The sequence below is a fragment of the Pygocentrus nattereri genome, chromosome 2 (genome assembly GCF_015220715.1).
Source record: "Pygocentrus nattereri isolate fPygNat1 chromosome 2, fPygNat1.pri, whole genome shotgun sequence".
NCBI lineage: Eukaryota > Metazoa > Chordata > Actinopteri > Characiformes > Serrasalmidae > Pygocentrus > Pygocentrus nattereri.
Window position 1 is genome coordinate 47,486,028 of NC_051212.1, and position 72,089 is coordinate 47,558,116.

The 72,089-nt window shown below is 39.3% G+C and overlaps 2 protein-coding genes across 2 annotated transcripts; both read left to right on the forward strand.

Moving 5' to 3' along the window:
- The first annotated feature begins 27,659 nt into the window (after positions 1-27,659).
- rgs18 (regulator of G protein signaling 18) lies at positions 27,660-37,811 on the forward strand. The gene is made up of 5 exons (XM_017700258.2): positions 27,660-27,901; positions 29,975-30,094; positions 30,235-30,296; positions 32,460-32,626; positions 37,029-37,811. The coding sequence occupies exons 1-5, from the start codon at positions 27,780-27,782 to the stop codon at positions 37,272-37,274; spliced, it is 717 nt and encodes a 238-aa protein (XP_017555747.1). The 5' UTR covers positions 27,660-27,779; the 3' UTR covers positions 37,275-37,811.
- Positions 37,812-58,645: 20,834 nt separating this feature from the next.
- Positions 58,646-64,643, forward strand: rgs1 (regulator of G protein signaling 1). Its single transcript, XM_037544048.1, has 4 exons — positions 58,646-58,667; positions 59,762-59,872; positions 62,305-62,471; positions 64,467-64,643. The coding sequence occupies exons 1-4, from the start codon at positions 58,646-58,648 to the stop codon at positions 64,641-64,643; spliced, it is 477 nt and encodes a 158-aa protein (XP_037399945.1).
- Positions 64,644-72,089: the final 7,446 nt, after the last annotated feature.

A 72,089-nucleotide genomic window follows, 5' to 3' on the forward strand; every position in this document is an offset into this window, starting at 1 on the left:
TGACACGAGCTTGTCAGCTAATGGAAATGGCCTAATCAAATTCAATTGTATGGTACATACAGAAGGTGTAAATGTACTGTACTATGGAAAAGCCAGAGACCGCAGTTATTCATTTTTCCTGAGATTTTTCAGAGGAGGTCTACACAATTGTTAGAAATTTGGCAGGAAGTGTCAGAAGGCTGAATCTGACTCCGAGTTTCATTCGCATGGATGCAGAGGATCATGCATGGTCACAGCTTGGTCATCAGTCTGTCACCAGTCCCATGAATCCATAGTCTGACATGGTTAGGTAGAGATACTAGGCATCAGGGGAGGAAGCAAAGTGGGAGGAGAATTAGGTGAACTGGAAAGGCTGAAGAGGTTGAGAAAGAAGGTGTAGGGGGTCTGGGGTCTAGGGTCGGGGGAGAGTGAAGGGGAACAATGCAGATAAAACATCAAAAGACACTCAGTGGTAAGACAATAAAGCTAACACAACAAAAGGAAACTGATCACTGTTGTCGGAACAAAACCCTGTGTCTCCAAAATGTTAACTTTACAGGAGAAGGAAAAAACCTACGCTACTTTTAATGTAAGTCAATGGAACCGGACATCTTTCCAAGTCATTTTGGGTAATTTATTTTGTTCCATTCTTCTTGATATTTACACACAATACAAAGGGCAACAGACACTTTCAAATTCTGTCAAAAACTGAAAAATGAAAAAAAATTAAAGATATATGGTTTTGTTCTGACAGCAGTGATATGTTTGATCATAGAAGTGAAAGGGCATATATTTTCTCTCAATAGATTAGGAAAAAGAACAAAATATTAAGAGATTTAGAATTTAGAGAAGATGGGACAACCATGCAAGACCTTGTAGACCACCAAAACTGTCACATTCACACACACCGCACTTTAAAAAGGCCTATATTTAACATTATGTATTTTATTTTATAACTTTTATGGTTTTATTCACCAAAACAGCCGTAATTCATTTGTACATGACCATTTGCCAACGTCTCTTTATCCCTTCCAATTGCCCTGTATTGTGCTCCATTCAAAAAGCACTCAGAGCTGAAACACTCCTTATAACTTCAGTTTGAATGGGCGGGGCTAAACTGCTCTATACGTCAACAATTGCATGACCGTGACTGTCCTACTTGGATAGAAAGCGCAATCAACTACTAAGACCCAACTGGGAGGTGTGGAAAAATATCCCTGCACATTTCTTTGAAAAACTGAAAAGTGAGTCTCCAGAAAAGAATGGAAGATAAATAATAAAGACACACTAAAAAACTTCAGTGGAACCTTCTGTTAAACATGTGTTCTTACACTCTTAAAGAAGGTTCATCTTAAAGGGTTCTTTAGTAAAGACAATGGGCCTCGTGCATCAACCACGCTTAAGAAGAAATTTCTTCTTAAAACCCCACTTATGCAGTTTTCATGAAGACTCACCAGTGTTCTCTTACTTGGGATTTGTTCTTAGGTAGGAACAGAGCCGATGCGAGCTCAAGAGCTCAAAGGTGAGAACAGTTCTGTGGTTTAAGAACGTGTCATGAATCTGACAGACCTTTTTTTAGGACTTTCTTTAAAAACACATTTAAGAAAAAAACTTGGGGAGATATTGGTGAATGCGGCCCAATGGTTCTGTATAGAGCCATGAACACTCAAAGAACACTCAAAGCGTTCTTCAGATTGACTGAGAACATGCTGTAGATAGTCCTATATCGAGCCCTTTTCAAGGGCACTAAAAAGGGTTCTGCTATTGTTCTGCTACAAGCTGTGGTCTATGAATTACACAGCATTGTAACTAGAAAGTCCATTGGGCCTACTTTATATTAAGTGTCTCTAATAAATGTGTAGTTACATGTGAACAACATCTACAACCACATGTAACTACTAATGACTTGGTCACTGTTACAGATGGATTACAGAAGTTACAGCATATGTAATTACACATGGATATCTACTCTAGTTTTGCCTAAGCAATGTAATTACTCAAGTGTATCTTAATAGTTGTAACAGCCTATTCTCTCTCATGTAATTACACAAGAGTAATAACAAATGTAATTACACGTGTAATCAGACTGAAACAGCAGTTTTTTTCCAACAGTAAAAGGAAATATGGTATAAAGTACATTAAGACATTATGTACACTGTTATCTGCCAGCATTTAGCCAGCATTCATGTTGCTAGTGCTGTGATACTGTAACACTCGTATAATTACATAAGGCAAAACTAAAGTTGATACACATGTGTGATTACATAGGCTGAGCTTCAGTAATCCATCTGTAACACTGAGCACATCATTAGTTACATTGTTGTTACATTTGTTATTAATGTGTAACTAATATATTATTAGAGACATTTTATATTAAGTGGGACCAGTCCATTGGTTTGCAATGGTCAGGGCAGCCAAGCACTACAAAGGACCCATTCCGGCACATATTCCCTATTAATGCATCAGAGGGCTGGGGCTGATACTCAGATGCATTATGATCTGCAGAGTTTCATAATCAGGGGAAAAGGACAGCAGCGATCCCGTTCCTTTTCAGAGCTTCCTCACGACACCCATCTAGCAACTCGATTTGCGCTAAAGTGCTTTTCAATTCTGGCGGCTTGAGAGAAAGCAGAGTGGAAAGCTCTTTTAGGGAGAAAATGTGCATTGATCAAGGAGACGTGGCATGTGAATTCTGATCTGTATGGGCGTTCGGTCTGACCCAGGGGTCTCTCGGCTGGAGGAATCCATCACTATTGGCACCTGAGTCTGATTACCACTGGGGCCGCGAACGTTTCATAGACCCGCGATGGAGAAAACTGTCTCGACCTCTTTGCTAGTGCATCACTCAGAGTGGCGGGACACCACACTGGCGTCGTTACAGAGTCACCTTAACTTAAGCCGCCGGCCAAGAATGCTAGCCTCTGGCCCCAAACGCCACTCAACAGCGCAACACCATTTGAGACTTGTAAAGGAGCACTTCACTTAAAAATGCTAATGTTACTAGTAGTGAAGAAAAGCTGAGGACAGCGTGGTATTATGTAATTATTAAATTACACTAACAGCTTTAATATGTTTACTTATCACAAGTGTTAAGTCCATAGTGTTTATGTGTGGTTTAAATGAACTTTTGGTTATTAGTTAGGGCATAAAAAATGTCATTAGCTTATTACTGGTTATTTATTTGAAATTAAAACAACTTATGTTTAGAAGGTCAAACCTATGGACATATAACTGATCAAATATTTTTTGAATGGTTTAAATTAGCATGTGGTTATTAATTAGGTCATACAGACTTTAAAATTTGTTTAGTAATGGTAATTTACTAGGTTATACACACCTGAAAGTTTATTAATGGTTAATTAAGCAACATTATGATCAGTAGGCAAAACTCATGGATATATAGCTGATAAGACATAAATTGTTTAAACTAGCACATTAATGGTTAGTAATTAGTTCAAACACATATTAAAATTGGTTTATTAATGGCCATTAGCTAGATTATAAACACCTGAACATGTATTATTGTTTAATTAGGTCACACTATGATTAGAAGTTAAAACCCATGGGTGCCACTACACTTCAGTAAGATTGCCTTCATAAAGGATTTATAATAGGTTGAACCTAGCCTATTAATTGGTGTTAATGATAAATAATAATATGCCTTAAATTGGTTTAGTATTGTTACTAACTAGGTTATAAACACCTTAAAATGTATTTATTAATGGTTAATCAGGTCAAATTATGATCAGAAGGTTAAACCTCCATGGGTACCACTTTAAAATAAGACTGCCCTTGAATTGTTTAAATTAGGATATTAATAATAGTTATGAATTAGGTCATAAACACCTAAAAAAATGTGTTTATAAATGCTCAGTTAGGTCAAATTATAATTAGAAGGTTCTCCACAGGTATCACCTGTATACCTACAATATAATACGACCTTTATATTACAATTATAAGGGGTTTTGAATACACAGAGCCAAAGGGGTGGCCAGGGGTGGCCTACTAACCACCCTAGAACTAAGAATGGCCACTCTTCTGGCCACCCCAGTTATGGAAAATGAGCAAGTCAACAATCAGCCATCATCATCATTAATAACATATCAATTACGCTTTATGGTCAAAAATGGCCATGAAATGATGGACAGGTTTAGCCATACACTAAAGCTTCTTTTTTCTTGGCAGTGAGCCACCAGAATAAAATCTCGAGGTCTTATCCGGCCACCCCATTTTAAAAGTTCTAGCTACGTTCCTGTGAATGCGTTGTCTGCTGCCTGAGACATTGAGTGCGTTTACATGCAGAAAATCAGAAAACCCATCCAATCAAAACGTTTACATGCACTTGAGTAATCGGATAATGGAAATACTCTGGGTCTACAAGAGTGAGACAGTAATCAGATTTCAGCCAATAAACTCACAGTAGAAGATGTAAAAGTAACGTTAACCCAAACTTCATGCTGTGGCTTGTTTTTACACATCGTGCCGCTTTACCTGAAAATATGAACATACATTATCTAGAACAGAGGTCACTAATAGGTGGACTGCAGTCCGAGTCTGGACCCAGACGCTGTTCTGGACCTATACCTGATAAAGTATGAGGAATTTATTCATTTCAACAGGTGGTCCTATTTAAATTGGTGTGTCATTTCTAGTCACTATGGTAGCTTTAGTGGCCGGAAACTCACAGACCGATCGCACATGTTGTGAATATCACACGTGACGCTACTCAGCCAATCAGATCTGAGCATTACAATGAGCACTGAGACTCGAGTGAGTGACGCTCACACAGGGGAGGGACGAGGCGAGAAACAGCAGTCAGAGCAGAAAGTGAGCCAGATTATTTTACATTATGTGCTCTAAAAAGAGAAAACTGATAATAAATGTTATTGAAATATCACTGAATTGTACTTTATTTGATATGACGTGCAGTCGTTGACTGTATAAGATGTTGATATACCTACTAGGCTACTTCAGTAAACAATATATGGCACCGAATCCTGATGCAGGTTAGACATTATGATGTTTGGACCTTTGCTTGAGGAAATTTTCTTTAACTGGACCTTATTGAATCTTAATTAAAGACCCCTGATCTACACTGTTAGAAATAAAGGTACCATGCAGGTACATGATTCATTCATCAAGGTACAAACAATGTAAACGTTCCCTCAAAGGTACACCAGTGGTTTTAAGGTCTGACTGTGTACCTTAAATACACATAAATACATTTTTCCCTGTGGAAAAGTAGATATTTGTATTTTTTACATAGTATTTGTGGTTTTACATAGTAAATATCAAGGCTTTATTAGTTGACACCTGGTTCCCCCATCACCCCCCACTGTAAAGAAATCCAGAACTGAGCATTTCACATCAAACCACTCTGAATGAGTTTGTTTACATCTCAACCACTGAATTATATGGAAATTTGAACACACTCTTATGGAAAAACTTTACCTGATTCAGTTGCTTTTTGGTGAACACACCACCGAAACCTTGTCTAACAGGAACGTCATTGCCAAGCTTCATAGATTTGTGTCTAAAATACCTACTGTAGGCCTCAATCTATCACCACTGTCACCGACTTAAAATGCAGCTTCATCAAACTTTAATCAAAACGCGCTGCCATCAATCAAAGCAAGCAGCATGTGATGGATGAGTTGACAGGGTTGACTGATGCCTTCAAAAGAATCACAACATTCTTTGCAAGCACAAGACAATCCAGGCTGCTTATGAAAACAGTGGCTGTAAATGTAATGCCTTGATTTAATTGGCCTAAAAAAACAAGATTCAATCGCCTGCTTAACAGCCTCTGGGCTGCAGAACATCTAAGCGCATATACAGCAATTAAGTATAAATAACCTCAATGTGTCTTTAATAATGCTAATAACAGTCTCGCTTAACATTTAATGGCTGCACATCAAATTCTAAAGTCCACTTGTGTAACTCCAGTGTGTAAACAGAGGGAGGCAGCCTTGAGGCCTTCTTGTGCTGCTGCATGCAGTGCAACACTCTTTAACTGCATGTGTCAAACACAAGGCCTGCAGGCCATGACAGGCACAATCCTATCCAGCCCACAAAATCATTTAATTAGTGAATAAAATTAGCCCACAGTGCGCTGCACTACAACGCCCAGCATGCACTGCAACAGAATGTACACTCTAATCTACCCTCCCCAACAACAAATATATATATTTATATATATATATATATATTCCTTGTTTTTGCGCTCATTGTCCATTTTATCAGCTCCACTTACTGTATAGCTGCACTTTGTAGTTCTACAATCACAGACTGTAGTCCATCTGTTTCTCTGATACTTTGTTATCCCCCTTTCACCCTGTTCTTCAGTGGTCAGGACCCCCATGGACCCTCACAGAGCAGTGCTTATAATGTATTATGTTAACAATTCATAATAAGCATGGCCATAACGTGTAATGCATTTTTATAAATATTTATCGCCAGGTTTATAATGCCTTAGGAATGCATTATAACATGCTATAAATGTGTTTATAGATGCTTACAAAGGTGACATTCATGGGAAGTCTTACCATGTCCCCTTATGTACAGTCTTGTGCAAAAATCTGAACACTCAAGTCAAGTCAGGTGGTCTTTCCTCAGTATAACTTGTATACATTAAGTGAGTCTGGTGATGGAATGGTTCCTCCATTACCTTCTGCCAGATGGCAACAGGGTCCACACTGCTGGCGGGCTTGCGGATGCAGCGCTTGCGATAGGAAGTGTCAATACTAGACATGTTAGATGACGTGGTGTTGAGCTTTCTAGGTGTAAACTGAGTAAAGTGAGCACATCCTCTACAGAGACACACTGCTGCACAGTTTAACGCACAGTTACTGTTTACTTTTTGGGTTTAACGTATTAACGTAAACACAAAATATACATTGTGCAAAAGCCACATTTTAATGTTTTCATTTTTCCTCCCAATATATTACAACTAAACAGTAACTGTTTACAAAAATGGGGTGGCATGGTGGGTAGCACTGTTGCCTCACAGCGAGGAGGACCTGGGTTCGATTCCCTGGCCGGGCGACCTGGGTCCTCTCTGTGTGGAGTTTGCATGTTCTCCCTGTGTCTGCGTGGGTTTCCTCCAGGTTCTCTGCCCCCCCACCACCACATTCCAAAGACATGCAGTTAGGTCGATTGGACATGCTACATTGCACCTGGACTGGCAACCTGTCCAGGGTGTATCCTGCCTTCCGCCTGATGATCGCTGGGATAGGCTCCAGCACCCCCCATGACCCAGAAGGAGAAGCAGCTTAGATATGCGTGTTTACTACAATGTGCTTAACGTGTTCTCTGTTGGCGATGTGTTCACTTGTTTACACTTACAAAAACATGTCATTTGACTTTTGTTTACAACTGCATTACTTCCTTCCTCTTTCCAAACCACATGTTCTTCTCTCTCCAACACTCCTGACAAATCAATCAATCATAATCATATATTCATAACAGCCATTCGGATTTCAGTAATATTAAACATGATGGACCAAAATGGTTCTTTATAGAACCATGAACACTCAAAGAGCTCTTTATGTGGATTAAAGGTTCTTTGAATTGTGAAAGGTTCTTCAGACTGATGAAGAATGTGCTGTAGATGGTTCTATATACAACGTTTCTGAAAAGAGTTTTATTTTATTGTTCTTCTACTGTTACAAGCCCCCTTTGTGGTCCTACATAGAAAAAAGGTTCTATATAGAACCATATACAACTCATTCTCCACGACACAAAGAGCCCTTCAATATTCACATGTTCTTTGAATCGTGAAAGGTTCCTCATCAAGAAGAAGGATTGATGAGGAATATGCTGTGGATGGTTTTATATAGAACCTTTTAAAACGGGTTCTATGTAGGGCAAAAAGGGTTGTTCTATTGGTAGAAGCTCATATTGTAACAAAAGCAAAACAGTTCCTGGTGCTATATAGAACCATTTTCAAAAAAGGTTCTATACAGAACCTTATATAACACATTCTCCATGATGCAAAGAGCCCCACAATCTTCATATGTTCTTTGGATCGTGAAAGGGTTCTGTAGATGGTTCTATATGAAACCCTTTGAATAGGATTCTATATAAGGCAAAAAAGGGTTGTTCTACTGTTACGACCTCATATTATAACAATAGAAGAACCATTTTTTGTGCTAAATAGAACCCTTTTCAAAAAGGTTTGATATAGAAGCGTTTTCAACATATTCTCCACGATGCAAAGAGGCCTTAAATCTTTACATGACACTCTGGATCATGAAAAGGTTCTTCAGATTGATGAATGTGCTGTAGATGGCACTATATAAAGCCTTTTTAAAAAGGTTCTGTACAAAATACCAAATGCAACACATGTTCCATGATGCAAAGAGCCCTTTAATCATGTAAAGGGGCCTTTGAGTGTTCATGGTTCTATATAGGCTAAAGAACACTTGCAGAACTATTGTTTTTAAGGGTGTATATTTGTGACCGATACTGTAAACTGGGTTCCTACATGGCTTTTTTATGGCATGTATTGTCTTTATTGTCTGTATATTAATCGACTTGTTTGTTTTTTTATCCGTCCCTGTTCTAAAAGAACGACAATCTTCACTGATTGATTGATTAACTGAATTGTCGTCTCTTGTTGAAGTCCTCTCACCCGACTCTGAACGTGGGGACGCTTTGTTGTTTGGCGGCAGATGTTTGTGTTTGCATGATGAAGCAAAAGCCTTTCCTTCCAAAGAAGTAACTCGACCAAGTCTGTTCTAGAACATTGGCAGTGCAGAACTCTTTCTCTGGAATTTCAATGAAACCCCACAACAAACATACCAAGTGTTGCACCTTAAGCAGAGCCTGCTTCCTCATTTGAGGTCGCACTCCAAAAGAGCTCGAATGTCGTCGGCAAGGAAGTGACATCACCTGAAGTCGGCTATCTCAGGCTTTGGTGTTGTGCAGGTGGCTAGTGTCGCTTCATGCGTGGGAAATGAAGAAAAATTTACAGGAAACCTCTCGCTTTCTTGTAAGCGCTAGAGAACGCGGGAGATCCCAGTCATAACATCCGCACGCCGTCACTCGGCAGATAAACATCTATAAATCGCATGAGAAATAAACTGGTTAAAAGAAATGGGTGATATCTTTGGGTGATCTCGCCCCTCACAGCGAGCATGCTCATAAAAAGGATAGGGCAGGTGCATTCAGAGAGGGAAGTGAGGGGCAGGGGTACATTTTGTGTACACTTTTCTGATGTTTACTTCCTCTGTGACTCATCAGAAAACTGCTAGAAGTGAGGTCTGAGCTTCAGCTGCTAACATAATGGATGTGTATTAGGCCAAACTGCGGCCTGAATGCTGCCTTTGAAAACCTTTTGCCTGTATGCAGAAGTTTGAACACCCCCGTAAAATTACATGTCTTCTGCAGCGAATCCACTAAAATACGATGTTTCTCTCCAGACTTGTGCACAATTTCTACTTATTTGCTGCATTTAACACATTGGACAAATGAAATATGTATAAAATTTGTTAAAATGCGAACCTGTGCAAAAGCTATATGTTGTATTTTTTCCAATATGTAAAAGTTCTGTAAAAAAACGGAAATTGTGCACTAAATTATGCAGAAGAGTGTTCACTTAGAATATCAACGAAGATGTTTCTAGGGATCAAACTTCACCCTAAACGAAGGAAGTACAGGTCTTTGATATAGTCAAATTCTATTAAAGTTCTGTTCACATGAAATAATTCTAAAATCTAGGCCCCCCAGAACCCCCACTTCCCACATCTACGCTTGTTTGCAGCCCAGCCAGTCCGCTACAACTTAGTTTTAATCCTAATCTAATCTAATGCCATTTTTAAAAGATCATGTTTATTTCTTTGGAGTGTTGTGAAGGTAAGCATAAAACGCTAATATGAAGCAATGTGGAGACTTGTAAGCAGAAATGCAGGCCTTTATGCTGAAGGTCAATTATGGGCCATCAGTTTCACAATGACTTTGTGGTTTGTCAAGAGGATCATGGTCATTTAAGCAAATAGACTAACAAATAAGCCTAAATGCATGGAAAGCAACTATTTCTGACATTGTTGATATTTTATCGCATTTAAGTCTCAAAATTTATGTCCTTAACACTCCCACAGAATTCCCTGCATTACTTTCCTGAATTGAACTGTGCTGTAATATCTGAACTCGTTAGGTAACGTAAGTTGGGTAATGATTAAACTAATGTCACTTCATCACACAAGGACGTAGAGAGTTTTGTCCATAATGTATGACCGCAAATTTAAACCTCCCTTCATTCATGATGCTAAAAGCCAACAGTCTTTTTCTAGGCCAAACTGTGGCTTAAACAGGGGCCCAATTCACTTTCAGAAAAAAGTAGAAATTTAAGAAGCAAGACCAATTAATGGAACATATTTTTGAAAAGCTCTTCATGCTATTCTAAATGCTATTCACATAAATGGTGTGGAGTATTTAATGAACAAAGTCAACTTACTGTTCTTTGTTATTATTTATGCTTTTTTGCACTGTTTTCACGAGTTAGTTGAGCTAGAAACACTAAACTTTGCAGAATTGTAGAGCCTATATGGGGATAGTGTGGTTCTTCTTTTGGGACCAATCACACGTACAGTGTTCATACAGTGTTTTGTAAACTTTCTTTCCTCATAGGAAATAAAGGGCTGAAAATTTTAATCTAACTGGCACAAGCTATGGGTGGGTAGTGCTGTCGTCTCACAGCAAGAAGGGCCTGGGTTCGATTCCCCGGCCGGGTGACCAGGTTTCTTTCTGTGTATAGTTTGCATATTTTCCCTTTGTCTTTGTGGGTTTCCTCTGGGTTCTCCTCCCACAGTCCAATAACATGCAGTCAGGCCAATTTGGAATGCTAAATTGCCCCTAGATGTGAATGTATGTATCTGTGTGTCTGCCCTGCAATGGACTTGCAACCTGTCCAGGATGTTTCTTGCCTTCTGCCCAATGAACGCAGGCTCCAGTACCCTCTGTGAAGGATAAGCAGCTTAGAAGATGCCACAAATTATATCATCAAGGACATCTCTCACACCTGGGAGTCTATACCAATGGCCTAGCAATACCTTAACAATCACCTGGGATAATTTAGCAAGAACCTAGCCACCAGTAAGGATTCTACAGTAGCAAACACCTGGGATAACATAGCAACACTTTAGCAACTACTTTGAATTTCGTAGCAATGGTTTGTTAAGCCAACTTTGAGTTGGTTCTTGAACTTCCCAATCTAATTGTTACCACTAACAGGTCATGCAGTTTTCTTTCTTCACTTGCTTTTGAGCAGAAGGTGCCAAAAAGGTAAATGTTTGTGAAAACTATAGGGAACTGTGTAGGGGAACCATAAGGTCTAACGACCATTAAGGCTTCTCAGCTGTCTACAGTTCCACATAGAAGCTTCACACCCAGTGACCTCAAGAAGAACCACTTTTGAACCTCTCCAACAGTGCATGGAGAGGTGCTCCTGTCGTGGTGTCAGATTGGCATCAGTTAGCATGTAAAACCAGCCCTCTGAGAGGGAACGTCTCATATTGTGGATGATGAAAAAGCGGCGACGGGTAGAGAGGCACGATAGGAGGCCTAATTGCATGCCACCATGGTGTTGGTGAAAAGATGAGAGCAGGCAGGCTCCCGCTCAGCGTGAGGTGCCTCTCCATGAGACACCACTCATTTCCAGCCCACATCATTTTCCTGCACCAAGGAAGGTGCTCTGCTGACGAACGGGCCCTCTTGACAAGCCAAAAGCGAGCTCTGAGTGTGTTCTCTGACTGATGGTGGTGTTTTCAACGTGGTGGCGCTCAGGCAGCAGCACTGACGCTGACGCGGAACCAAGCAGAGGGTCTGAAGCGTTAACGGCGCCATCAAAATAGAAAACGGAGGAACTGGAGGATCCAAGACAGGTCTGCGGCTTTACTTTAACGAGCTCAGGAAGTAGCTCCTAACGTCAGCACATTTCAGTTTCAATTTCTGTCCATCTCACATTTCCCCTTTTTTTTCTCTGCCTAGGCCTCATTTATAAGAACACGTTTGACAGCGTTAACAAATGGATCACCGCTGACTCAAGCTTTGATGTACAGCGGTAATGAACAGGGTCTCTGGAGGAGAGCGTCTGAATAACTTCAGGTCTCAATCTCTGGTTAGACGATTGCCACTCAACAAACCTATAATTAATAGTACCGCACACATCACGGCCTGCTTTCAAATGAGGAACTGGCCGCCAGTCCTGCTTTCATGCAAAGAAAAGTACAGAATGGAGTAAGACAGCTGTTCCCAATGCCAGAACCCAGTGTTCCTCACATTTTTGTTCTTTTTGTTTCCCTATTACAATGTTCATGATTCAGCTAATCAAGCCCGTCATAAGCTGGCTATATTTAAGAAAAGACGTGGGCAGTAACTAGTTCCCTTCACTCCACTTCTTCATGTACTGAAGCACAATTTTGATGCATTTGAACTTTTTTTGTGTCTTCAAATGACAATATGTTTGCGTTTACTGCAACATACATTATATGGCCAAAAATATGTGTACATCACACCTACACGAGCTTTTTATAGCTATAACAGCCTTTTCACAAGATTTTTGAGTGTGTCCATGGGAATTAGTCCAAAGAGCATTTGCGAGCATTTGTGAGGCACTGCTGTTGGATGATACGTCCTGGCTCCCAAATGATGTTCCAATTCATCACAAAGGTGTTCAATGGGGTTGAGGTCAGGGCTCTGTGCAGGCCACTGGAGTTCCATCATACCAAACCTGTCAAACCAGGTCTTTAAAACGTTCTCTTTGTGTGCTGGAACAGGAAAAGGTCAGTTGGATGCAATTGTTTAAAATGTCAATAGAATAAATGTCACACTTCACTGGAACTAAGGGGCCCAAACCCTGATAAACAGACCCGGCCCAGATCCCTCCTCCACCAAACTTTACTGTTGGCACTATGCATTGTGGTAGGCAGCATTCTCCTGGCATCCGCCAAACCTAGATTTGTCCACCAGACTGCCAGACAGTGTATCATGATTCATCACTCCGGAGAACATGTTTATACTGCCCCAGAGTCCAGTGGTGGTGTGCTTTACACCCTTTCAGCCGGAACCTGACATTGCACATAGTGATCTTAGGCTTGTGAGCAGCTCGTCAGCCATGAAAACTCATTTCAATAAGCTCCTGATGCATAGGTCTGAGGTGCTGAGGCAGTTTAGAACTCTGTAGTGAGTGATATAATACAGGATAGGTGATTTTTATGCGCTACACACTTCAGCACTCTGCAGCCCAACCGTGTGATGTTGCATGGTCAACCTCTTTGTGGCTTTCACAATAATAGGACTCAAGGAGTAAAGAAATAATAACCAGATCTAGCAAGGCAGACATTTCTTGAACTGACTTTGGCAAAGGTGGCATAATATGACAGTGCCAAGCTTAAAGTCACTGACCTCTTCAGTACGATCCATTGTGTTGCCAGTGTTTGCCTATGGACATTACATGGGTGTGCAATGGGTGAGGATGAAACACCCAATCTCAATAAATGAATGGGGGTATCCACATACTTTTGGCCAGTGTATATGTGAGGAACGTCCTTCACATTCAGTTCCTAATTCCTTGTCCCTTTTACTTCATTCTGCTCCTGGACTGCTTTACTGTTGCTCACAGCTCACACTTTTTATCTCAGCCACTTTTTAAATATTTTAGAACAAAACAGCTCCTAACAAAGTTTGGTGTCTGTGCTGACAGTTGCTGGATGTTCTACTGAGTTTGGTTTCTATACGTGCAAAAAAACCCCAACTAACAGTGTGGTTTGACTTACAAACTGAGAGCATGTCAATATTAAATAAATTATATGTGCTGACTTTGAGTAACTGGCATATGCAAAACGGACAGCAATGGATGAAAATACATTTTAATGAATGAAAACTTTACGTTGAACCACATTTCATTCTAATGAAACCCAAATAAATTACGGTGAAATGTTTCAATATTATTTGATCAACAATTGAGCTTTATGTTGAGGTAGCAAAGTCTACATACTGATTCTACTCACATTGACTGAATGGAAATGTGTGGCCTAATTCAATTCATACAATAGGGAATTTGAGGCTTTTTGGAACTACTGTTTTTGCTCTAAATGAGACTTTATTAGTAAGTACTGTTACTATAACTTAAGGCTTTAGGCTACTCTACACATTTAGTGTCTTTCTGCAGGTCTCCCAGTGGCCACTGGAGCAGACCTCAACCTGCAATGACACAAATAAAGTCCAGTTCTCTTTTGGTTTCATGCATTGTTTCTCAAGCTGGGGGCCATGGACCACATGGGCTGTGAAGCACCCTCTAGTAGTCCACAGGCTTGTATTCAGGGGAAGGCAATAGTTCATAGTGAGCCAGTAACGTAATTATAAGTGTCAAAAACATACGTGGAAAAAAAATTAATAATTAAAAATCTAGTTTTCACAGTATAACCAATATACTATAAAATTTGTACCTTTCCCCTCCCTTTTTAACATCTTTACAACCGTTTTTCTTCTTCAGGCCATAACCCTTGGGACTCAGAGCAAAACAGGTAAAAAGGTAGGTCATTTCTAGCCTTCAGAACTTCAGAACGGTTTAAGGTACAGTCATGATCCACATATCAGGGCATTCAGCAGACCCACCCCTAACTAGCAAGTGATGTCATTGAGCTGTTATGTCATCATCAGTGAGTAATTCGGCTCGGAAAATCACCTAAAATCCTGTTATTATTATTATTGCTCTGCTTTTTGGCCTTCATATTCCAACAAAGGGTTAAAACAGCGGCATGGTTCACAATCGTACCACTCATCAGACTCCAGCATCCAGAGTGATTTCATCCACCTGTGACCATCCATCAGCCAGACACCCAGCTCCAAAATCACCCAAACCCCACTCACTACTGTTATATTACATTTGACACATTATTATAAACTGAATTATGAAAATGAATCTTGGTTTGATTTTGAGTATTAAAAATAACTGATATTAAACATGCAACTCAATTTGTAAAGTAAAAATAAAGCCTGTCTTTCCTTTGCAGAAATTATGGCACATTTGATTTGACTTTTGATTTGTTTTCAATGTGTTCAGCAAATAAATAGATATATAGATATAAAGATATTGTGCAATAAAATAACCATAAAATACTAAAGTTTAATAGAATGTTTTCACTTGTTTTCACTTAGGAAATCAACAAAACATATCATTTGACCAGGGACGTCCAAACTTGACCAGAGGCATTGGCCAGGCGTGCCTGACGGTCATCAGACATTCACTAAGGCTGCTCCAGATGTGTCACCCTTGAATTGTAATTGCCGCTGCATACAGTTTAAATACAACTGGAAAACATTAATGCAATCACTTAGCAGCAATACCTGCACGCTGAGATGTTATCACTACTACATCTCACAATTAGGTCATGAAGGAATTCCAGAATATGAACTTCAAATGCAAGGTAGGCCTCAATATTTGGTGTACTATTATAGTGTTTGATGCACATTCACTTTCACTGCATGTGCATGTAAATAGCAATAAATATGCATGCAAAATATCATTCTTATCAAATCATATGATCTGCTCGATAGTGCTCCCACAGTGCTGCATTTCCTCTATAGAGTCCTTGTGCCTCTTTGACTGAGGCGCGGTTGTTTTGATTGAGACACCGCTCTTGTCTGTTTGAGGATGTGTCTATTCCCTGTTGTCGTTTGTTCCGTCAAAAGCGATTTGTCTCTGAATATAATGTGGCTGCACAGCCAACAGCCAGGAAAGGGAATTCGTAATGTGTCACTCTCTCCAATTTATTTGACCCCTGCGTATTCTAGCGGGGGGCTGTGACAAATGGAAAGCTCAGAAGTTCCTGAGTCTAAGCTGCCCTCCCAGTCCCCTTCACATAAAAACTTGTTAGCCGTATTGTATTTTGATAAAGTCATCTGAGTAATGGGATGTGTAGTTAAGCATCACTGCATGGTAAATAAATGATGAAAAGAGCTGAAATGGCAAAAAAAGTCATGAAAGGCTTTTTGATGGTGATTCGTTCAGGAATGACTGGCTATTACACTCTAAGAAGGAAATAGGCCAACTTTGGAGGGGAATATTTTGTTATGTTGTTGTGTAAAATAATTTAAACTCGCTATATACCAAGTTTTAAATGTATACGTATGAATTTCTTTTTGTTCTTGTCATTTAATATACTTCTTCTTCTTCTTCTTTCGGCTGCTCCCTTTAGGGGTCGCCACAGCAGATCATCTGCCTCCATCTTGCCCTATCCATTGCCTCCTCTACTTTTACACCAGCCATCTCCATGTCCACCTTCACTACATCCATAAACCTTCTCTGAGGTCTACCTCTTCTCCTTCTACTCGGCAGCTCCATCTCCAACATTCTTTGACCAATATATCCACTATTCCTCCTCAACACACGTCCAAACCATCTCAACCTGGCCTCTCTGGCTTTATCTCCAAACTGCTCCACCTTCACTGTCCCTCTGATCTGCTCATTTCTAATCTTGTCCAGCCTTGTCACTCCCAACGAAAATCTCAGCATCTTCATCTCCGCCACCTCCAGCTCAGCCTCCTGTCTTTTAGACAGAGCCAGTCTCCAAACCATACATCATAGCAGGACGCACTGCTGTCTTGTAAACCATCCCTTTCTCTCTTGCTGCTATCTTTCTGTCACACATCAGCCCTGACACCCGTCTCCACCCACTCCATCCTGCCTGCACCCTCTTCACCTCTTTTCTACACTGTCCATTGCTCTGGATGGTTGACCCAAGATATTTGAAGTCATCCACCTTTACGACCTCTACTCCGTGCATCTTCACCTTTCCACCTGCCTCTCCTCACCACTGTCTCACTATCCTTTAATATGTCATTTAATATACCACCCGTGCATATATCCACTTCTAATTCACACACACATATGCGGTTTGCATTTATGATCTCAAGAACACTGTACTCACAGTGAAGTATGAGGGTGGGAGCATCATGATGTGGAGCTGCTTCTGTTTAAGTGGAACTGGGTTATTACAGATGTACTGAGACAAATTAAAGGAAAATTTAATCTCATCTGCCAAGAAACTTTGAAGACAATGATCCCAAACATACAATCAAAACAATTCGACTGGTTTCTAAAGACGACGAAGGTGCTTGCATGGCCCAGCCGATCTTCAGTCTCCTGACTGCAATCCCACTGAAAAAAAATGGAGGAATTTTGAAATTGTGGGTCCTTGAGGGCCCTAAACTTGAGAAGACATTTCTCTTGTTTGACAGTAGAAATGGGACAAATTGAGCCACAATGCTGCATAAAGCTATTACTTCTTACCATCGACATCACAAAACTGTAACCGCCAACAATGGCTTTGAAACAAAGTACTAATGCTATTAATTTGTGGTGTCTAAATACTTGTTCCCCATCTTTTTTCCCAATCAATCTTTGTTTACGTTTGTGAACACACACTTTTTTGTTTGTATTTATAAATACAAAGTCAAAAGACATTGTGTGCAAATTTGAAGTAAATACAGGCACTGGAAGTACATGACGTAGCAAACATTGAAGTGTCTCAATACTTTCCTCTCACTGTAAACCAAGCATTTGTGATTGTGACATTAAAGCATTAAAACTAGAAGTGAAAATCAAAGCCTGGCTCAAACTAATTCTGCCCCCTCCCACCACCACACCCACCCAAAAATGGGTTCAAAATAAATCATGCATGGGGTGGAAATAAATAGAAAATTTTTGAGTACATTTTCTACAAATATACCTGAGTATGAAGCATTTACATTTGAACATATTCACATAAACAAAAGTGAAGAGTAAATGTTTTACCAGCTAAACTTGTTTTCTTTGTTTGGTGGAGTGTGGTGCAGTGGAATGTGATGTGGCAACTTATCAGAAGTACTGATCCTCATGCAAAGATAAACCAGCAAAGTTGTGGGCACTATCTTTTTAAACCAACATGTGCAGAATACACAGAAACTTGACTGAGCGCCAAGAGAAAAATCTCCGGCTCTTTGAGATTTGTATCGAGTATAATTCAAAATTCAAACCAGTAAAAAGCATGTTTTGTCTTCAGTAAATGTAACTGACTAAAAAGTAAGGGACAATTCTTCCAACATCACACTCAAACCAACATTGTCTGACGATTTTACCTTAAAATAACACCTTTTAAAATCATTTTGGGGATTCATTCATTTATAATTGGGAGAATGATGTCACTTTCATTGCCACTCTAGGCGTGGAATGCCTGCTATAGCACTATGGAACTTTGGAGGAGCAGGCCGGGACCTCTCGCAGTAGTAGCTCAATATTTGCAATAGCTTGATATTCCCAGTATGGACATCATGGCAGAGGCTGCGAAGAGACCAAAGAAGATGTCGAAGGAAGTGAGGAAGAAAAAAGAGAAAGCAACCAAACAAGAGACCCGATATTAGTAAATCTCAGACAGGTTTTTACACGTTGAAGAGAACTAAAAGGATAGACAGTCTAACAGGAAAACAGTGAAAATCTGATAGAAGAGTGTGCATGCCGACCAGTGTTGTTTATGAAAGGCTGTGACATAGGCTGGAACATTATGTGTCATCCCTGTCTCACAGAGTTTTGTAGTTTTCCTGGATGACAAGTCAGCTAACCCCAGTCCTGTTTCAGGCTAGAAGGTAATAAATCCATCTCACGCCAAAATGTATGGTCAGTCTTTGTCAACCTCACATCAAATATGCCTTAAATATTTGCAACATTGTGGAAGAAAAAGTCCTGTAATACCTTGTAATACCTTTACCTCGTAAGTCGACATGGTGCTTTCCCTTCTGAGGTTGCCTTTGCCGGTGTTGTGCAGGATTCCAGCTCTCCTGTGGAATCTGACTCCCGTTCATGTGCACGTGTGTGACGCAGGCATATGGATGCTACAGGTTACACTTGTGATTTCGGTTGTTTACACACAGATACAATCTAAAACCTGAGTATAATCTACAGCATCCATGTCTGTGTAATGCAAGTGCATAGAATGGGAGTTGGATTCTGTATCCTTCAGCTTGTCAACAAATGCACATGTACACGTTATATTTATGACAGTGGTGTAAAAGTGAAATACACTGCACAGCTGTAGGAGGACCCCAAGAGCAAAAAATACCAATTTTCACATAATACTGCTTTACGTAACTAGAGACGGGGACTCACGTTGCATGTTCGTCAACTCAGACTCGCCCTTAAATGACTACCACTGACTCCTGGACTTTCAGTCTGAGGGGAAAAATGAAAACAAAACCTTGAACAACTTGTGTGACTTGGCCTGTCAGTATTGCTACAGTCATTCACAGACATTACTTCAATGCTGTTCTCCCACAGTTCAGAGCAACGTCAGCTTCAATGCAGCTTTAAATGACAAAACTTTCATCAGGAATACCACTAGAGATTAAAGAATGGGGGGCAAAGCTTTTACTAGGCTGGCCTTTTATAGCGCCAAATGTCTGCTCATCATAATTATTTAGACTAGCAACAGGCAAAAACACTGCGGATCAAAAATATGACTGTTTAGTGACACCGAAGACAGAAGATCTCTTCATAGTTTTGTATTAGGGCACATGGTTGAGATGGTTCTTCAAGAGTTGTTTACAAAAGGAGTTTTAAAAAGAACCATTTCATTTAGATTTAGAAGCATGAGTTCAATATAGAACAAATCGCCGCTTAAATTGTTCTTTACATGGTGAAATGGTTCTTCAGATTGATGGAAAATGCATTGTATGTTTCTCAAAATGGTTCTAGTGTTGTTACAATGTCAAGCTTGTAAGGGTAGAAGAAGCCGTTTTGGAGCTGTAGAGCAGGAGATTTCAACCTTTTCCACCCAAGGCCCAATATTTATATTGTTTATTATGTGGACATGTTTAATTTATATATTTTTAAATATTAAGTTTTTTTTTTTTTTTACTTATGTTTTTTTTTTTATGTGACCGACCCACAAGCAAATATCTGCCTCCCTCGGAGTACAGGCCCACAGATCACTAGAGGGTGCTTCACGGCCCACTGGTGGTCCTCGGCCCATAGGTTGAGAAACCATATTATAGGAAACCATTTTAAAAAGTTCTATGTAGAATTATATACAATACATTCTCCATCATTGTGAAGAACCACTTCATCATGCACAGAACCATTTAAGCAGCCATTTGTTCTATATAGAATTCATGTCTCTAAATCATGTTAGGATCCAGTCCTTGCAGGCTAAAAACACTGCAGATTTCAACACACTACCTCATCAAACAAAAATTAGCAAGGTTTTCATGAACTGAATTCAGAGTGTTAGATTAGGGTAGAAGCTAATATCTGCAGCACATTGGCCTGGAACGTCCCCAGTTTGACATGCCTCTTTGACATAGGACCATTCACTCTATTAATGAACCCTTGAAGAAGCATCTATTTTAAAAGTACAGGCTATGGATTTGTCTAATCAGATCTGCTCCTTTAGCCTCATCAGTCTCCTTCAGCTCCTTCTCTACTTCCCCTGTGTTTTCTATCAGATTTACAAGAAGTCAAGGCTTAATGAGAGATCAACTGGCAAAAATCTTCTAGTTTGACTGGCCTTCAGCAGAGCTGTCGCTAACTGCCAGACCTAACAGACGCCTGCGCTGAGCGATGGGGGAAAAGGGGGGACCATCCTACCCACCCAGAGAGAGCAAGGCCAACCGTGCTCTCTTGAACTCCCAGCTACGGATGGCTGTAGCATCACCAGGGATCAAAGTCGTGATCTCCTGATGATAGGACAAATGCTTAGACAGTCTCACTCTAACAAAATAAAGGCCTCTGCCTTTTCTTTGTCTCTTCACAAAGTCTGTGTAATGTAGATTCAGAGATATCTGAACATATTGTACAGTAGACAAGTTAGAATATTATTGCCGAAAATGTGAAAAGACTGAACTACGTAGTACTGAATTGTGGAGTTACACCAAATGTGTTAGGCTCCAGTCCTTGTGGAACAAAACATTGCAGACTTCAGCACACTGCCTCATTAAACACACCTGATTCAGCTCATCAGCTGATTAGCAAGGCCATCTTAATCTTCAAAGTATTTGACCAGGGTAAATGCCCAATGACACACTTGAGCCATGTACTGCAATTGATACATATACACACATACACACATATATATATATATATATATATATATATATATATATATATATATATATATATATATATATATATATACTGATACTGGGTCAGTACCCAGTGGCTACATTGCAGGGGAACAGAGGACCTTTCAAGGAGTTTTACAGCTACACTTGGCCCCCTTTACAGCTCACTCATCCTCTGCTACAGCACTAGCCTCGCCAACTTTGGCTAAGCTAAAGACGCTATCAGCCGGCTGGCCTACTCTAGTCTCTTCAGGCTGTTTGATCTAGGTCAGTGCCCAGCGGCTACATTTCAAGCTGCAAGCCCTGATTCCTGTTACAGCTTGCCAGCCCCCCTCAGACAGTGCCTGTTTTGCTAACTTCAGCTAGGCTAACGCCACTAGTTACACAGTACTTTGAGTAGCCAGGACCACCTGACTAGAAGACCTCATGAGGTTAAAGAGGTTAAATGCGTTGTGTGTCCAGATGACATGTTAGTTGAAATGCCCGTTTATGGAACAGGGTGATTAAGCGACAGGCTAGTACTACTCCAGTACCTCATGGTAGCTATGCCTTGTGTAAATGGAAGAAAAAAAATGACCATTCTGTTACAAACTGAGAGCAACAAGGTTTCTTTATGAAGCCTCACTCTGATTTCATGGACTTAACCATGACGAGAGCTCATTTAGAACATTGCCTTTCTCTGAAACTTGCTAAAGTTGCTAATGTTTACATGGGCTGGGGGGGGGTGGGGGGGGGGTTGGGGGGGATAAACCCTATGGAGCACAATCAGTGCTAGTTTCTTCTACCCTTACAAACTTGGCATCAGTAGACATCAGGAGAGTAGTACTAACAGTAGAACCCTTTTTGGTGCTGTATGGAGCCATTTTCAAAAATATACAATGCGTTCTCCATCAATCTCAAGAACCATTTGAGCATGGAATTGTTCTATATAGAACGCTTGCTAAATCACGTGTCAGGTTCCAGGCCTTGCAGGCCAAAACTGCAGATTTCAACACACTACCTCATCAAACACACCTGATTCAGCTCATCAGCTAATTAGCAAGGCTTCCCGAATTCAGAGCATTAGATTAGGGTAGATGCTAATATCTGCAGCACGTTGGCCTGGAAGCTCCCCAATTTGACATGCCTGAGAATAAAGCCCTGTGGACTTTTCCCCCTCTCAATGAAGCACAATAAGTGCTAGTTTCTTTAGTCTATCCATTTAGGGATATTGCGTGATATTGAGCTGATGTTCTACTCCGATTCTTCTCTGCTTTGCAAAAAAATCTGCTGCTCTCGCCACTGAAGTGGAGTCTGCTGTGACAGACGCTCAGGGTCATACAAAGTTCAAATGTTTTCAGCCTTTCAGCCAAGTCCAACTTGCCTTTTGTCCATGTTGGAGGGAATTACCAGACAAGCCAACTGCTCTACTATTAGCCGCACTGAGGCCGAAGCCAACCTTTAGTTGGTGCTTTACTATTTACAGCCAGATGGGATGACGCGGTGACCACGAGAGGTTTAGTGCAGTGTCCTCTTATGTTACACTAGAAAATCTCTGGTAGTTTAGCCGAGGCAGCGTTAGAGCAACAGCAACAGCGCCTGGCCCAGTTCACACCCTGCTATCACAGTGCATTTTGAATTTGGACAAAGCCCCCTAAAACTGGCCTAGTGGCAGCCTTACTTAAAAAGGAATCCCATTGCTGATTACTGAATACCTGTTAAAAAACCTAATACAAAAGATTACAATATTACAGTAACATAATCTGATTACTTTGTTACATTTGAATGACATCTTTAATTAAAGACGTACAAAAAATTAAAATAAAAAAGAGAAAAATAATTTCAACTAGGCTTTTTAACATTTTAACAGGAAAAAAAAACGACACTGTTTTATAAAACAGAGTGACAGATTATAGGCGACTTAAACATTGTGCCTCACAGAAAGTTTTCTTTCAGAAAACTACTGAAGAAATAAGTCATACATGCGAAAATGAAACTTTGCCGCTCATGAGAATTCGATCAGGTTAACATTAGAGTATGATTTACATTGTCAAACTGTAGAATTTTATGGAGCAACAAAGAATGAATCGTTTACTGCCAGGAGAGACGGCTGCTGTAGAACCTGGCGCTGTGGAAAGTCTGATATCTTCAGGAAAACTCTGCAGATCTCAGTTCTGCCAATAAAAATAAAATACTATAGACAAAATGTCTATAGATTGGCTGAATAAAAGATCGTGAAATGTTGCTTGTTAAGGAGAAATCTCTCCTAGCAGCCGGACCCCCTAGTCCCCCCGACCCCAAATTAAAAACTTTGTAAATCTAGATGACTCACGTATTCATCATTAAATTTATCATTACATTTAAATTGGTGAAACAAGTTTGCATTTGAATGTAATCCTGCTAGTAATCACTCTGTTTTCATAATGTATCTATAATCTGATTACTATCTTTTTTACTCTAACTGTAAAATTAATTATCTTTTTCCTGTTTATGTAATAGTGTTACATGTATTCCATTACTAACCAACCCAGCCTGGTAATACCACTGCCTTTCATTATAGAAAGCCATTCAATCTGAAGGACAGAACAATGTGCTAAAGTGAGTTAAAAATGTCTTGAGAAGAAAGAGGCAAAACTCTCAGATAGCATGTAGGTTGGATAGCAATTGTTCTAGCTAACACAGCTGCTAATCTAGCCAAAGTTTTAGTAAGTTATCCTGTACTGTATAAACCTCAGACTAATCAAGCGTTTCAGGTTGGGTCAGTAATATCAGAATCATTAATCTGAAGGTTGGTTATACTTCTGGTGGATAACTTGCATCCAATCAGTTTGACCTGCTAGAAAAACAGCATAGCCAGCATGTTGTGTTGTGAATGCTGGCATGCTATTCAGCAGCACTGGAAGCTAATATACTGATCACCACCAAAACCAGCATATGTTGGGTTTTGGATGCTGGTATGCCAGTCAACCAGCATGACCATACTGGGTGAACAGCTAAACTGGACCAGCACTAGACCAGCACACTCCAGTTTAGACCAGCATGGAATAGCTAGCCTGTGCTGGTCTTTTCAGCAGGGAGGAGCTTAATTTACAATGAATTAAAAAAAAAAGTCAAAACTAGCAATAATGGTAAAATTGTATTGTGTTTGAAGCTCAAATGTCACATTTTCTAACTTTCTAAAGAATGTTGAGCTGCTTCCACTGAGAGATCCTCTGTTTTTGGCACTGAAAACTGAAGCTAACAGTATAGAATCCTTTACTCACCGAGATGAGGCACTATCACACAACCTAAGGTAAGCTAGGATGGTATGTTGATGTGCTGATTGAGTTTTTTAGCATTTCACTTTGTAAAGGGACCGAAATAAAGTAAGGTGACCAGATTTCAGAAATAAAAAACTGGGGACATTTCCAGGTCAATATATCATTAAAATATCCAATGTTTTTATATATGAAATAGAAAGAGGGGACAGTTCTAGTTTCATATATTTTGACTATGGTAACGCTTTACTGTGACAAACTATGGTAAAGGCTGACTGATAAAATTGGGCACTAACTAAGTAACTTTGTAAACTGTGTCAGAAAAACGCACAGTAGCTACCATGATGAGTAAAGTTTTAGTAAACTATAGCACCCAATAAAAAATGCTTAGCATGCATGGGAATAAATTACAATAGTCTCATAAAAGATTTATATTTCTTGCTTCCCCCCTTGTGAGATTTGCCACTCATTGCTTTATAGAAATAAAGTTGCCCAGTAAAGAGGGTCTCAGAAGTCATTAAGTCTAGCGGATGAGGCAGGGATTTGTTTACCACAAAAGATTCAGTGGTGCTATGAGCTCATATGTGTATGAATTATGATGGGTGTCAGCATAAACCATATGTCATACTGTATAAGGGTAGTTGAAAAAGTAAGGCCGTTTAAAAAAAATGATGCTCTATTTGTAAAAATACTTCGGACAGCGAAAAGTGTTTGTGGTGGAAAAGTGTTTGTGGTGGTGCTGTGGACTTGATGCCAGCTCCTAAGTGAGCAAATGGTAGGAGTGCCTAGTAGACAGCAGCAGTAGGAGAACTTGATACACGTTACCATCACAACTGCTATTTATCTATTTATGAGGACAATTTTTTTCCTAATTTGATGGTTGATTGCTAGACACCATGACCCAATCCAAACCATATGGTCTACTTTTTAAATAGTGAAGTTACTAACCTAGATTTCAACATATTAGCAAGATTTTGAGCACTTACAACACTGGTCCAACAAGGCCAGTGGGTCACTGCCATCTCAAACATCTAACACCAGCAACTTCTCCGACAGAGAAGTTTTTTGAAGCCATCAATTAAGCACAAAGATCCGACTGCACTTCCCTGATAATCTTCCAAACTGATTTATAGCCGTCTTAAAGACACATGTTGTACAAGCACTTTCTTAAACGCAAGGCCAAAGACACGTACAAGAGAAGCCACAATGCAAAATATGCCTTGATGTAACCACAATATGAGATCAAGCCTGACATCAAAGGGGGATTTTTCATGTCTGCATAATTAAATCATTAAGATGTAAACAAAGTTATTCGGAGGGGTTTGATGTGAAATGAGTCAGAATTTTTCAGAGTGGTGGTGACAGGAACCAGACATCTGAGGCGTTAATACCTCTAAAAGCTCCCTCACAGAGTTATTTCCTGAAATGGTTGTGAATGTGGCTGATGCCCGAAACACTGTTTAAAATTAAGTTTTAGTCTCAGATGCTTGTGTGTATTATATATATATATATATATATATATATATATATATATATATATATATATATATATATATATATATATATATATATATATAATACACACACACACACACACACACACACACACACATATATATATATATATATATATATATATATATATATATATATATATTACATGCAGGGTGTTGTAACGCCAAATGAGGTCACTATCATGCACAAAAATGTGTTTCTAAATAATTATTAGTATTTCATTCTTTTTATTTTGCATGCTAGTGAATAGGACTTTGGGGAGAGGGTCTTTGCTACTTGCATAAAATCATAGGCTTAGTATACACTGAGGCAAGGGTCGGCAAAGTGGCTTGCTGTGCTGTTGCGTCTCCACAGCATAATAAGATATTTCAGTAAAAAAAAAATAATCGTCCTTTGCAGTAAAACAAAGCTCTGCTGATCGTTCAACACAGTTTCAACCATAAATGGTCTTAAAAGCTAGAGTTAATGTAGCCTATATCTGCTAATTCACCAACCTATGAAATGGCAAAGAGAAAGATTTAAGGCCACCATCGATGATTGAGACAAACAGGCTTATTTGTATTTATAGTCACTCCAGCTGGTTTCCTGATACATTTAATCTGCAATAAGAAACTGTCAAACACTAAAAAGTCGCGAGGCTCAAGTCAGCTTGTTTGAATTTTCCTGTTCCACCTTAAATGGTGCAGCAGCTACATTCTGGCCCCTCAGGCTCTGTTTAAGACGGAATGGGAAAATTAAAGTTGGCAAATGAGAAGCTGATTTCAGCCTTGTGAAAATTTGATTGCTGAGAGACCTTTTCAAAAAACTATTCAACTTTTGTGGAAAAGTTTCCTGCCGGAGATACGAAAAAGCTGAGATGAAGCTTAAAGCACAGCAAAGTAAGTGTGTGTATGTACTAGTACATCAGCACATACTGAGACATATTTATAATCAACATGGTTAATGGGCATAAAATGTTGTGGCTCCCAAAGTGGTTTGAAAGGACAAAATGGCTCTTCTTAACATTTGGGTTACCGACCCCTGTACTAAGGTAATTATTCAGTAACTACAGGGACTTCACTGCAAACTGCCTGGCCTATTCTTCAGTGATAGAAGTGTGTACTAAAACTTTGGGCCTGCTGGTGAGATGTAGTTATGGAGTTAAAGGAGAGTTTAATGAGATTTCTGTTTATACTGCTAAAAAGTCTGTATTTATTGCATATCCAATCAGAGACACACTATTTTAATCATAAATTTATCACATTTCATGGACATCTCTTACACTGATTTTCATGGGCATTGCATCCTTTCATTATCACACACACTATATATATATATATTAGCAACCACCTGGGATACTATAACAGCCTAGACTTAGATACCATAGCAAGGGCCTAGCAAGAACTGTGGATACCATATCAATGACCCAGCATCACTTTAGACGCCACCTAGGATTCCATAGCAACAGCCTGGAATTTTACGCCAATGGCTTGGGCAAGCCGAACTTTCACAAACTTTACAAAGACTTTGACTCTGACTTTGAGATTCATTTGTGTGTCCCCAAAACATATTCCACTGGGCCCTCTGTCTTGATGAAGAGGGAACCAAACTTTCATTACACTGTCGACAGTCTTACATGGGCACCTACAATCCATATTAACCATTGCTGGTTTGTCCAAGCACCTAAGAGTTTCCCCGACCAGTCGTCATCCATCCACCCAGCTGCTTTGAAAAAGTATATCTTACTGATATTGCTCTGCATTCAATACCTTGGAAAATACTTCTCAGCTATGTTACGGTAAGGCAGGGGCAGCTCCCTCAACAGGAAGTCACTGTTAACAGGTATGGGAAATGACCTCTTAACACACTTGATGCAAATCTCAGGGTTCAGGGTTTGGTGGTTAAATAAGGTTGTCCCAGTGTCTACCTTCAGAAGAGAGAAAGCCAGAGAAAGAGAGAGAGCGAGAGAGGAAGAGCATGGAGACCTTTGTTTTTCTGTTTCCTCAATTCAACTTCTCTGCACCCAAGGAGGAAGTGTATTTCAAAATGCTTGGTGAGACCGAGTTGCGCGCCTCCAGAATGAAAGACAGCAACTCAAGGTACGTTATTTAAAGCTTTTTTCCAAAAGAAATTGCCGTTCTTGTATTTATACTCAAGGAACATGCTGGTTTGCCAAAGATGTGCAGCTCTTCAGTACGGCCGGCTTCGCTGTATGATTAGAAAAGGTTGAAGAGAGACTTCCTTTATTTGCATTACTCAACTCTATGTAGGACAATGCTAATTCAAGCATGTTTCATCATGCTGGGCATGGTGAATCCAGACTATCCTGCTGTTTACTCAACCATCTATAGATATAGTTACAAAGCAGGATGGAAACCTGTTGTCACCTGCCTTCCAATGCAGTTAATGCTAATGTCAAATCCTTGGCTGCTCAAAGGAACTATGATGGCAAATATCCACAAGAGTAGCAGTAATCCAGTTGGTTTGTGTAGTATAATAGTTATTCAGGTATTAAGTTACTTTTTAGCAATGTAGAGAGTTAAACATTGCAATTAAGATCCTTGAGGAACCTCATGTGAAATGTTTCTGTTTAAGCCATCTTGGCAAGTTTTTTCAACGAGGGGTTTTGCATTGAGAACAGATATGGTTCCTGATGTTTTGTCTTCTTGAGTGAAGCAATACTTCCCCTTATAGCTCTTTTAGCTGGTCACAATAGATTAGCATTGTGCCACTGTAATTCAGTGCAAAGGCCTGTACACTACATATGGTAGTGTATGTAAAGTAGAACACCCCCCCCCCCCCCCCCCTCTTAAAAATACAGGCACCAAAAAGAGTTCCATAGAAGAACTACATTCACTTGGTTCCCTAGGAACCGCTCAATGCATAGTTCTTTGGCATGCTGTTTTTGTAAATGAGATATGTGAGTGTAAACTTTTTTAAGTTTAAATAACCTCCAAACCTGAAACTGGTATAAAAGCTTGACATTATGTGAAGTCATTGTCACGTGAGCATTGTGCTATGTTATGTGAACTCATAATAAGTTATTATTATGTAATAACTTAATATTTTTAGTGTTTCTTGTAACATGCTACAGTAACACATTGCAGTTACCAAATAAAAGCTGCAATACTTGTGTATTAGTCTCTGGAACCCACCATGATAAAAGGCAAATGACTAAAATTTAAAGCTTCCAGATGTAAAACATTTAATGCTTGAGAACAACTGAAAAGAAACCTGAACTGCTTTTTAGCAACCAATTTTAGTGACTAAAATGTCATTACCACAAAAGGATTGAAGATAAATCTGAAAACAGTGTTTTACTTTCTTTTCACAATCTGTGTACTATGTCTTTTATTAACATCTTTTAACGATTGTAATAAATATAGTGTTATATAAGGGTCTCATTACCATAAACACATTTTGCTTCACATCTTTACAGCTTGCAAGGAAAATGTTAAAGAGATTCGACAGTAAAAATAGGCTACTAAAAACTATTTTTTCTAATAAAAAAGGGATACTGAGAAACATATGAGAATCAGAAGTTAGAATTTGGATAAAAATAAGTAAATAAGTAAGAGAACAATCTGACGTGATAGATTTAAGAAATTTCCTCTATATAGATTATCGGTGCCTGACCCAGAACTCACCTAGTGATCTGTCGAAGCATCAAATCATGCTAATGTAAATCTGACGCATCAAAATCTCTGCACTGAAGAAGTGAGAAACCATCCTTGGCTACACAGGCCAGTTTTAGAGAGTAAAACCGAAGTAAAGTAATGAGTAGTGAGATCACTTTTTCCAGGATGTCATGAGTTGAAATAATCCCTTTATGGTTTAAGGAGTAATTAGTCATTTCCAAGACATTTTTTCTTTCCAGAAAATGTGTAAATGACACAGTGTGAAAAAAGAATTTAATCTAATACAGAGAATCTAATGTAACCTTATTTGATTGTAAGAGAAATAAATATGGTTCTTCTATGGCATCTCTCAAAGAACCACCGTTTTAAAGAGTGTACAAACCATGCAAATGCACCTTCAAAGGCCCAAAAGTACTTTCCCTTTCCATGTGGGTGCCCTTTTGACTTTGCCTATTTAAAGGTACTGAAGATGTAGCTTGAGGGTACCAGCACAGGCCTTTATGGAACATTTTGTGTATCGTTCTCTCTGTGTAGAAATAAGAACAAGGAAAAGGAAAAAGAAAAGGACAAAAAGAGTAGACTCAGCCTTCTGCTGGCCAAGTCTGGATCACATGAAAACGTCAGTCCAGAGAAAAAGCCACCGGCTAAAACCAAGTAAGTCCTCATCCCTCGACAGTGCCATGACGTGGCTAATCTAGATACTGTTAAGCCATTTGATATGACAAAACATTAGAAACACCTCTTATGAAGACCACAAACTGCAGACAAACTAACATCTTATTCCTAACTTGCAGCATACCTCCTGAAGTAGCTTTGAGATGGAGCGATTCCTTTGAAGAACTGCTGGGTCATCCAGGTGAGATCCCGTTAACTCCGGTCATGCAGTAGAGCTTAACATTTGGGTAAGCGCCCTGAAGCACGATCTGAGATCACTAGACCCCCACTGTTTGGAGCTCTGCAGCAAAAAAGAAGAAGGGCTAGCTAGTGGCTGCCTGTAGCACTCCTGTGGAGAACCGAAGGTTCAGGGAACTTGATTAGGATAACGTGAGATATTTGTGGTAGTGTGACATTTCAAACCAGCCCTTTGCATGGCTCAAAAAAGCTCTGAGCTTTACGATCAGCAAACAAACATAGCATTTACTAAAACAGCCCTGCTGTGAGGAAGCTCTGCAGCCGTACAGCATGCAAAACCAATAATCATCACTTCTGCATTGCCGGTTGATTCGAGTAAACAAATGTCATGGTTTGCTTGCTTGAGGCAAGCGGTGGAAATGGCTTGGTTTGGTTTAACTGTCCACCACAAGTGCTAAAGATACTAATACATGATTGAGTCTGGTCCATTTGCTGCTTTAAGAATTTACAGTTTTGCTTTAGGTACAATCATGAACTGAATATTTTTTTTCACAGTACATCAACTGAAAGATTCGGACTTTATCCGTTGCTTTTTTAATGCTACACCTGACAGCATTTCTAATGCTAACCTAAACATATTTTCCTACTATTCCCTCCTCTTTAAAAACACAAATATCAGACAAAAAGGAGCAGCTAACAGTTATGCTCAGTTATACCAGATTAGCTCTTCATCTGTATTGGAATTCTGATATTAACATGAAATAAATGTAGATTTACCTCATGAATAAGAAAGCTGACTCACGCTAGCAGGCTTGTTAGCACAGAGTCAGTCATTACCTTAAATTTGGGTCATGCTAACTGACTTTGACAGCTAGCACATTAGCTGACATGGTCTTTATTGTGAAATAAATGTAGATTTAGAGAGTTAGTGGTGTTTACACTCTTCTCTACTCCTCTTCTGACTGACATTCGCACGCTAACTAGCTCTAACTAGCTAGGTGTCAGCAATTACCTGCTATTTGGGTCATGCTAACTGACTTTGACAGCTAACACATTAACAGACCTGATAAATATTGTGAAATAAATGTAGACGTAGAGTGTAAACAACACTAACTCTCTTCTCTACTCCTCTTCTGACTGACATTTGTACGCTAGCCAGCTAGGTGTCAGTAATTATCGAACTACCTTTGCCAGCTAGTGCATTACTTGATCGTTACTTGGTAAAAAAAGTGAGCTCACTAACTGAAAATCTTCATTACATTGACTAGACTAGATATTCAAACACCAAGCAATAAGGAAACTAAACACAAAGCACTTTTATTATTGTCTGTGGAGTCTTTCACTATATTTCCGACATGTCGCATGCTAACAAAGCAATGCCACAGCTTTTCAGTAGCTGAATAGGCTGTGGCCTGGATTCGGTGGCATTTATCGATCAACTTGATGATCAATTTTACGTAAACATGCTTTAGAAAGAGTGCGATAGTGTGAAGAGTCCCCTGCCTGACAGTGGTTAACTGAGTTATTTCATTTACTGCCGGTTACAAATTACATACTAAGCCTTACTGATAAATAAGTACCTGGACAAACACTTTCAGGAATTCTTAGGTGACAGAAGGTGTAATAAAACTTTGGGCCTGCCAGTGGGCCTTGCTAACATACCATGCTATTGGTCGGTTAACTTCATGACATTCATCCTACCGTTCATTATTATTAGCAGTAGTGGTAATATTAGTGTCTCTGTGCTAATGCTTCTGGACACATTTATCAGTCATACTAATAACACATAATTTTTTTGCGGTATTTTTTTTTTTTAGACTTTAGACGATTAACAATGAAGTGTTCCAGGGCTTGTCCCAACTCCTGGAACATTTTTGGCACATTCCTGCCCATTTCCATGATCAGTTCTAGACCAGTGATTCTCAGGCCTCCAGTTGAACTCAGGAAGGGTTTAATAATTGTTAAGTCAAGTAAGTTGTGTTGAAAGCAAGGAATACACCAAATTTACAGGTCATGGGCACTTTACGACCAGGATTGAGAACCATTGTTCTAGACCTCCCTAATTTATTCAAACCACTATATGAAATACACTTCCAACAGTCTATTTTGAAACGCTGCCTTTATGGAGCATCATTTATGCCAAATATGTTCTATTTTCCTACTTTAGATGGGGTGGAGGCCTTCACGAAGTTCTTGCGCTCCGAATTCAGCGAGGAGAACATTGAATTCTGGCTGGCGTGTGAGGACTACAAGTGCACAGAGTCAGCCACCAAGCTGCAGACCAAGGCCAAGCAGATGTACTCTGTGTTCATCGACAGGGAAGCCCCCAAAGAGGTACGCAAGTGCCCTTGTTGATGTTCATTAGCGCTATATTACAGTTATTCAGATCATGCTTTCTTGACCTTCAGTGAAGCCTCCATCATTAAGCTCAGTCTACATGCAACAGCTGCCTCATATTCCTCTGTGAATGCCTTTTGATCAGTACATTTATGTATAAGTACACATTATTAAAAAATAAAGGATTCCTTGGTGGGATGCCACTGAAGAACAACCTCGGATCCCTAAAGAACATGGTTCATGGTTCAGTGTATGGTTCTGAAAAAGAATACTTAAGTAGTTTTTCAATCCAATCTGTATTTGCCACATTTGTAGTGTATGGTCAATCGCCGTGGACTGTTATTTAGACCACGGGTGCTTAAACGTTTTGTCTTGAGGGACAGAAGTGCAATGGTGGGGCCAAAAGACAAAATAATATAAATATAAGGAAGGTACTGTAGCTAGGTTGACAATGTCACTTAAAACAGTATGCCAGATTTTGTTATGCCAAATTTGCCCCACTGGCCACACTTTGGGCAGCCCTGATTTAGATGTGTTCCATCTGCTTAGAAAGGAACCGAAAACTTGTGATCTCTAGACACAATTAGAATAGAGGCCAGTGGCTGTTGAAGCAACTGTCCAATGGCTTCAAGTGTGTTGAGTCTGTTCTTTTACATGGAGGCGCATTGTAATGACTGAATGTAGCCATGGGCAGGACTGGAGGGGCCTAGGCTCCCTCACTTGCAAGCCAAATTTTGGATTGCTTGAAACAAAAACAAAAACAAAAAATCCTTTGATGCCAATAAAAATGTCACACAATGGCTCCTGTCATATTGGTGCTCTTATAATACAGGACGAATCCGAAGGCGTTGAGATCTTTTGTTGTTCTTTTGTTCTTTTATTTTGACCTGGAAAAAAAAAAAAAAACTCTACTTTTAACACCAATTTTCATGGGATGCTATCGCCATGGCAACATTATAATGTGGAAAAATGTGTGGACACTTTACCATCATAACGGTGTTAGTTTGATGGACATCACATTCCAAAACCGTGGGTATTAATATGGAGTTGGCCCCCTTTTGTGACTATAACAGCCTCGTCTGGAAGGCTTTCTACATGATTATGGACGTGTATGAGAATTTGTGCCCATTCGGTCAAAAGAGCATTTGTGAGGTCAGGCACTGATGTTGGACGAGAAGGCCTGGCTAACAACTGCCATTCCAATTCATCCCAAAAGTGTTCAGTGGGGTTGAGGTAAGGGCTCTATGCAGGCCATTGGACTTCCTCCACAACAAACTCATGTATTTATAGAGCTCACTTTGTGCACAGGAGCTTAGTCATGCTGAAACAGGAAAGGGTCTTCCTCAGATGATTGCTACATAGGTTGAATCATATAATTGTCTAAAATGCCTGTATGCTGTAGCATTAACATCAATCCTTCACCTGAACTGTGAGGCCCAAATGCTGATAAACAGCCCCAGATCATTATCCCCCTCCACCAAACTTTACTGTTGCCACTATGCATTCTTGTAGGTAGCACTAACCTGGCATGTGCCAAACCCAGATTCATCCATCAGACTTCCAGATAGTGTTAATTCATCACTCCAGAGAACACATTTCCACTGCTCCAGAGTCCAGTGGTGCCATCCTTTACACCCCTCCAGCTGACCCTTGGCAGTGCACATAGTGACCTTAGGCTTTTGTGCAAATGCACAGTCATGGAAACTCACTTCACAAAATTTCTGATGCTTGTGCTGTTGCTTTCAGGTGCAGCTTGCAACTCTGTAGTGAGTGATGCAACAGAGCATATGCCATTTTTATGCATCACACACTTCAGCAGTTGGCGACCCTGCTGTTTGAGTTTGCATGGCGTACTGCTTTATGGCTGAGCTGTTTTCTACGCCTACATTTTTCCATTTTCAACACTTTACCACTTACTGTTGACTGGGGCAGATCTAGCAGAGCAGAAACTTCACTAACTGACTAGAACTGTGACATCATTTAGCACCTTCTGGCACCTTTATTTTCAAGAAACAGCCAGAAACAGCCACTGTACATATTGTGACACCTGCTATCTATCAGATTATCTGTATATGATATGAATCTACCAGAACAAATCCTTCTACGACTGAAACCTAGTGTGCACACTGGCCTAGCAGCTGTTTCATTTGCTCGTTGGTTGAGCTTTAACGTCTATGGCACTAGCCTAAAAGAAAAGCATCTGTAACTGCATGAGTGACTTGAACAAGCTGAGCTATGCTGCTGGCCGCACAGTGTCTGGAGCGTTGCGTGGCCGTGTGACCAAGATGGAGTTGTGACCATGTGGTTTTCCTGCTTGCATGTATCACAGCTGGGTCTGTGAAACCCCCCCTCCAACACTCAACCACCCACACTCTCTCAGCCTGAGAAAAACACACGAACGTGCAAACAAGAAGAAAAAAAAAACTCGTGAGCTGAAGTCTAAACTGTGTCAAGAAGCAAACTTGGGACACTTAACCAGTTTCTCGCGCATGACTATGGACACGGGGATGCTTTCGAAAGCAGACTCGCCAAGGAGGAAACTCTTGGGCTTTGTGTGTAACTGAAAGGTGCTGCATTCGTTATGCACAGAGCACCATGCAGTCAATAAGATCAGCCTGCATCGCCAAATAACCCACAGGGCAGGCAGCTTTAATCCAGCCTTTCAAGATCTATTCAATATTTAAGTGATTCATTGCTGTATAAGAACTTTCAGGCCCAACTTCAACTTTCTGTCTACTTGAAGTTCTTCAGAAAATAATTCATGGGCTGTGAGAGCAGCCAAATGTCCATACGGTAGTGTATTCAATGCATTACATGTTGAAGAGTTACAATAACTGTTGTTCATCATCAATTTTGCAGTTAGCAACTCAATAGTTGAGATGTAGAGTCATTCAGAGTGGCTAACTCAGATGTCTTTACAGGGGTGGTGATATGAACCAGGGCTCCAATGTCTAAAACACAAATATAGGCATTTTTTTTATTTGAAACAACCAGTGATCCTACATGAGAGTTTTTATATGTAATGTCGGTATTAAAATTGTCTTAGAAGGTTTCTTCAGTGACTATTTTGCCTGAAAATGCCCTGCATGTACATCTCCACCATGACTTTTAGATCTGATCGGATTCTGATTATGACTTTTAAAAGCCATTTTATGGTACATGCAGGGTGTTGTGAGGCAAAATGGTCCCTAATTTTAGGCCAAAACCTGACCTCTCAAACAATGTCTCAGGCATCCAGCAGTGTGTTCATAACCATTTCCTATAAAGAACTTTCTGCAATGTAGGTTTTAGAAGCAATAAACTACTCAGACGTCTGGTTCCTGCCACCACCACTGCGAACAATTCCAACTCAGGAAGTGACTCTAGAATGGACTGGGCTGCTTTGCTGTTGTTCACACCTCTCACTTTGCAGCTTTAGCATTTACTGTAGACCAAAGGCAGCCAAAAATAAAGAATATAAGGAAGTCAGGATTTTTGAAGCAGCACTTATTTTACCCAGCTCTGCTGATAAAAATGAGAAGATCTTTGGTCAATGCTACAGAAGAACCCCAAAAAGCCTTGGAATGGGTGGTTCTTTGGTGGAAAGAACCTCAACATAATGTACATGCTCTGGAAAGAACCCTGAAGTTGATACAGGGGCGTACACTTTCTGAAGGTTCCTCAAATCTTTACAAGTTCTTCACATTCACATCTCTTTTTCATGGTTTTAGGGAACCAGGAATGGTTCTTCTGTGGCATTGCTCAGAGAAATGATTTAAAAATGTATATATGAATTAATCATTGCATATGTATTTCCAAACTTACAGATTATTTAAGATTGTTAAGAATCAAGACTTACATAAAAGTACTACTATAACAATATTAATTCCATAAATTATAATAAAGAATCTACTTTTTCCTCATGCAACCAGATGATTAGGAAACTTTGCTTTGGGGAACGAAAAACTGGTTCTTCTAAGGCATTGCTCCTATAATGGCATTTTTTTTGAGTGTAGAGAACAATACAGTCATATGCAAAAGTTTGTGTGCCCCTGGTCAAATTACATGTTTTGTTTTATTGGGGGGGGGACTTGGAGCTTGGACTGAAGAGCTGGAGCTTTTTACGAAATCTCTCTTGTGTGGGTTTATGATTCATTATAATTTTGAGCAATATGAGAGCTGCTATTCACATGAAAATGGTCTAGACTGACAGCAATTATGCTTTGCATGGTAATTGCTTGGTATCTTCCAGGCAAAACTGACAGTAATTATCTTTTTCCATGATGTTTTTGGGCTTCATGACATTGTTTTGCTTTAGGTTGGCACAGTGATGTTGCAGGCTCCTAGACGCCACAGCAAGTGTTTCATTTCTTCTTAATTATCAAAAGCAAACTTGATTTTTTCCCTCCATGTTTTGCAGATTAATATCGACCACTCGACCAAACAGACCATTCAGAAGAACATCGCCCAACCGACCCAGTCCTGTTTCGATGCAGCGCAGAGCAAAATCTACGCCTTGATGAAGAAGGACTGCTACCCACGGTTCCTCGCCTCCGACATCTATCTGACCCTGACAAAGAGGAAGGGCCCTGCGGTCATGACCAGGAGAAGGTCGCGATCCTTTGTATTCACTGAACGTGGCGAGACCACAACACCCTGGTTGTAGCTTCTCAGCAATGATTCTGGGGCCTTATTTATTAAAAAAAGTAAGGATTTGATCATAATATAGTCATATGCACTGCTAACGACGCACAAATATTCCCTTTGTGATTGCGTACTAGAGTGTGTAATTTGTGTATTTCTAAGTCTTTTTGATCCTAAAACTGCTCTATGTAAGATTTAAAGTCTGATATAACCATTCAAAAGTCAGAATTGTCAGGTTAGAAGCTTTTTAGATCACGTCATATGTCTTTACGTATTAACAACAAATGCACAGGCTCAGAAAAAAGGTCTGGCTTGATGTTTAGGTCGCATAGGCAAGATCTCTTTGAATTCTCCTTCAATCATCAGATTCCTCCACTCAAGGAAGGAGTATGAAGCACAACCCATGTTACAAACTGTTCTTCCATATGTGATGATATGGCATGCAATTACACATTTCCACCAGAGGGGTCTCCATATCCCCAAAACTTACATAGTGCAGCTTTAAGAACAAAGAATTTACATTTACATTTACGGCATTTGGCTGACGCTCTTATCCAGAGCGACTTACAATTTGAGCATTTTTATACAGGTAGGCCAAGGTGGTGTTAGGAGTCTTGCCCAAGGACCCTTATTGGTATAGTGTAGGGTGCTTGCCCAGGTTTGAACCCTAGTCTACAGTGTAGAAGGCAGAGGTGTTACCCACTACACTAACCAACCACCACAAAGAATGAAATTTAATTTGAAATCAGAATCTTTATAAATAAGGCCTCTGGTTTGCGTGATCGTACATCATCAGCTGTACGTCATTCACACTCCCTTGACTTGACAAATGCCTGCTATGTGTGTGTGTGTGTGTGCGCGTGTATGTTAACATTTCCGGCATTAGGATGCATATTCACGTTCGAATACTAAAGCTATTCCTAAATTATTTTGAAAAAACTCTCCCTTTGTTCAAGATTCCTTGCTAAGCTATTACTAACTATATAGTTAGAGTCTTTCCTCTGACTTGTAAATTGTACATAAAACTTGTGGGATAAATCATTGTATAATAAAATGTATTTCAATAAATAAATTAATGGATCATGTCTCTTTGACTGCAATGTAAATTACTATGCCTCTCTCGTTCTCTCTGTCCATCACATATACAGTAGACTTTTTGTCCGTATATTGATATGAAGAGTCACAGCCAGCTAGAAAAGTCTTACAAGTAGCTACCACATTTAGTAAACACACATCAGGCCCAAACAAACCTCAGGTACTTAGTGCTCTGTAGAATTTCAGTGGAACTACTTAGAATATCCAATATCAACCAGCATAGCAGAGCCGAAAGATTAATCAAAGAGTGCAATTTGTCTTAACAAGTGGGATCCAAACTTGTCATGTTACTATGGAAACTATGGAGTTTGTGGGCGGGGCCTTATTTTAGCCACATCCCTGCATTTCAGAGCAGGAAGTGAGACTGTATCCCTGTCCCTCATGGCCACATTTACATTTACAGCATTTGGCTGACGCTCTTATCCAGAGCCACTTACAATTTGATCATTTTACACAGGTTAGGCCAAGGTTAGGAGTCTTGCCCAAGGACTCTGATTGGTATAGTGTAGGGTGCTTGCCCAGGTGTAGACAGTGTAGAAGGCAGAGGTGTTAACCACTACACTACACACAGCCAGGCTAGTGTCTAGATCCTATTGTTTTGAAGTAAAAGGTGTCCCAGAATTGTTAAACATTAAGAATTGTCAATACTGAAACACATCTTTTAGGAAATTGTGTTTTCATAAAATGTTATGATTTCATATCTGTATAACTGTTCAGTATGTTTGGTAGGCATGAACTGGATAATGCTGCTGACTTATGCTTAAAATGAGCTAATTCACTACTGAAACAGTGACTCCTTAAACATTTGGCAAAGATTTATAGTGTTTATTTATGCAGGGCTGTGAATGATTTGGTGGTAACACAATAGAATGTTTAGCCATCTATTTTTAATAAATGAAACATAATTAAAATATATGGACATTAAAGCAAAAGTATTTTACACTGCAAAAAATGGGATATTGTCAAGTGAAATTAATTATATATATATAAAATTTTCCCTGTTGAGATTGTTGTAAACATAAGATTATTTAACTTTTTTGTAGCCATTGTTTACTTGTTTTAGGTAATTTTATTAAGTTAAATTTTCTCAGTATAGTGGCAGATTCTTGGTGATTCTTGTTTTAAGAAATGTGCTCGAAAAACGCAATTTTACTAAATAGAATTACTTAAAAAAAGTAAAAATGTCTAGAAATAAACTTATAATAAATGCACAACCATCTTAAAATGGGAAATAGTAGCTATTTTGACTAGATTTAGGATCATTTTTTCTAATTGTAAGTCGCTCTGGATAAGAGCGTCAGCCAAATGCTGTAAATGTAAATGTGGCCATGAGGGACAGGGATATAGTCTCACTTCACTGCCCCCTAGTGTGTGTGTGTTCACTAGTGTGTATGTGGTGTTTCACTTCAGGGATGGGTTAAATGCGGAGGTGGAATTTCCCCAGTTGTGGGATCAAAAAAGTATCACTTATCTTATCTACTTATTTCACTGGACAAGATATAGATTTTTTGCAGAGCAATCTAAAGTGTTATGAACTCCAATTCAGTAGAATGATCCACATACAATAGTTTTAAAATGTGGCCTCAAGATTCACGGGGATGGTGGCCAGGTGGCCAGTACGAATCTGTGTACGCCTGTTGGAAACCAAATGTGAATAACTAAAAAGGAACCAACGTAGAACATAGAACATTGTTGTAATGCAACTTTGTATCTCCGCTTCTACTGATTAATTTTTTTTGCATAATTTGAAAAATATACGCAAATTTTCCTTTGAATTCTGTTCAAGTTTCCTGATGAACGGATCAACAGAGATAGTCTAGCATTACTTGGAAAGAAATATCATTCCATTAACTTTCATTCAAAGTTCAGAAGGCTTTTCTGTAACATTATCATTTTAAGAGGTTTTATTCAGTACTGTAATGTATGTAATCAATGTAAAAGTACTGAAACTGAGAAAAGGAAACAAGAACCCATTTCTGGATTCAGTTTACTAAATCTGAAATCACTTCATCACCCTCCAGTGATGTCATCACCTGCTTTACCACCAACTAGAGCTAATACTGACATGTAGGAGCGTAAAGGAACTGAAATCATTACTGTCATGTTTGCAATAACTATAAGCTGTGAGCTGGCATCTGAATCCACCTACTTCCACAAAAAGACAGGTAGTGTTGCACACTAGATTCGCTGCAGCCACACCTGTGCAGTTCATCCTTTATTAGATATGCTTGTTACATTCTAGGCCTTATTATTCTTTAACTACATTGACTACAATGCAAACTGTCTGAGCTATTGTTACATTATGGAGGTTTATAATAACATCTGTAACCTAAGATAACTTCTATATAATTGTCTAACTGACTAATTAAGTGGTCAAACATATGTACACCCTCCACTTTATTAGAAGGAGCTACCTACGGTATTGTCATATTGCAGATAATCGCTGCAGAATGCATTGCAGTGTAAGCATCAATAAACGTCATTGCTAAACTTTACTCATTCAATGAATTGAAACCTTGAGCATATATGTTGAAAATCAAGCCATGACATCATGGGCATACAATTGCAACAGACAAATGATGACTGTCAGTGATAGTCAGTGACTTTAAATGTGGCCTGACAGAGGTATTGTCATAGTGCTAGATCTGCCCTAGACAACTGTAAGTGCTATTATTGTGAAAATGAAGCATCTAGGAGCAACAAAAGCTCAGCCACAAAGTAGCAGACCACACAAACTGAAAGAGCGGGGTTGCCAAGTGCTGAAGCACCCATCCCTTATCCTCTGCTCAGTCACTGCCTCTGGAAGCAACGTCACAAGAACCGTGCATAGGAAGCATCATGAATCCGTTTTTCATAGCCGAGCAGATGCGCACAAGCCTAAGTTCAATGTACAATGCCAAATATCAGTTGGAATGGTGTAAGGTACGCTGCCACTGAACATTGGAGCAGTGGACATGGCTTCTCTGAAGTGAGCAATGCTTCCGCACTGACGTGCATACCTTCATTAACAACAGTTTTGAGTTTTTGAATGCCTCTTTAGGTGAGACATGTTGGTGCAGTCGGCCTCAGGGCTAACAAAATTTGTGCAGTAATACTTACACATGAGGCCAACTAGACAAATTAAAGACTTGAAACTCGAGAAAGGATCCTTAGATTACTGGCTGAGGCAAGGCAACATGCTCATAGCGTCAACTCAAGACTGAGTGCTGAGCAGCATGCAAGTGCCCATTAAGTAGGGTGCCCATAGCTGCCATCACTCAGCCCTAATTACTCAGTCCTGGCTATCTGGTCTAGCAGAGTCCCTACATGTTACAAGTGTCTAACTGTACATCAGCAAGGTGTACAAAGTAGGGGTTGCATAGACTAATCGACTAGTTGACTAGTCTATCCATTAGTTGCTGCAAGGAGGAGCTGTCGACTAGTCGGAAGGAGAAAAAAAAAACACACACACACACACACACACACACACACACAGACCCAGGCATACTGTAAAGAAAGTAGCTCTTCTGTGAAATAAACTTCATAGACTGGAAATATATTAAAAAAAAGGAATCCATTTTTTTTACAGTCAACTACTTTTTTGCTTAAGTAATAAAAATACATCTGCAATGCATAACCATCTCAAAATGAAGCCTCCAAGCATACTTGAGTTTGTCAGGCAAATTGACGGTGATTAAGCCAATTAGGCAGCGGATTAGTTTCGTTTTTCTTCTTTTCGTGTTGAGATATTTGGCGGGTTCGCGGTTCCCAGCAGTTAGGGACTGTTTCCGGTGGGAGATGGGGTGTCAGTTTTAGAGAGTAATGTTCTTGGTAGGGAGGATATTTTTGATTGGTCTCTGTCATTTATTGATTTTCAACGTATTCTATGGCTTACAAGGGTGATTTCTGGCACTGGTGGCATCTCGGTAGCTTAGGGCATCCTATTAAGCGTGCACGAGTGTGCTCTCATCTTAAATCATTGCAGGTGGACATAATTTTCCTTCAGGAAACACATAAAAACTTAGGAGTAATTGGATATCCCAAGTTTAGCAGGCACCGTTTACATCTAAAGCCAGGGGTGTTGTGATTCTTTTTAAATGGAACATAGTTTCGTTTGGAGACAATGAAAGCAGATCCTTATGGTAGATATGTTATCATATCAGGCTATCCAAGTTCTTTTCCAAAAGCATTAGTTAATGTTTATGCCCCTAATTTCGATGACCCTGCTTTCTTTTGCAAGGTTTTCGCTCTTATACCCGACATCATCCCTTGTCATTATGGGAGGTGACCTTAATTGCTTTTCAGATCCTTATATGGACAGGCTCTCTTCAACACCACCCACTATCCCGGCTGCAGCCAAGGTTCTGCATAACCTGATCAAGATAAGAATTATGGTTGACTTATGGAGGCCGCAGCATCCAACAGACAGGCATTATTCATTTTACTCTCATGTGCACAAGACCTATACTAGGATTGATCATTTCTTCAGAGCTAATACCTAAAGTCCCCAACACTAAATATCACAATATATTGATCCCAGACCATAGCCCAGTTATTAAGTGTCTCTCAGATATTGTTTCCAAACAGATTTATAGCTGGCATTTTAATCCTCACTTAGTTACAGATCCAGAGTTTATAACATACATGATTTTTTAGCTTTCAGTGACAGACTCAGTACTTTGGGAGATATTTATAGCTGTCACGCAGGGCAATGTTTTAGCATTCGAATCCTTCAAGAAGAAGGAGATGAATAAAAGGCTGGAAGAAATAGAAAATACACTCCCATTACTTGAACAGACTAATAGAAATTCTTTTTTGCAGTCTGACTATAACAAGACATTGCATCTCAAATATAAGTATAATTCCATTCTGAGTAAGCAAGTTGAATCTTTAATAGTCAAATTATAACAGATATACTTTGAACTTGGACATAACCCTGAATGTTTATTGGCCAGACAGTTAAAATGTGTTTTGGCAAAACAGGTAATTTCCAAGATAGCCAAAAAGTGGTAGCCGTATTACTGATTCAAAAGGAATTAATGCTTGTGTTAAAGAATGCTATTCAGATCTCTATTCTACCAGGTGCACGGCTTCAGATGCGGATCTTGATAGTTTCTTAAACATGGACATCCCACACACTGGACTCTCCTTTTACAGAGACAGATATTCTTCGGGCAATTAAGTCCTTTCCATCCGGCAAGGCTGCTGTCCCTGATGGGTTTGGCAGCGAGTTCTATAAAGCTTTTTTCTCTAGACTTGCCCCACTGATTTTGAGAATGTTATTAGATTCTTTGGAAAATTGAAAACTCCCAAATATATTATATGAGGCGAATATGTCTCATCTTAAAGAAGGGGAAGGATGCTACTGATCCTGTGTCTTTTAGACCCATTTCTTTATTAAATTTTGATCAAAAAATATTCTCTAAGATCTTGGCGCTTAGACTAGAAATACATGTCTCTGAAATTGTGCATTTAGACCAAGCTGAGTTCATACTCAATAGATTTTCATTTTGTAATGTCCGGCCTCTGCTGAATGTTCTCTACTCAGATCGTAATGCAGAATCGGCTGAAGCCATAATTTCACTAGATGCTCAAAAGGCATTCGATTGAATTGAATGGCCATATATGTTTAATGTCCTCAATCCATTTGGCTTTGGAGACTTTCATTATGTGCGTGAGGATGTTCTAGATGAAGATGGGAGCAGGTATATTAACTAACAGCGACCACTCTTCTCCTTTTAAATTGTACAGAGGGGTGCGACAAGGTGATCCTTTGTCTCCTCTGCTTTTTAATAGTGCTTTGGAGCCACTCACTATTGGAATAAGGAATCACCTGAAAATACACAGTATTAAATTTGGGGAAGTGGAATGTTTGGTTAGTCTCCATGCCGACGATTTATTGTTGTACATCTCAGATCCAGCCACATCAGTTCCTAGTCTTTTAAATTATGTAAATTTGTTTGGTAAATTATCAGGATGTACCATCAACTGGGCCAAAAGAGAGTTTGTGCTTCTCACTGGAACCTTAGATTCTCTTTTCTTAAATATGCTACCATTTAAAGTGGTTGAGGAGTATTTTACTTATCTTGGCCATAAAGTACCAAGGGATCCCAAATTGTTTGTTGTCTGCAAAAGCCATATTCAGATGGAGGATTGGCCTTACCAGTGCTTAAACATTATTACTGAGATGCAAATGCTAGAGCTCTTATGTTTCGGAAACTGGGATCTTCGTACAGTCTAGTGTCAAGGGATAGGCCATGTTGGGTTAATCTGGAAGTTAAGTCAATTACAGGATCTTTGCTAGTTTTTCTGTCTTCAAACCTAAGGTCTACTCATGGGCAAAAATTTCATATTGAGGAATTCACTTAAAATATCGAACCAAATTAAGGACTTCCTCAAACCCCTCAAACCTCCTACAACCTCCACTCTTCCTTAATCATCTTTTTCTGCCTTCTGTTAGGGATCATCCTTTTTCAGCCCAAGTGGAAAATGCCTTATCTAGTATTGGTGATATATGTAGAAAATAAATTTGCATCATTTGCACAGTTGAGAGATAAATATAGCCTTACTCATACATACTTCTTTCGTTATTTGCAGGTCAGACAATACGTACTGTCACAAGGTCTTCCCAGTCCTGCCCCCTTGTTTCTAGACTCCATGCTTGTTGTCCTCACCTGTTTCTTGTTAACCACCTGTGTCTTGTTAACCTATGCCTATATTTAAGTCCTGTGTTTTCCCCTGTGAGTTTACTGGTCTTTGTAGTGTATTGTGTTTGGTGTTATATCTTTTGGACTCTGTTACATTTCCTAGTCTCTGTTTTTGGGTTTATAAACCAACAGATCATCCATTTTTGGATTTGTTTCTGATAACCCTTACTCTCAGCACCAAATTTGTTTCAATCCTCAGACACTGACCGCTTCAGGGAGGCATGGACTACAGATACTGGCACTCCTTTGTACAGGGAGGTCTGGGAAGAGAGTCTGTCCAGAATCTCCTATTGCTCTAGCAATTCAAATCACCGGCTGATACAGTTCAAGGTCCTGTGTAAACTCCATTACCCAAAAACTAAACTATCTACGGATCAGTATCTTTACTTTGTGATGTGTGAGATTGCAGATGGTACCTTGGCTCATCACTTTTGTTTGTGTCCAGTCTTACAGTTTTTTGGTCCAATGTATTTTTATTTCTTTCTAAGGTGCTTGATATCCAAGTGTCTCCAGACCCTGTTGTTGAGATTTGTGGCTATTCTGAGTCTATGGGTGATTTTCCACAAATTCAGCAGCAGGTTCTAATGACCAGTATGGTCGCTGCCAAAAAGGTCATTCTTCTTAACTGGAAGTCATCCTCAGCCCCGTGTTTTAACAGATGGCTGTCTGAGGTGAGACACATTGTCCAGATGGAGAGATTGAGATGCTGTGATAAAAAAGCTCAGACATTTTCATCTGATGTGGAATGAGTTCTTGGACAAGTGAAAGGGACCTTAGTTATGTTTTCCTTTTATCCTCTGCCTCCCTTTGGGTATGGGTGTGTATTCAAAATCTTTGTTAAAATGATATAATATTAAAAGCTACACAATCCCATCCCCACTGATTGAGCGCCCGTCTTTGGCTGTTATTTGATCTACGATTTGACGAATTCTTTGTTGTCAATCACCCTTTAACTGCACTAATAAACAGCTAAAATAGCGAACTCCAAAGTGTCTTTCTGCTTTAGCTATGGAAATTACAAACTAGTCAAATACTTTTTTGAGTAACTAGGCAATTATTAGTCGTGCAACCCAAGTACAGGGCACTGTAAGTGTTTCTAATAAAGAGGCTGGTGAGTCTACATCAGACTGAGGGTAGTAACAGACTTCAAACAACTTCTCCTCCCTTTAAAACGTCGGTGGATTTAAGGTTCCAGGCACACTGTGGACTGCAAATCAACACAGAATCCACGCTAGCAAATTGAGACATTCTCCTCAATCCTTCAGCTAATGCTACATTTCCACCATTGACGTTTCACATAGATTAGCTTACGCAAGAGCCGACAATTCTTTCTTACTTCCCTTTTTTTTGTATTAGTGATTCATTCAAAGGTGCCCACACCTCACTTTGCGCCCTAATCTGGATCAAATCCTGATCCGGTACTATTCAATCCACCTACGCTGGACGGCAAACATCAATTATGTATGCATATAAGAGCTTTTGGAATGCAGACTATCTGTCTTTGGCTCACAAGGAGCAGCTCAGAATCGAGGGTGGAATAACAAAGGCAGCATTAGGGGTGGCAAATCTATCGCTTTCAGATATTACTGTGCCTCAAAAAAATAAAAAAATAAAAAGGCATTAAACCACAGAACAAATCTATATTTCATGAGCAAACCAGTCTTGGGTGAAATATATTAACGTTGTCGACAAATGGCAAGTGTAAAGCTACTTTATGGAATCCATTGCCAACAAAAACTTCATTATTCTTAAACTATCAGAGCAGAAAGCTGTTAAGCATGGCAGGGTTGTTTATGGCTCTTAATGGCTCTTAATCGTCATCTTCCGAGCAAAAGCAGGAGGATATTTTTAATGGCCATTATTAGGATCGACTGCAAGAAGGATGTGCCTTCGTCAGTCGATTTTAAAGTAGACGTTGTCATCAGAAGCTGTTGTGTGACCAACATGAAGAAAGTTTTATCAGGAGTAATGGACTGTGTATGTAGTATGTGTAGCATCTCTATATGAGTAATGGGCTGAATATAGAGGCCTTCCTGTGCTGGTATAGGGGGGCAGACTTGGCATCCAATGAAATGTGAACAGAAAAGGCTGAGGCCACTTTGAATCATATCACTCATGAAATCATTGAATCTTATTTATTTATTTATTTTTACACACTTATGTTTGATAAGTGTCTAAAGTAGAGGTGGCAAGATTGGGCTCAGTGGGCTTAGGCCCACCCACATTTGACGCTATGGTCAGGAAGCATATTAAATTACTCAAAGCATAAACCAAATGACCAAGTGGTCAGTTTAGCCGTGCAAAAGTTTGGAAACGCCCGTGTCAAAGTACATGTTTTACCCACCTCTGCATGGAAGTTAAACATGATGTATTTCTGTGTCTTTAATGCACCGTTATTACTTATCTGCTAAATTCAACATTTTGGAAAAAATAAATCGTAAAATGTGAAGTGTGCGTAAGTTTTGGCACCCTTCCATTAGCAGTGTTTTTTGAAGCCGCTAAGCTTATTTGGCTCATTAAGCCTCACTCCAAGTCAAGTGTAGGCAATTTCCAGTGTGTAATGAATTCTGTGCCCTTTAAAAACTTCTCAGGTTCTTACGCTCACACTCAACAGCTGTGGGCTCATCAAGCAGCTGAGGATCTGAAACTAAAGATAATTTAATCTTACAAAGCAGCAGAAGGCTATGAAAGTATATCTAAAACACTGCTTCCCACAGTCTGAAATGGCATTAATAAATAGATGTTAAGCAGAACTGCTGGAGTTCAAACATGATCAAGAAAAATCTGATTTATCTGCTCATGGACATTGTAGAGTAGGGCTTTACTCACTGAACTGAACAGTTCTTCACTGTACCTTTAAGGTTGGTCCAAGATTTTTAATGCAGACCTTTCTTCGCATTGCATACAACCAAAGTGAGAAAGGTCTCATGATCTGGCCGATCAGTAGGCCGAGTTGATTTCATGGGCAGAGGAAGCAGCTTCTGATTACAGAACTACAATGATCTCCACCTGGCAGTTATGTCCATCTTTGGAAGGTACAATGAGGGGGATACAAGCACTCGGACTTGTTTTTGTAATTTAAATACACTACTAGTGCATATAGTGACTTCAGATTTACACACAATGTCTTTGACTTTGTAGTTTTAAGTATGAAAAAGTAAAAAAAAAAAAAAAAGTTAGTTCTCATATTAATGCCGCAAACTGTCCCCAGATAGTTGCGCCACCAAGATTCCCTTCAGATGAAAAAAAATGGAATGAGATGAAATGGAACTCATGTCTGGAAGAAGGATTATGCATCTAATCCCAAGAACATCAACATTCACCTAGAGTGAAGCATGAAGGTGGCAGCATCATCATGTAGGCCTCCAACGGTAATGGAGCATTACTCGTCATCGAAGGAAACGTGAAATGGAGGGATGTACCAGGAGAAATTAGGACAATTTAGGGCAAGGAAAGGGAGAAGATGGACATTTCAAAAAGATAAATGACACCAAAACACAGCCAAAATAACTCAAGAAGCCTTTAAGGTGCTGCCAAGCCAATCTCCTGACTGGAATCCCTTTGAAACTTTATGGAGGATTTTGAAATTGTGAGTCCATCAGAGGGAGCCTCGTGAGCCTTGGCAAGCTGTGGATGGTTTGTCAAGACGAATGGGCCAAAACTGAACCAGTGCAATGCAAGGCATGGCAAGGTGATTCAATGTGCTCTACAGAAATAAAGGAAATAAATATAGTACTAAAAAAAGATCAATAGTTTAAAGAAACAAAATGGATTAGAAGGAATTACATAAAATCACAGTTAATATGAGGCATATGAGAGGAGCAAAAAGCTAAAGTCAACTTCTTACCGTGGACTTCTCAAAAGCTATAATTTGCCAACGGCAACCGGAAAAAGGAAAAACGTCATTAATTTGTGTTGTCTGAATCCCCCCCCCCCCTCCCCCCCTTTCAACTTCATTTCAGCTTTCATTTTTCAACTTCATTTTGAAAACTGTCTTGGTTTTACTTTATGAAAACACAGTTCATGTCCACATTTAACTAAGACATATCGCCCGAAGAGCTTATGAGTCAGAAGAGCTTGAAACTGGCATGCAAATTTTATTTTTACTGAGCTAAGGATGGACTGTTCCTGCCAAGGCTGTTGTGTAAGGACAGAGCTCAGCACGTGAATTTTATTTTAAGGAATGTTGTGTAATGGAGGAAGCAGCCAAGACATCTGTAAGATACTGGACACTGTTATTGTTGAAAACGGCTTGACATGTGTACTTTAAGTCCACTTCAGGCCTGACTTTCAGCTCTCAGCCAAGAGAGAGAACGGAGATAAATGATTTACTAAGCCGGGGGGGATTTCACAAAGCACGATGACTCAGTAAGCTGGAGGACTTCGAGCCCATATCGTCAAATTTTCTTTGCTTTTTGAAATAAGACGGTTTGGGAATTACAGAAAAACAGCTTTAAATTCATCATTTTTGTGACGTCACAAACACCACATATTTACCTACAGTACTGTCCGAAAGTCTTAGGCACCCAAGACACATTTTCAAAATCTATTTTTGTGTAGCTTGTTTTTATTTGCTGAGAAAAGGGTTAATATTTGATTTAAAAGTTCATAGAGTATTAATGAATGATTATACTCTCACCGGCCACTTTATTAGGTACAGTTGCTTGTTAACACATAGCTAATCAGCCAATCACACGGCCGCAACTCAATGCATTTAGGCATGTAGAGGTGGTCAAGACAACTTGCTGAAGTGCAGACCGAGCATCAGAACGGGGAAGAAAGGGGATTTAAGTGACTTTGAGCGTGGCGTGGTTGTTGGTGCCAGACGGGCTGGTCTGAGTATTTCAGAAACTGCTGATCTACTGGGATTTTCACACACAACCATCTATCCATCTATGTAATCCATCATAAATACACAGTGATTTTCTGGATGTGATTGTTTAACCATTTCCAAGCCTCTCCTCGAGGAAGCCCAGAATTATATGTAGTTAAAAAGCAGCTCCTGGTTTGACCAATCAGTGCTCAGTAAATTGAGCTCATGATGTAATTGATGATATTAACGAGTCTCTGTGGCGGCTGTGAAGGTGTCAAGGAAAAATATGGACCCAAGAAATTCTTGTTACTTTGTTTATGTTTACTTGAATTATGACTATGACTAGTCTAAAACTTTCCCACAGTACTGTATATCCTTCTACAGCAGTTCAACTCCAGAGAGCTTTTTTCATGAAGTACAACACAAGGCATCCAATCAGAACAGAGCTCATTTAACAACAGGAACAAAGAGCCTGTTCCTTTTTTAAAAAGACACAAATGAATCAGTATTTACATATACTGTATCTGCCTATTGGACCTAAAGCAGCTTAACCCCGCCCATTCATCTTGAAGTTAAGGACCGTTTCAGCCCAGACTGCTTTGTGAATGAATATACAATACAGAGCAGCCAAATGAGCCAGAAGAGCTCATTTGCATGTCAGTTTTAAAGACTGCCCATTTCATTCCTAGGGATAAAGAGAGGATGGAAAAAGGCCACGTAAAAATGAAGTATGACTTTGTGAATTAATCCACACAACCAGTGCAAGTGGACATGATAGAAAGAAAAAAGAAAAATGTAGGAAATGGGTCCTTACTTGGGTAAACCGGGCTTTGTTTAAGGACCTATACCAGGGAAAACCAACTTTTTTGAATCAAAGGAGTTTAATCATCATCATGTACACATTGTAAAGGTTTCAAAACAGGTTTCACTCGTCTATACAGTCCATATTTGGAAATGAAACTAAAAACAGGCCGTTTGGAATTCAAAAGCACATTTATACATGTGCCTATACAGCACTCTAGCTCCGCCCATTCATGCTGAAGTTATAAGGAGTGTTTCAGCCAATATATTGTGGCTGCCAGAACAAACAAACAAAAAAGTCCTAATTTCTGATTGGCTGAGCCACATTCAAAGCCGTTGTAAAATCAATGGTATGCGCACCAATGACCGCCTCACAACAACTGAATTGTATATTACCATGGCATGAAAAACCATTGTGTAGTAAAAGGTATAGTATAGACTCTCATGCTACTCACATGCATCACTGAGTGTACTGATAAGTAAGAACCTGGTTTTTCTTTAAACTGAGGGGCTTGTAGCTCATGTTCTTATCTAGAACTAGGCTGGTCAGCTAACTGGCTAAAAGATTGACCGTCTAAACAACTTCATTAAATCAAATCATTAATATCATAGGCTTGAAATAAAGTACTTACAATGGTTCACTGTAAAGGAGCAATATGAAACATTAAAGAATGTAACATGTCTTACACACTTTAAAATCAGAAGGTCAGAAGTCGCGTCAAACCCAGGCTGAATCCCAAACAGCGTGCTAGCTATGAAAGTTTAGGAATTCTAGCCTCTACAGCCAAATAGTGCATCATTTATCTAGTGTGGATGTGTCCGAGTCCAAAATGACTAATTCTTATTCTATATTTTGCATCATCAATTCACATGTAGTGCACTATATAGGGAGCAGGGAGCCATTTGAGATTCAGCCCCAGCACAAGAAGAAAGCACAGAGTAGGTTTGCGCGAAATAAGACTCGCTGGTAATTTTGTGACCAAAAAGTCTGTATAAAGTGAAAGCTTTTGCGTTAAACAGCGCTGTGTTATGTTTGTTATACGACAAAAAGTTAAAATGAACGAAATGACCGCGGTGTACAGCGATGGGCGACCGAACGCTCTCCATAGTTGCTTGGCAATGATACCATAATCTAAAGGAACTACGTTTCTTGGCAGAATACATGTTTACATTGAGTATTATTAATAATTATTATTTTTGAAAATTTGTGTATTTTATACCTAGGTGGCCGCCGTTTTATAAAAGCAAAAGGCCATGAGAGGCTGTGCGTCACTGCGATTTTATCATAGAGAAGGAAGTATTAGGTGGTCCACTTCGTGTCGTGCCTAAGAACCCCCTTACCCGTGGTAAAATCGCAGTAATGCACAGCCTCAAGTGGATTATTGCTTTTATAAATGGACGAACTTAACTGCTCAAGAATGACCTGGGAAAAAAAGTAGTTCTAATATCTTCCATATGAAGTTCAGAAGTTTTTTGCTTCTTGTGTAAAGTTCCCTTTTTGCCCCAACAGCAACGATATGTCACACTCAATCAGGCTTCAAGCAGGGCTCAGTTTCACCTGCTCTTTTCGGAGACATCTAACTGCAGCAGTCCATGTGCAGACTTTATTCCTGCACACTGACCTCCCTTTGACCCCCCCTTTCCAGCTGTCCAGAGCTGACAGGCCTAGGATGATGCTGAGCAGGAAGTGGAGCCGTCTGATCAGATGCCCAACAAAGCTTGTTCAGCATGTCAGATCTCAGCTCCATGCATAAGTGGTGCAGCCTTGCTTGGGGCGGAATATCCCCGTATCAAAGGAACTCTGGAAACTGAGCTATTCACAGGGACGTTTCAAATGGAGGTAAAAGGCACTGGGGAAACGATGGCTAGTGGTGTTGGCAGCACAGCGCGAGAATGTCTTCACGTTTGCCCAAGACTTTCTAAAGCCTAGTTGGCGAGTGTACGAATGTGTGGAACATTCACCGCTGACTATGCTCCATTAAAAATTCAAGCCTAGAGAAAGAGCGGCAGTGCTATCGCTGTGCATGGAGCAAGTCACACAACAGCAAACAAAGGCCTACAGTGAGAGGAAGCTGAAAGAGGCACCACAGCTCCACCTAATGATAGTCTACAAAACTGTTATTCTCCATGAGGTCTTTAAAAAGACAGCTTCTGGGAAAAATGGCATAAATATGATTGACGCATGCCTCAGCTCTGAACACTTTCCATTTCCTAAATTCTTCTAAAAGGATCTTCAGCACTCGTTTTATTCTTTTGAGCTTGCCCAGTGGAATGAGTCATCTCAGTTCTGGCAAAAGCAAAAGAAAATCTCCTTTTCTCCCTCTCTCTCTCCTTCTCTCTCACACAGGTGCTGTAAACAAATTCATACCCAAATAAGCCAGATTTTCTTCAGTGAGCTCCTATTCCACCCTAAAGGCTGGCAGAGCTGAAAGAACCCAATTTCCTCAGTGAAGATAAATGTGATAATGCATTATCTCTTTCAATCAAACATGACAAAATAACAAAGCCAATGGCAAAAGTAAAAAATGAGACTGATATCCAGTGTGCGAGCAATCAAATCTCGGATTAGCAGTGCTGCTTTCCTATGATTCGTTACGCAAGTGTTTGACATGCATACAGATATGCCTTCAAAGTCACCAAGCCCAGAAAGTGGAAGTTCTCAAAAAAAAAGGGCATTTTTGGAAGAAAACGGAAGACAAAAAAACACCCAAGAACTGACACAAAAGAGAAACAGCATATGGCTCTAGTTCATTTTCTACTTGCATGAGACAGCTGGACCATCATAATAACCGGTTTTAATCATTTAGGTGTATATTCAGTCTACTTATGCCACTTTAAAGCATCTAATTTGGCTAATCAGCTACACTATATTTCCAAAAGTATTCACTCACCCATCCAATTCATTGAATTCAGGTGTTCCCATCACTTCCATGGCCACAGGTGTATAACACCAAGCCCCTAGGCCTGTAGACTGCTTCTACAGACATTAGTGAAAGAATGGGTCGCTCTAAGGAGCTCAGTGAATTCCAGCGTGGTACCGTGATCAGACGCTCCCTGTGCAGCAAGTCCAGTTGTGAAATTTCCTCACTACTAAATATTCCACAGTCAACTGTTAGGGGTATTACAATGAAGTGGAAGCGATTGGGAACGACAGCAACTCAGCCACGAAGTGGTCAGCCACATAAAATGACAGCAGGGTCAGCGGATGCTGAGGGGCATAGTGCACAGAGGTCACCAACTTTCTGCAGAGTTGATCGCTACAGACCTCCAAACTTCATGTGGCCTTCAGATCAGCTCAGGAGCAGCATAGAGAGCTTTGTGGAATGGGTTTCCATGGCCGAGCAGCTGCATCCAAGCATTATATCACCAAGTGCAATGTAAAGCGTGGAATGCAGTGGTGTAAAGCGCCACCACTGGACTCTAAAGCAGTGGAGATGAGCTCTCTGGAGTGACAAATCATGCTTCTGGGAACGCGATTGACGAGTCTGGGATTGGCGGTTGCCAGGAGAACATACTTATCTGACTGCATTGTGCCAAGAATAAAGTTTGGTGGAGGGGGGATTATGGTGTGGGGTTGTTTTTCAGGAGTTGGGCTCGGCCCCTTAGTTCCAGTGAAAGGAACTCTTAATGCTTCAGCAGACCAAGAGATTTTGAACAATTTCATGCTTCCAACTTTGTGGGAACAGTTTGGGGACGGCCCCTTCCTGTTCCAACATGGCTGTGCACCAGTGCACAAAGCAGGTCCATGAAGACCTTGATGAGCCGGTTTGGTGTGGAAGAACTTGACTGGCCTGCACAGAGTCCTCAGAGTCCTGACCCCAACCTGATAGAACACCTTTGGGATGAATTAGAGTGCAGACTGTGAGCCAGGCCTTCTCATCCAACATCAGTGTCTGACCTCACAAATGACATCATATTAAACCCTATAGATTAAGAATGGGATCTCACTCAATTTCACATGCGTGTGAAACCAGATGAGTGAATACTTTTGGAAATATACTCCCTTTGTTTTTTGAGGCAATTTGTTTTCTTGCCAATCTTTATTTTTGTTTTGGGGCAATTGTTGTTGTTTTTCACTCACTCACTCACTCACTCACTCACTCACTCACTCACTCACTCACTCACTCACTCACTCACTCACTCACTCACTCACTCACTCACTCACTCACTCACTCACTCACTCACTCACTCACTCACTCACGATTAGGTACCATACAGGTCACCCCTCTACAAAGGTGTGATGAACACTGTTTGCTGCAGCCTTAAATAGGGGAGCTCACAGGTGTGTCAGGTTAGCCTGATTAGTCCATGGTGCCTTGCTGCCATCGCCCTCTGCTGGCAGCAGGAGGTGCAGGCTGGGCGCCTTGCTGCTGACACCCTCTGCTGGCAGCAGGTGGTGCAGGCTGGACCCTTACAACAACACCCCACTACCCTTGTCACTGATTGACTGAGTGACTGAATGATACCCATTGTCAAACCATGCATGTTTAAGTGTCACCTGAGACAAACACTACATACCAATATACACCTAATGTAATGAAATGATGTCACAGGGCTACATACTATTATGCTAACTACAGTCCTAGAGTCTGCTCATTTTGGCCTAGCTAGCGAGATAACTTAGTTTTCATGGATTTATGACGCATCAGTGGTCAGAATGATGAACCCTGCTGAAAAGACTCATAGAAACCATTGGGTTTTGTAATATGTTTTGGCTTTTTAAATGGTTTATACCACAATGTAAATGATCCTAATGGTTTCACAGGTGACTATGGCTGATTCTAAATGCACTTGATGGTTTTCCAATGGGATCTAAAGGTGGTCAATAAGAAACTAGTGGTCTCCCTTGGAAACCATTGAGCCAATTCCTATTAGAAAGCAATACCAGTGGTCCTTTTCCAGCATGGAATGCTAACAGCATTAGCTGCTTTATTAGCTTATGTGACTTTTGGGAACTCTTTACAAATTAATCATTCTCAAAATAGCAATCGACACATCAACATGCCATTCTAGCTTACATTCTGATGCCCTTCTTATTGGTCAAGTTATAGTGCTCGGTGGCTTTGTCTTCTACTGGTAGAGTAAAGAATTCGCTAAATTGTCAAGGACCTCAGATGCAACTCTTTCCAAAGACAGAACATCCTAGAGTACCATTAGGTCCTGCTAGTACCAATCATACAACCGGAAGCTTCAGCATTGGACCAGTGGTCAATGGATAAAACACATTTTTCTGGTGCTAAAGGTTCTAGTACTTTGTGTAGAGAGCCCAAAAGTGCCCATTGCTACAGGGAATTGCTACGGGGTGAAAAAAAAGAGAAACAAGGAGAGAAAGTTTTCTTGTGTGTTTGAGTGACTTAAGACCTTCTCAGCAGCAACTGCCATCTCCACCACCTCCTTTGGAAATCAAATTCTCCAGGCCATGTGTGGGTCATTATGCATGCAAATCCTGACTGGCCTTGTATTTTCCATTGCCTGCAGACATTTACATGCCCAGGAAACCTGCTGAGATACGGTTAATCAGTAGAGCTTTCAGGCTTATGGGACATAAGCAAGCTCTCCAAAGAAAAGCACCTTCTTCCTAAAGACATTCATCAACGGTCACAGCTCATCCCCAAAGACATTCACACAAAAGATAAAGCACAGCTTCTGCATGATGGCAGTAATTGATACCAGCCTGCTGTGACTTGCTTGAACCTTTTGACCCCATCCTGGCAGTTAGCCATCTCTAACCACATATTGTGGCAGGATTTAGAGAAGGAAGAGAGAGGGGAGGGACTCATCTTTTCCATACCAGCCCCAAGCCCCCACCTGAAGAGTGACCCTTGAACTTTTAAAGGAATAGTTCAAATTTCCACAACTTTCCCCAAATATAGTTAATCAACCAAGATACATTGGGTTCCTACATTAGGTTTGCACCGACGTGTTGGCAGACATGCATTCACAAATCTATTGTTGGTGTTAATTATGACTTGAAGGGGAATTCCACCAATTTTTGACAATTTGTACATAATTAAAGAAATGAAGATGTGAAAAAAGTCAAGTGAAATGATCTTGGATCTAGTCGAAATATCTCATATTGCCCATTTTGAGATGGTTGTGCACTTATAATAAGATTATCTCATTTATTCTAGAAATTTTTAAATATTTTTTACTTTACTTATCTGGCGAAAATACATAATATACAATCCATACATGAAACACATATTAATGCAAGGTGTACCCAGGCTGTTAGAGTGACTTCAAATGCTGCATTATAGAGAAACATACTGAGCCAGAATTTTTCACAGTGGTGATAACAGGAACCAGACATCTGAAGTGAACATACATTCATGGCGGAGGGGTACATGCAGGGTGATGTAAGGCGGAATAGTCCTCAAAGAAAATGTATTTTTTCAGATTTACAACTGTTTTACCATCATCAATATTACATATAAAAGCTATGATCTGTGCAGAAATGTAAAAAAATTGGTGGAATTCCCCTCTTACAGATGCCCACACCCCAGGCCCCTCTACAAAGCTGCCCTGCAATGTTAACTAATCTGTTAGCACTAGTTGCTGCATTTGTTTACATCTCAAGCACTGATTATACAGAAAATTTGAAAAATCACAGGCTCCCTGATGCAGGTGAATGTTTTGCAGCGACGGAAAATGGAAAACAACATATGACACTGCACACGGCCACATGTTGACAATCGAGCTATGAGCCTGATGTTTTACAATAGGCAAATAGGAGGAGACAAGGTGATTTCAGCCCCACTCGATTTGCTTAGGACCAGATTTCCATTCAGAGATTTTAATGTTACGCGTTTGATTCAATTATTTGATTGACGGCTTTTTGGGTACACTGACCATCCAAATGAGATCAGCACATTCATTTTCGAGCAGTGCTTTCCAATCCCACAGTCCCATTACGTTGCCTGTGTAAGTGCTTGTTCTGAATGTAAAGTGATTCTCTTGCCTGGTATAGTAATACAGATTGTGTTGCTAGGGTATGTTCTCTTGGGGAGAATGGCAAAAAAGGGTAAAGTACAGACCATCCTTCAATTTATATACAGTCAAACCAGCCATTACGTACAAGTTATTTAGTTTTCAGCAACAGGACAAAAGCAGAAAACATACTTAAAGCTGCATGGATGGATGGATTTGTTTTGTTGTTTAATCTGAAAGAGTCACGCTGTATAGTTTGAAAAAAAAAAACTTTTCTCAGGCTTTTTGGTCCATGTCACATGTAGTAGAAGGTATGGCTCGATGTTTACGCCTCAAATGCAAAATCAGCATTATACTGATGAAGATATGATGATAAGAGCAGATAATTCACTCCCTTCGTTCACCAAGTTTGGACTGAACGTTATTTTTAATTTATAAAGAACGTCACCAGCGGGGCTCCGTACTACATAGATCCATGAACACTCAAAGAACTTTTTACATGAGTAAAGGCTGAAGAGGTTCATCAGATTGATGGAGAATGTGCTGTAGATGGTTCTATACAGAACCTTTTCGAAAAGGTTTCTATACAGCACCGAAAAAGGGTTCTTCTATTAGTCCAAGCTTGACATTGTAACAACAGCAGAACCCTTTCTGATGCTGTACAGAACACCTACTGCACATTCTCTACATAGAACCACCGCCATCAATCTGAAGAACTATTTTCAAAGAGCAAAGAGCTCTTTATTCATGCAAAGGTTTCTTTGAGTGTTTATGGTTCTATATAGAACCATATAGAACCATCGGAAAACCATCAAGTGTGTACACATTCAAAGTCATTCAGAGTGGTTTGATGTGAAATGCTCCATGCTAGAAAAAAAATGATAGAATCAATTGTTTACAGTGGTGGTGATGGGAACCAGACGTCCCAAACGTTTCGTTTAGCCTCTAAAAGCTCCCTCACAAAGTGGTTACTAAGACAACGCGCCATGGCTGAAATATTATTTTGCAATCATTTTGAGATATGTTTTGTTGGTATTTTTGGCCTAAAACTTATATTTTTAAAATCCATTCATGGCGGATGGGTACATGCAAGGTGCTCTAAGGCAAAATAGTCCCCAAAAAAAACGTTTTTTTTTTCAGATCTACCACTATTTTACCATCATTAACATTACATAAAAAGCTCAAAAGACTTGTGTAAGTTCACTGGTGGCTTTGGATAGTAAATAAAATGGCTATATTTGTGTTGTAAACACCAAGACCCCTGGTTCCTATCACCACCACTGTAAAGACATCTGAGTCTACCATCTGAGCAACTTATGCCGAAATTATAATTCCCCTTTATCCTGAATAGAAATGAATCCAAGGGGATGCCCCTGATGAATTAATACGGATTAGCAATTTACCAAGAGCAGCTGAACAGGATGATTTAGAGGGCTTCAGATTTTCCATTTGCCGTCCTTTTTCCGATCCTGCTTTTCTAATGATTTTTGTAAATGATACCTCGTCCTGTCCTATTAATTCATATCCCCGCTAATGCATCACCTTGTCTCGTTTTACAGTGATGTTTCAGTAATGGATCGGCCTTGTGTTTACCATGGCGTCACCCGGGCCTTAACTTAGTCGCTGAGGCTTCCCCACAGGCCATGCGGTGAGGTGACCCTCCCAAGCAAAGCTTTGCATGTTGATTTCCATGTGTTCCATACATGGAAGCAAGCTTGTTTAGACCCTCCACAGTCCCACACGCTGGCAAAGCGGGCAGCAGCCAGATGCTGAGGACCACAGTGGCAGAGATGGCCATAAAGTGAGTTTGTTTGGGACTCAATTTGCACTTGGAATGGAACTTAAAGCACTGATTAAAATTGCCAGCTTAAAGTTTGCTGATGAGTCAATGGAGTAAAGATTTTTGGTTGTGCTTTGTTGGTATTTTTAAGGAAAATCTACTCTAAACATAATGGAATTGTACTGTAAACTGTTATGCAGCTTTTATACGTAGCCTGGTTAACTTGAACTTTCGATTCCACTGAAGTTAACAGAAGAATCATTTCTGTTTTACATTGTTTAACTTTTATTTAAGGTGGAATTAAGTCATTTCAAGCTAACCAGGTTACTTTTTAAGTTTAAAAGCTGTGTAATTTTTAAAATAGCTTTACTGTAAGGTAAGAAAAGTTATGCAGTCTATATGACTAGTGAAAGATCTCAATGTAATTTTCAAGGGTAGATTTTGTTGCTTTTCCAAGGACCCCCTTGAAGATGCAGCCTCCTGGAATGAGTCTATTGAAAAGCTGTTGGGGTGTAAAGGTAAGAAACTGACCATGTATTAAAATCCCAGGCTTATTAGTCAGTACCTACAGGGACTTCAATGCAAACTAATGGAGCTATTCTTAAGTTATAAACGTGTGTAATTAAACTTTGGGCCTGCCAATTGCTTTTTTAAGAAATTAAAGAAGTATATTTTGTTTGCGAAATGGACAAAGTCATTATATAGATTTCTTTACAGTGGTGGTGATAGTAACCAGGGGTCACCGTGTCTACAACACAAACATAGTCATTTTATTCATGCGTCTTCTGAGGTTTTATATGCAATGTTGATGACGGTAAAATGGTGACAAATCTGAAAACAGAAGTTTTCTTTGGGGACTATTTTGCTTTAAAACACCCTGCGTGTATCCCTCCACCATGAATGGATTGAAAAAAATGGCCAAATCCTTGTCAGAAAACTGACGTAAAACAATATGTCTCAGGCATAAGGCAGCGTATTCGCAACCATTGCGTGTAAAAGCCTTTTGTGAGGGAGCTTTTAGAGGTGGACGTCTGGTTCCTATTAAAACCACAGTGTACAGTTCTGACTCTAAGCTTCTCCAAAACAAAGCAATTCACACCAAACCACTCTGAATGACTTTGTGTACATCTTAACCACTGAATTATGAAAAAATAATGAAGAATTTGTGGTTTAAGATTTCTTTAGAAACAAGATCTGTACATTAATACAAGTATTAATAGAAGTAAAGACTTTTTTGTGCGATGTCATGGAAGAATCCTTTGTAGTACGGTCAATTATTCATTACATGCATAGGAAAAGGATAAGATACAGTGTCAGCTTTTTGGTACAGTATAGATCCAATTTTGAAAAGGTTCTTCAAAGATTCATATATAGCAGGTTTTCCAGCATAAAGAGCCATGTATCCACAACACAACCTTTATTGCAAGAACCTCAATCAAATGACACGTTTTGTTGATTTGATATAAACATAAGTGAAAATAAGTTCCTCTACTGCTAAGAAATTCATACTTAAATACTAAACATTGTTAAGCTTAACAAATTGGAAGAAAATAAAATACAATACATAAACTGTCAATTTTATTTATTTATTTATTTTTTATTAGCAACAGATATATAGTATTAGAAACAGACAGGTACCTCATGACAAGACAAGCCACAAAGAGGGACAAAAACATGACAGACAGAACATAAAGCAAACAAATAAAGTGAAGAATTATTATTATTAATAATAATAATAATAATGACAGACAGGCAGTATGCTAAGTAAATACAGAGGTAACATATGTATACACATATACATACACATTGAACATCTTGTATACAACATACAATAGTCTTTTACATCAATAATAAGTAGGCAATATTGCCTTGCTGTGCAGAAGAGAGGAGGAGCCAGGGTACCACAAAGGCCCCCCCTCCCCTGAGCCCGAACCTGCTTCCCAGCCCAGGCTGAGCATCATGTCAGAGCTTTCCGGGTCTTATTTAAAAGATCACTTTGCACAGGACCCCTCTGAAGCGCCCATCAGGCCTTACTGAAATGACCACTACACACAGAATTCCTTTGTCCTGTGTTTGTCAGTTGAAGTTGTTGATTTTGGTCTCTCTGAAGGGGCAGCAGAGGTCTGCCATAACAGGACGGGGGCGGGCATTGGTAATGGAGGTTCAGGAAGGTGGTAGGGCAGAGCAGACAAACAGGTCTGAAGGGGAAGCCCCCCCCAAAGACCCAGCCGCATCCCAAGTCCCTGCACAGCACAGTACACTGATTCTGTGTTGCATGTTTTGTACACTATTCTGATGTTTTTGGCATGCTACATTTGATAAGCTGATAAATGCCATAATTCCAAATATTTTCCTTTCACTTTAGTGGTTAAACTTGGTTTTTAAGAGACTGAACATAAAAATATAGTATTTTCACAGTCAAAGTACTGTAATTCCTGGTCAATACTATGTTTATTTTAATGGCTGTTATTTTGATGGTAAAGTACGGTATATCAGAATAGTTGGACTAGTAAAACTGTTTAATTACAGAGAAATGAAATGATTTTAATTTTACAGATTTTTACCATCATTTGAGAAAACATAGTTTTACTGTTATTTAATGCCTCAGCCTTCAGGCAGCACATTCATAAACACTTCACGTTAAACTTTCTGTGAGGAAGCTTTTAGAGGTGGACGTTTGGTTCCTATCAGCACTACTGAATGAACCATTTCACATGATGTCACCCTGAAGGACTTTGTTCACACCTCAACCATTTCTCATTATGCAGGCGTTCTGAGAAAACCCCTTTAAAAGGTTCTTCGGCTTATTCAAATCTCGGTGACAGCACTCAAATTTCCATCTTCTCAAGGTCACACAGATTTCACTACTACAACAACCCCTTAGAGCGTCCCCACAAAGGTCTTTGCCTAAATGGTTTCCCTTCAGAATGTGGGATCTTTTCTTTTGTAGCTGGGCAGCTGGCGTTCCAGGAGTTCCTGAGGTCTGAGTACAGCGAGGAGAACATCCTGTTTTGGCTGGCCTGCGAGGACTACAAGAAGATCAAAAACACATCAGAGATGATCATCACAGCTAACCGCATCTACTCCGAGTTTGTGCAGGTGGAGGCGCCCAGACAGGTTGGTTACGGTGTGACCACTGCAGCTGAGAAGGACAGTGACTGGACATTGGTTTTAGAAGCTGGGAGGTGGTTTCTGAACAGTGGTATTTCATTAACGTAGGGTTGCCATGCATATGATTCCATGGATCTGATTGTTAAAGTGTTATATCCTGTCAGAACAAAACATTGTAAACACTCCAAAGTGGTAATTTTACAGGAGAAGGAAAAAACAGACTTTGCTTTCAATGCAAGTCAGTGGTACCAGATGCTCTTCCAAGTAATTTTGGGACATTTCTTTTGTCCATTAATCATGAAATTTATACACAATGTAAAGAGCAACAGGAATTTTCAAATGATATCAAAAACTGAAAAATTAAATAAAAATGTATGCATATGTATTCTTTTTCAATGAAAATTCAGCAGCTTCCATTCCACCTTAAATGGAGCAGTATCCATTCTGGCATCTATATAGGCCTGAATGCAACTGCACTATTTAAGGTGGAACTGGACTTACGAATAAGAACACAATCTTAGCTTTGTCAAATGTCTCAAGTCATTTGTCTCACACATGCATCCCGCACATTCATTCCTCTGGCCTTCAGACGTTGCTGGTATTTGGAAAATATTAGCCATTAGCTTCAGTATTGACTTGGAACCTGTCTTGTTCCGTACCCAAGGCCCACTGTGTTGTCTGAGGCACCTGACCGAGTTAGGCAGCTTCTCAGGTGGTACGATAGCAACATTGTAGAAATCAGTCTGGTGTCCATTTTTGTTGCAGTGGACTATACAGTGAGAGGAGATTGAGGGTCAGTACACCGGATAAACCAGTATACCACCACTACTACTCAGCTAGGTCAGAAAAAATGGACACCACAAAAGAATGTGAAAGCTTTGTCTGAATATATAGATTTTATAGTGCCTAGAACCTGGAATTAGTAGTTTGTATTTGCTGCCTCAAAAGAATTGAACTAAACTGTACAGGTGTAATATTAAAATATGCAGGAGTGCAAGATGGCAAATGGCATTACTTGACTAATAAGCTAAGTTAGCGTTGTTTTGTTAGGTAGTCTAGTACTGGGTAGTGTACAAGTTCGTTCAGTATACTAGTTCAAATTCTTCTACATGTATGAGTTTTGTCATAACCATAATACTGGTATGCCACAAATAAGCCCAGATCACAGTGTACATACAGCGCAAAACATGCTAAGGGCAGCCTGTTTAGCTAAATGTCTAGTGTCCCATCTAGCTGAATGGAAACAGGAATGTTTCAATAAAAAATAATGAAGTTTCACACCAGTTTGTTGTCAAGGAAGCAAACATTAGCTTAAAATGTGTAAAGAATGGCCAGTCTCTTGGGGTTAGCCTTTAGGTTTTTTTTTAACTGTTAGTCATTCTTCTGTTTCTGTTATAGTTGTAAGTACATTTGAGACAAATTAGTTAGATGCGAAACAATGTTTTTGCTATAGTTAAAAACATTTTACATTCACTTCAGCATTTAAACTTGGTTCTTATTAAAAAGTGAAGGGATATCCCAAATTAATAAGCCACTAAGCTGCACTAAACTCAAAGTACTGTACTGTACAAGTCAAAGTACTGTAAATTTTAATTCCTGGTCAACACTGTTATTTATATATACAGATATATACAAGATATACAACTTATTGTCATGGTTGTTACAGTTATCATGAGGTAAGGTATTGTATATCAGAATATTTGGACTAGTGAAACTATTGAATTACAAAGAAATGAAATGACTTTAATTTTACAGATTTCTACCATCATGTAAGAAAACAGTTTTACTGTTAATTAATGGGTTTTGTGGCTGTTTTTTATGATTTATTTATGTATTCATTTACAAAAATAGGTTTAGTTAAGCATCTAAAATGTTTCTATTTAGGAAAAAATGCTATAAATACCCTAATGGCCCTAAAGTGCACTTTTAACTACATCAGTGAAAAGTTTAGCATTTTCTTCCCCATTAAAACTAAATTGATGTCTGCCATTCATTTTCCAGATCAATATCGACTGCGGGACCCGCGCCAACATAACAAAGAACATCTCTGAGCCAAACCTAAACTCCTTTGACACGGCGCAGAAGCTGATCTTCAGTCTTATGGCGAGGGACTGCTACCCCCGGTTTTTAAAATCTGAAATCTACCAGTCTATTCTACGGAAAGCAGACAGAAGCTGACTTCTCTAGGAGAGAGGCACTTTCTTTTCAGAGTGCGTTGTGTTCCCAGGTAAATGCACTTTCACGTCTAGTCGGAGCCGCGGTCCATCAAGTTCTCTCAAAAAAGTCATTCTCAAAAGGTCAAAAGCTCAACAAAGGCATGAAATGCTCTTCAGGGCAGGTCATTATGACTTAGTCCACTCCAGAGAACCAATAGCAAAAAAAAAAAAAAAGGCAGGCAGTTTAAAAGGACTTTTCTTAACAAAATGTGCTCAAGTCAGTGATGAATCTTAAGTGTGTGCCAGTGTGGATCTTTTACCTGGTACCCAGCGCACTTTCTAAAGGAACTGTCACAGTGTATTGCATATTAACACTGGCGAGTATCACTTCTGTGGACCATCTTATATTGTACAGCGACATGCAGTTTGCTGCAGATTGTATTAGTTAGCATTACTAGTACAGCTTTGTAGATGAGTCTGAAGTGTGGTGATCAGTTTTTTCAGATTTTTTACTTTCTGCTCAATTGGCATTGAGACGTAAAGCCATTCAGAGTGGTTTGATGTGAAATAGTTGATTATAGAGAAATTTACTGACTTTTTCTTTACAGTGGCGGTAATAGGAACCAGGCGTCGTGACCTCTACCACCCAAACCAACACTTGTTTTTTATGCTTAATGTCCATTTTATTTTCTCCACTCACCATATAGGAGTGTTTAAAAAACTCCAGCAGCACTATAATAATAGCATTTAAATATAAACATTTTAAACATTATCCCACTATTGCAAAATGTTGCCTCAGGGCAACAAACTCATTTTCCTCACTTTACAATAACATTATACATATTTTAAAGGAAGAGTATGAGTATGTCAACAAAAGGTACATACTTGGTCATATTATCTCTTAGTGGGCAACATGTAAACCTCTATTAAACATTCAGTACCATTTTTTTGTTATGAGATTTTGCTGAAATATGTTTGTTGCCTAGAAGCAACTTGGATGGATTTAGCCAGTCATAAGCCAGGTCTCACCACTTCAGGGAATTTGGCTTTATATCATTTCTTCCCATTGTAGCACAATGTTGCCTCAAGGCAACATAATCCAACCTGACCCCTGCACTCCTTTTTATGTTTTGGAATTTCATAAGGACCAATTTAAGCAAAAAAAGTGAATTGAATATATTTTTTTATTGCTGTCATAATTTGTGCAGTAAAGGGTTAAAGAATGTGCACTTCAGTACTTGATACATTATAAAACAGGGATTAAGTAGTGAGATAATCACATTTAAATAGTAATACAGAACATACAACTTAGTAATTTGCATATATATAATAGAACCTCATTATGGTCTGTCATAGTGCATAACAACATTCTTATGAACTGATATTATAATGTGTTATGAAATCATGCTTGTAAACAGTTATACAAGCTTATAAGGTATTATAGATGTTGTATAACACCATATATATATAATATATATATATATATACACATACACACACACACACACATCAACACATATCTTTCTAAGCTGCTTCTCCTTCTGGGTCATGGGGGTGCTGGAGCGGTCATCGGGCGGAAGGCAGAATACACACATATATATGAACTCTTTTGACGTCTGGTTCCTATCACCACCACTGTGAATACTTCTGCTTTATTAAGAGCTCTAAAATAGCGCATGTTTTATCAAACCACTGCATGAGTGCATTTACATCTTAATTATTTAATTAGGCAGGAATTTTGACAGAAAACTGTGGAATTCTCTTTGAAGCAAAAAATATCATTTTTTTTATTTTAGTGCTTTTATTTGAGTCAAAATCTAGTTTTTATACAAAGTTCTATATATACATATATACATACAGCGAATTACTTTGTGTGAACCATAAATATATATTCAAGTTTTAATGCCATACTACATAATATGTCTTTTATTAATTATGAGACATCTGTAAAGACAACAAATATTGTAAAGGGTTCTGTTTTGGATTTTCTCATTAAGCTTTTATATCCGATTTGTTTCAGTGCTTGTTGACTAACTACATCTCTGTAAAAACTGTTTTCAATAAACACAATATATTCATATTAGGACCCCAGGACGAGCTGATCTGATGACAATGTTATATTGTTTATTAACAATAATGTTAGACAGGAAGCTGCTCTGTTGAACAGGTTGACCCTGGCCGGCCTTTCACCTGTGAAATAATTTGCTCTTTTTGAATCACTTGTACAAATAAAATTGCTCCCTAAATAAACACCATGCATTTTGAGTGGAATACATTTAAACGTGGACATGTGTTTAAACAAATGACGGTGAGCTGTCTCAGCTGACCAGTAGGTGGCAGTGGAGTGCCATAGAGCGCCACTGGGTGCCATGAGTGATCACCTGTAGATGGTTGGTGTCGATAATAAAAAATAAACAATAGAGGGTTGTTCTCATAAACACGATCAATATTGTATCCCGAAGATTTTAAAGACTGAATTTAATATTCCCTCTTTTTGTTTGTTTATCTGTTTGTTTGTTTGCTTGTTTATCTGTTTTGGATGCCCAAACATTTTATGGCTGGTGGACTCTTTAAAAATCAACTTCATTTAAATTTCAATTATTTTAATTTGAGTCATTTTTCAGTTTAAGAGTCCAAATTCTCGTTACTGCAACACAGCAAGATGTAAAGATACATGTTTAGATATTTTTGCTTCAAGTTTTGGTTTTATTACTATACACTGCTGTAAAACGGAACATTTTAAGGTGAATTGTTAAAACATACACAGTTTACAAAATATAGCATTTCACAAGTTTATCTTATGAACTGCAACAAATTGACAGCCAGTGATGTTACTTTCAAGTTGCCTTGTTTTGGTTCAGTTCCTTAGAATTTCTAAGTTAAAGTTAACTGAAAAGCATAAACCAAACTCAACTACTAAAAGGGCCAGATTTCATTTATTTTTTTCATATTTATTTTTACACTGCGAACCCGAGGGAGAAGCGGCTTAGAAAATGTGTGGGTGTGTGTGTATATTTATTTTTATTTATATAAATATTTATTTCCATTTTTTTATTAATGTTGTCCTGTAACTGGAACTGGACGTTGTTTATTCAAAAGATACAAAAAACTTCAACAGTGAAACACAGACACTTATAGTAGAGCTTGAAAAATGACATACTTGAAATGTTCCAAATGTAAACGTCCCAGGAGCTCAGTCTTTTAAACCTACCTATTTACTTGAACTGGACTCCTGGTTCATTAAGTTCATTAAGACTTGGGCTCAGTTTCTGAGCTGCTGAGCTTTTAAGCTGTTAAGTGTTTACATCAGTTAAACTGTGGCTGAAATGCATTTTGGTGATTTGACTGATGTGGAACTGCACAGAATTGGGTAGAACTGAGGTGTAACTGACGTCCCATAGACTGTTGTTGGGGTAGAGCACATTATGCTGCAGTGCATGATGGGAACAGTAGTGCAGCACTTTGTGAAACAGGCCTATAGTAATAGAAAATTAAACTACTTTGGCGGGCCAGATAGGGTAGGTGGGGTGGGCCTGATTTGGCCCAAGAGCCTTGTGTTATATATATATACATATATATATATATATATATATATATATATATATATATATATATATACATATATATATATATATATATATATATATATATATATACATGTATATATTTTTTATATATTTATATATAAATATATTCACTCAAAATGGTAACTTTACAGGAGAAGGAAAAAACTATTTTACTTTTAATGTAAGTCAATGGAACCAGACATCTTTCCATGTAATTTTGGGTCGTTTCTTTTGGTCCATTCATCATTAAATTTACAAGCAATGTAAAGAACAACAAATTATGTCAAAACTGCTAAATTATATAAATATTTTAATATGCATGATGATGGACAGATATTTATAGACATGGTATGGACTTGACCCATGACCTTGAGAATGACCCATGTCAAGATATTGGGAAAATTAATCGTTATTTTATTTGTGGAAGGGTCTGTATTTTGTACCACCAGCTACACCATCAAATTTCGTTGTGATCAGAAAAGTGAGTAAGACCCTGCTGGGAAAACCAATAAATTGCTAGTCTAGGCTGGTCTATTGGAAAACTGGCCTATATGGAAATATTGCCAAAAATATGATTTCACACCCTAATAAGACATTTTTTATTAAGATGAGCATAATTTAGGTACAGGGTCACTCAAAGCAAACGGATTCTAATCTGAAGTCCAAGTCAGTTAACCCCACCAAAGGCCAGGGCTGACCGGCAGGCCCAAAGTTTTATTACACACTTGTATAACCTAAGAATAGCTCCATTAGTTTGCACTGAGGTCCCTGTAGTTACTGTGTAATAAGCCTTACTATGTGATAAGTCTGGATTGTTAAGGGGTTAATCCACCAGGAAAATGACCCTCAGAGTGTTTAGATCTCAGAATGGTTTAGACCTCAGGGCAGGTCAACACAGCTCCTCCTAAACAATAACAAACAAATGAACAGTTTAACTTCGCCTTAGCCTATTACACTCATTCTTACCATAGCTTGACATTAGCCCCAGCAGCTTGATCAGAACATTACAAACCATTCTTTAAAACAATAAATATAATAAACATAATATTTAAACAAACCTGTCTAGTAAACCTCACTTAACCTGCTGTGACATCATTGAAAATTCCCTGACCGCCAGAAAAAGGCACCCAGTTAGCGGCCCACCGGGGCCTAAAACCGGATGGCCCATGCTTCCACTATGCCTTTGTGTCACCTGATGTCTATCGGTTTATCAGTTCAATACATAAATCCTCACTTCCTACACATCCTTCCTCCCTAGTGTCCACCTGTCAGCACTGCTGTGCATGTGACTGTGAAGGAAGTGACCACTTCTCTCCTGGAAGAGTCAGGAATAGCTACTATTTTACCTACAGCTGACCACAGCAGACTGGCAGGATCCAAATCAACGCCTTATAATATATGATTATGATCATTAAATAATGATTTCACCTCTTAAAATCTGTATAACACACTTATTTTTGGCCTTATTACAGGCTAAATACACACTAAGGCTTATTACTCAGTTACTACATGGGCTTCAGTGCAAACCAGCTGCGCTATTCTTAGGTTATTGACGTGTAATAAACATTTGGGCCCAGGCTTTTTAAGGGGTTAAACTGTATCTCAGTATCTCAAAATACTAAAACACACTTAAACAAGAGCCAGAGTCCTCTGACTGGCTTGCTGAATCCTGCATTCTGATTGGCTCACTGAAAACTGCCCTCTGATGGACTACTGGTGTCCTGCATTTTGACTGGCTAGCTGAATCTTGTTCTCTAGTTGCCTGTTACTAGCTGAACCCTGAGTTCTAATTAGCTAGCTGAATCCTATTCTCTGATTGGCTAGCTGAACCTTGCGTCATACCAGGCTAGCCAGACCCTGCTCTATGATTGGCTACCTGAAACTTGTGCTCTGATGGCTGCCAGTATCCACTGACTGGCTTGCTGTATCCTGCATCCTGATTGGCTATCTGAATCATGTTCTCTGGTGGCATAGCTGAATCCCGAGTTCTAATTGGCTAGCCAAATCCTGTTCTCTGACTGGCTAGCTGAATCCTGCTCTCTGATTGGCTACCTGAAACTTGTTGTATCCCGCATTCTGATTGGTTATATTAAATGCACTTTTGAAAAGTACACATAAATGCAAATTGCTAAATAAAGTGAACTAACTGACATTTCTTATTTGTAATAAATAAGAACAAACAATTCAGCTGTGAATGCTAACTGTATATGAGTCAGCCAACAACATCAAGTCATTAGTATAATATGCTTTGTTAGACATGTTATTTGTTATATTGCTGACATGATGATTTTGGCTCTCTCATTTAAGTTAGGATGCAGTTGTTTGTCCTTATTAAATATGAATAAAATAATCCAGTTAGTTATATTTTTGGGTAATTGTGTGAAATTGTCTGTTTATATTGAAGTGGCTGGTATTGTTCATCCACAAAACCACTATGCAGGAAACTGGTCACATCTATGGTCCTGAGCACAGAAACACAGCAGCATTAAGCAGCCTTATTTTCCTGCCAGCATAAGTGCAGCATAACAGCATGTTGCTAATTTGGTTGGACGCAAGCCTGTTCGCGCCGAAATGACAGTGACTGCAAGGAAGCTGTGGAGTGACGCAACATGGGGTGTGACATTCACTATCCACTGGTCTAAATGTGTTTGTGCTACTGTCTTCTTCAGACGTACATTCTTTAAAAAGATGGTTCTTCAAGGGTTTTATTTAGAACCTTAAATTGTTCTTTGCATGGTTCTTCTGGTTGATGAAGAATGTGTGGTTCTATATAGAAGCTTTTTGAAAATGATTCTATATAGCACCAAAACGGGTCCTGCTATTGTTACAAGCTTGACATCATAATAATAGAACCATTTTCAAAAATATTCAATAATTTTTCCAACAACCTGAAGGACCATTTCAAAGTACCACATGAGCATTAATAGGTCTATATAGAAACTCATGGCTCTTAATAGAACCATTGCCTTTTCAGTTGCTATCAACAAAATCAACAAAACTATTTGCTGTTACTAAGTGTTACTATTTGAATATATATATTTGAATTATGAATATGACTTTATTCTAATGTATATTGTGATAAACTCACTGCTGAGGTACATTGTTTAAAAATGAGCTTAGATGCCTAAGACCTCACACAGTACTGTATGTGTATGCATTGCATAAGATGTTCCATGCTGGACTGTGGGGCTGAAATGTTTGGCTGTTCAAGACCTGCCTGATTTCCAGCCATGTCAGCCAGTGCTGAGTGGCAGGTCTCCCCTGCTGCTGTGCTAATAACTTGTTCGAAGCACTATGTTGCCCAAGTGTTAGTCTACGCCAACACCACACTGGTGTCAGAAGTGGGATCATGCTCTAGTGGACTGGAGGGGATTAGTGAACTCAGCAGTGGATCAGTGGTGAAAGCCAAATTCTATTTAAATATAAACTCACGATCAGTTTAAATCCTTCAATTCAACTTTAACAGAAATCAAAAAAGATATTACATGAAACAGTGAATAAGAAATTCAGTGAAGAAGAAAAATTTTAACAAAAATATTATTTTCACAAGGGTTAATTTAGGGGTTTAGAGTTTTTCTATTCTATTCTATTCTGCAACTGACACCTTTCAATAGAAAGTACCTTATAATGATGATTTAGCTTATTATAACATTATCCTTGTAAATATCTACGGTCTGAATACTCATTTGCATTTTCAGACTGTTACTTTTACTGTGGGACATCAGTTTGAACTAATTCAGTCGAATGGCTCATGTGAATAAATACAGTGGATCTGCACTCGATTGTCAATTAGCATCATCCTGTTCTTATCAAGTCGTGGCTGGAAATAGTTTGTGCCACTGAATGAACAAGTCTCGATTTGAATTGCAAATTACAACTGCTATTCAGCTTTCAAGAAACCT

Excerpts from the sequence above, each read along its gene's own strand:
- rgs18 (XM_017700258.2), top strand. The coding sequence starts at position 27,780 with ATGGAGACCTTTGTTTTTCTGTTTCCTCAATTCAACTTCTCTGCACCC. Across the intron at positions 27,902-29,974 it reads ATGAAAGACAGCAACTCAAG|AAATAAGAACAAGGAAAAGG; the intron begins GTACGTTATTTA and ends CTCTCTGTGTAG. Across the intron at positions 30,297-32,459 it reads AGAACTGCTGGGTCATCCAG|ATGGGGTGGAGGCCTTCACG; the intron begins GTGAGATCCCGT and ends TTCCTACTTTAG.
- rgs1 (XM_037544048.1), top strand. The coding sequence starts at position 58,646 with ATGGCGGATGGGTACATGCAAG. Across the intron at positions 59,873-62,304 it reads AAAGCTGTTGGGGTGTAAAG|CTGGGCAGCTGGCGTTCCAG; the intron begins GTAAGAAACTGA and ends TTTCTTTTGTAG. Across the intron at positions 62,472-64,466 it reads AGGTGGAGGCGCCCAGACAG|ATCAATATCGACTGCGGGAC; the intron begins GTTGGTTACGGT and ends TTCATTTTCCAG.